Source organism: Microcaecilia unicolor, chromosome 1 (assembly GCF_901765095.1).
Source record: "Microcaecilia unicolor chromosome 1, aMicUni1.1, whole genome shotgun sequence".
In the NCBI taxonomy this organism is placed as follows: domain Eukaryota; kingdom Metazoa; phylum Chordata; class Amphibia; order Gymnophiona; family Siphonopidae; genus Microcaecilia; species Microcaecilia unicolor.
Window position 1 is genome coordinate 539264090 of NC_044031.1, and position 72089 is coordinate 539336178.

The window sequence follows — 72089 nt, forward strand, 5'->3', positions numbered from 1 at the left end:
CTTACAGGGATAATCGATTATCGAAAAACGCCCACACTATTTTTCCATTATACAGGTCTATTTTGGGGCGTTTTCGTAAGAACGTCCTAATTCGTACTTGGACGATCTTTCCATTATGCCCCTCTCTATGTCCTGTGCTGCTTAGAACAGAGAGAGAGAGAAGATTGTCAGTGAGGCTGGAGTGATTGGACATAATGCTTATGGAGCATGTCAAATGTGTGGCACCATACTGGTTACAGCAGTGTTTGTAGATCCTCAATTGGGTAGGAATATCCCCCTGTGATCAAGGACAACTTGTACAATGGATTTTGTGATATATTATATCCAGTGTCCATGTAAGAAGTTTAACTGAACACAAAAGTACAGTTAGCACAAAGAAAGTATCTTCACCATTGGCATTGCATTGTGACAAGGAACAACACTCGTTTGAATCTTTGTGCTGTGTTGTCTTGCAACGAGTAGAACCGAAATGCAGAGGAGGAGACAGAAGATATATTTTACTACAGCTAGAATAAAAATGGATTTTCCGTTTGCAAACTTTATAACCGGGAGGCTTCAATTCAAAGTTTGAATGGTGTCATTTTTATTAAGACTGTTGATATAGCTTTAAAGTGCGCATATCGTCGAAATGATCATCTGTGGTTGGCTGCCTGGTAATGTAGGTGTCTGACATCAGTTAATATCTGGCGGGGTGCCATTTTTTGACTCAGTGCAGTGCAGAGCCGAGCCAAAAAACCATAGACTGAAGTGAGGTACAAGAATACACTGATTTGAGTAAATCGCTTAGCAGAGTGATGTTCTGACCCAGCTTTCTTTTGTTCAACAGCTGGTGTGCCATGGACCCTGATGAAGCTATCGAAACTTTGGCCATTTTCAGCCGTGGACAGCAGGAAGAGTCTGTGCATCTGCATAAGCTAAGTGGAAAAATTTGTTTGGATTTTGTAGTCATAAAAATATATTTTTGGAGGTCTTTCAACCTATAATGACAGTAAACACTCATATAATTGATCACCTCTGTTGCCAAGAAAGAATTTGTTAAGGCTTTTCCTCCTTATTTTTGAAAAAATGATAGAAATATATAAAAATTGATAAGGACATTTATTAGAAGGGGATTATTTTTGAATTGTTTGCTGATTGCACATTTTTTGTTCATTGTTCAATTTTTAAAGAGAATAAATAATTGTTTATTGCTTCTGCCTGTCTGGACTGATAAAGAATCATGATGGTTTGTGTGTTGGGTCTGTGAGTGCTTTCTGGGAACTGTGAGAGTACTAGGAGTTTGGCCACAGTAACCTAGAAATCACTGGGAATAATTTGAGAGTGGGAGACTCGCCCAGAGGTGGTTGTGACCCAGTTGATGGGAGGAAGGTGCTAGTGTACAGCACAAGCAGCAGGTGCAGGCGGACCTGAGCTGTGCTGGGAATAGAACCCCTAAGTGGCTGTGGGGTATCCCCAGGCAGGTATCTAGGCATTCCATGACAGCTTCTATTCACTTTCTCCTGCACCCACAACAGGGCCAGCATCTCTCCCTCCTTCTCCTTACCCCGCCCCAAGATGCTCTCTCTCTCTCTCTCTCTCTTTCTGTCTCTCTCCATGGGTAGCTGAATTTCTTCCAGTCATCTCATTTCTCTCTTCCTTCCTTTCCATCTCTGGTTCAGCACCCCCAACCCCTGTGGTCTGCCATCAATGTACCTTTCCCTGTTGCCCACTTTATGGCATCTCTCTCCTTCTCTTCCCTTGTAAATGGTCTGTGATCTCTTTTACTCTCCTCCCCCCCCCCCCCACCCCGGTGCTCCAGTATGACTCTTGTCCTCCTCGCCTGTCCTTTGGCAGTCCTCCAACATTTTTGTGGGCTGGCAGCATCATCAATAAGGAAAGCAAGCTGCCTCCGGCTGGTCCCAGAAATGTTCCCTCTGCTGTGTCCAACTTATGTGGACACAGAATGTTTTGCTAGAGAAGGTGGGACACAGCAGAGGGAACATTTTGGGGGTTCTGGGGCCAGCCAGAGGCAGCTAGCTTTTCTTTATTGACACTGTGGCAGCCTGCAGAAATGCTGGAGGACAGCCCAGGGGCAGGCGGGAAGGATGAGAGCTATACCGGACTGCCTGGAGCATTTTTCTTGGTGCCCAAATTTGGACACCATTTATAGAATTGAGTCCTAATTGTGGTCCTGATATGGAATACATTATATTGGATAATAAGATGTGTGGTCCATAACTTTTTTATAGACACAAAAGAGAAAATTATTGATATGTCATCTCTACTTGAAATTGTTTTTTATTTCTAAGCTTTCCTTTCTCAGTTGATTTTCTTGGGAGATTTCTATTTACATTTTTGAAATTCTGCTTTTGTCAGGTGTAGACAGGGCTTTTTTTGAGGGGGTACTTGGGGGTACTGAGTACCGGCACCTTTTTCATTGTCTGCTAAAATTGACTCATGGTCCCCAGGTTTTAATGAAAGAACTCAGGCTCTACACACCAATTCTGCCTTGTCATAGATTCTATGACTGGTTGCAGGGGGCCTGGCTATTGTGAGGTGGGTCCCTCAGTGATCACCCCACCCCTAAAGGGTGGTCTGGCATTTGAGTACCGGCACCTTTTTTGCTAGAAAACACGCACTGGGTGTAGATGATTGGTTGCTGTGCTATTTGGGCTTTCCGCCCAACTGTGAGGAAACCTGCATATGGAAAGAGACAGAATTTAGGTTTAGATTTTGAACCAGTGGATATATTTCTGATGACACACATCTTGCAGTTCACTTAACCTGTTCCCTGGATGGTTCATATTTTATTAGTGTTTAATGTCCTCAGTTTATGGTCTAAGCAGTCTAGGTCTAATCCACCAGGTACATTATAGTATTTTTAAATGATTGAGTACAATGTGCTTGCAAATCACCTCAGAGATAGGTTTAATTTCTTGCAGGATGTTGATTTAGTTTCTTTAATCAACACCTAGAAGGAAAATGTGCCATTAGTTTCTGTGACTATGACTGAGAAACCTCCTGTATGAACTCAATAAGCTTTTTGTACTCTACGGAGCTCGTAATAAAGAAGAGGGAGTAGTATAGAGCCAAGTGTGCAGGTCAAGTTCAGTGATAAAGATTCCTTTATTAATTTGATAGTGCAGTATAAATTTTATGTTGAAGCTGCTAAAGTGGCACATTTTACTTGAAATCTGACATGTAGCACTGAATTTATTTAGTAAAATTTATTTACTTATTTAAGCACAGCAAGGTGGTGTGCATCTGCAAGTGAGAAAGAAAGGATGTGAAGAGAAAAAGACAGAAGGATACAGGAAGACCCTATGAGTTTGTTTTCTTCTGTTTAGTCTTTGGTTCATGGCACATGTGCTGAGTGTGAACCAGTTGCTTATAAACCAGATGCGATATAAATATTTTATGACAAAAAAAGCTGATGATATTTAGGTTGCTCTGTCTATCATGTCTTGGAGTGGGTTCAACAAGATTTCTATGGAACCAATTCTTTGGTCTACTTTTGGTCTATTGTTAAGATCTAGCATGGCTTGAGGGCTACCTCTGCAGTGCTGTACTCATGTTCTGATGGTATTTTGAAGACTATCACAGATCCTGCCACTGGGTTCTTGCACCATATCATACAAATACCTTTGTCTGAAATTAAGAATATAAGAAAAGCTATGTTGAGTTAAACAAAGGGCCATTGATCCCAGCATCCTGTCTCCAACAGCGGCCAGTCTGGGTCACAAGTACCAGGCAGATCCCAAAAAGTAGATCTCTTTCTCAGCTCTGATTTCCAGGAATAAACAATGGATCTCCCAAGTCTATTTGGCTTATATATATATATATATATATATATATTTTTTTTTTTTTTTTAAATAGAAGTTTCCTCTAGGAACTTGTCCAAACCTCTTTTGAATCCTACTATGTTAGTTGTCTTAACCACATTCTCCAGCAACAGACTCCACAGCTTAACTTTTAGCACACCAACACAAATAGGTACAACATTTCCAGCATAGTAAAACAACTCAGCTCCAAGACAAAGCAATTCAACAGAACACTGTGAAACCTCAAGAACTGCCAGTTGGAACTGGATGAGGAACATCAACATTTTTCCATTTTATAATTATTTATAGCACTCTCTTTTCACCCACCATGCCACAAACATCCCACCTACTACCATCATTTAACCACTAACTATTCTTCCCTTCTCCAGAGCAAGGTATTACCATAAATATTCACCTCCCCCCCCCCCCCCCGATACCCATTAAATAAAATTCCTATATTTTGGCAGCTTTCAAAATCAAAGGCAGTACGATCCTTCTCCACTGTAACTACTTTACTGATTTAATAACATGCTTCCCACACTGAGACCCATATTTGTTGAAACACTGTGCAATGTTGGGGAGACTTCCTCTTCATTCCTATCCTTTCAAATGTTAACATCTGGAACCACTCACTCATTCTTCCATTGAGTAAATAAGAGGGATTCCTGGTTAAGGCAATTAAAGAGAATATACTTCCCCCTGGATTCAATATATGGTGCTGAAATATTGGTGCCAAAATTTAGGTGTGGATCTATGATGTGTACTCAACTAATTTAGTTAACGAGCAATCAAGTATGAATTAATGGGTCTTAACCATCAATAATTGCACTTAATTGGCACTAATGTAAATTTGCACACTCATTTGCTTGCATGCTGTTCTATAACCCCAAGTGCCTAAATCCTATAGCGTTCAACTCAAAGGGGGGCATGGCCAAGAGGAAGGCATGGGTGGGTCAGGGGTATTCCAAAAAATTGTGTGCATCTTTATAGAATAGCACCATATACATGTCAAAATACCATTACAGCAGGTTTCAGCTGGCGTAAATAACAGCGGTAGCTGGCATTGAAAAACCTGAATATTCAATACCGGTCGCTGGAAATTGCCCAGAATTGAATATCTGGGTTGAACACTGGCAGCAGGTAGTCAAAGCTATTCTCAGTATCCTTCAGTCTTGCAGTTCCATTCCTATTTTTTCTCCTTTCCCCAATATATCTAAAAAAGGTTTTGTCACCTCTCTTTATATCTTTAGCCATTTTTTTCTTCTGCCCATGATTTCGCTAACCGTATTTCCATCTTTGCTTCTTTGAGTTTAATCCAGTTGTCTTTTCTGTGATCCTCTCATTGCGTTCTTCTGTATTTCTTGAACAAAGCCTATTTTGTCCTTATTTTTTTTCTGGCATCAATTTTTTGTGCACCATTAATACAATTCCACCCCCTCCCTTCCTGCCCAGGAGAAATGGCTTTCTAAAGGGTAACTGTTCCCCTTTATTTAGTCTAGAAGCCCTTTCCATATTGTTAAACAATTGCACTTCAGGGGCTATTGGTATACCATTATCTAGCAGGTTGCCTAAATAGTAACATATATAAATAACATATCAGCTGATATTCAGCATGAGTTAATGAGCTGGGAATGACTGCTGACCAGGAACTCACATCTTGGCAGATAATCGATAATTTTAAGTGGCATTTAACTGGTTATTGCTGCTGAAAATGCCCAGTTAGCACTGAAAAAGCCAGCGATGTTAGGGACATGACCGTTTTCGTTCTGATATTCAAACCTTAACGAGCCAGGCTTAGCTGCCAAATAAGGCTGCATAAAAAACAGGCCTCTTTTTGCCTATTAAGCTATGGCAGGTAAAGTCTGAATATTGACTTAACTGGTCATGCGGTAGCTGGCATTGAAAAACCTGACTATTCAATACCGGTCGCTGGAAATTGCCCAGAATTGAATATCTGGGTTGAACGCTGGCAGCAGGTAGTCAAAGCTATTCTCAGTATCTTTCAGTCTTGCAGTTCCATTCCTATTTTTTCTCCTTTCCCCAATATATCTAAAAAAGTTTTTGTCACCTCTCTTTATATCTTTAGCCATTTTTTTCTTCTGCCCATGATTTCACTAACCGTATTTCTATCTTTGCTTCTTTGAGTTTAATCCAGTTGTCTTTTCTGTGATCCTCTCATTGCGTTCTTCTGTATTTCTTGAACAAAGCCTATTTTGTCCTTATTTTTTTATCCACTTGTTTGGAGAACCATATAGGCTTCCTGTTTCTCTTGTTTTTGTTTACTTTCCTTGTGTAAAGATCAGTTGCCATATTTATTGCACTTTTCAACTTGGGTGATTGTGCTTCCACTTCTCCCCCTGCTGTCAGCTCCTTCTTCAAGTAGTTTCCCATTTTACCAAAATCCAGTACTTTGAGTTTTGTGCATCTGCATTCCGCTTTTGCTCTTAACTCAAACCATATCGTGTGATGATCACTATTACCCACACATTCATTGGAAATACTTTTCTCCATTTGTGAGCACTAGATCCAAGGTTGACTCTTCCCTCATGGGTTCCATCACCAGTTGTCTGAGCAAGGCACTTTGACAGGCATCCGCGATCTCTCTACTTCTTTCCGATTCTGTTGACAGGACGTTCCAATCCACATCAGGTAAGTTAAAATCTCCCAATAATAGCACCTCCCCTTTCATACCAAGCTTATGAATATCTTCTGTCAGGTCTTTGTCCAGCTTCTCCATTTGTACCGGTGGCCTGTAGATAACACCCGTTCACTGAAGAAAATCCTGGAGAAGGACCCTGGTTGGCTGCTGAGAATATATCTGTGAATGGAGTGGATATAGTGCCATTCACGGAAGAAAGCATTTATAAATGACTTGAAAATCTGAAAGTGGGTAAAGCTATGAGCCAGATGGGGTACAGAGGGAGCTCAAAGAAGTCCATGCGAGACCTCTTAAGGATTTATTTAGTAGAACTTTAAAGACAGGAGAGGTTCTGTGGAATTGGAGACAAACTTATATGGTCCCTCTTCACAAAAGGAGAGACAGGCAAGAAGTAGGAAACTACATGCCAGTAAACCTCATGTCGGTGGTAGGAAAAATAATTGAACCACCGCTGAAGGAAAGAATAGTTGACTTTCTAGAAGCCAATGGATTACAGGATCTGAGGCAACATGGCTTTACCAAAGGAAAATCCTGCCAAATGAATCTGATTGACTTCTTTGACTGGGTGACCAAAGAACTGGATGAAGGATGTGCAAAAGATGTGATCTACTTGGATTTCAGCAAAGCCTTTGATGCGGTCCCTCACAGAAGACTCGTGAATAAGTTGAGAGGGCTGAACTTAGGACCCAAAGTAGTGAACTAGATTAGAAACTGTTTGACAAACAGGTGGCAGAAGGTGGTGGTAAATGGAATCAGGTCACAGGAAAGGAAGGTGAGTAATGGAGTGCTTCAGGGGTCATTGCTGAAGTCAATTCTGTTTAACATATTTGTGGGAAACATTGCTGAAGGGTTAGAAGGAAAAGTTTGTCTTTTTGCAGATGACAGGAAGATAGCCAATAGAGTGGATACCCTGGAGGGAGTAGAAACCATAAGCAGGGATCTCCAAAAGAGAAGATTGATTGAGAGCCTGGCAGTTAACATTTAATCCTATTAATTAAACTCAAGATAATCATATCAAATATTTTTTTATTTATTACAAATCATTAAACATGGACACATAAAATCATTCATTCATCTCCAGCTACCCACACACAGGCTTTTCATTAATTGTGCATCAATGCTTTTTGCAACAACTTAGCCATCTGAACAGGCCAGGCCACAACTTGCTTAGTGTTCATTGAACTTACCTTAATCAGCAATGAATATCTCTTTTCTTCCCCTATGCGTGTCCTCAGGCCATCCGGCCACAGTTCCTTCTTTACATCTCTTTCTTTATTACTGCAGGGAAGATCCTGAAACAGTTCCAATTCACTTCAGCAAGCTCCCAGCCTTGTTGTGTATCCACAATCAAAACCTCATCACAAAAAAATGTAAATCCACTGTCAATAGATGTGTGAATGACTGAACTTTAGATAACAGCATGAGATAACCTTTATCTGCACTCCTCTATGCGGGACCACATTTCACTAGTTGCTCCATCAGGAAGAGTAAATGTATACCCTAAACAAATTAAACATACACAAACAAATATGTATCCCTATTAAGTACCACCTTAAACCATGAGATAATAAATAAAAACTAAGCAACACATTTCCTAATGAAAATCCAGCAGCTTACCAGAGGTAAAAAGTTCAGTAACAGGTCTCAAGAATCCTCACAATGCATAAGACACCGTTCAAAATTAGCACTTCCATGTTACTACAGCCGCTGGAAGTGGTGCCTTAAATTCCGTTCCGAACACTCTAGTTTTAATTTAAATAACCCCAAATTTTTGATTAGTTAAAATTTAATGCCAAGAAATGCAGAGTGATGCATTTGGGGTTCAGAAATACAAAAGAGATGTACCAGATAGGAGGAGAGAGATTGGTAAACTCGGCTCAGGAGAGGGACCTTGGAGTGATGGTGTCTGAAGATCTCAAGGTGATGAAACAGTGCAACAAGGTGGTGGCCACAGCCAGAAGGATGCTAGGCTTCAGAGAGGGGTATATTCAGCAGAAGAAAGGAGGCATTGATGCCCCTGTACAAGTCATTGGTGAGGCCCCACTTGGAGTATTGTGTTCAGCTTTGGATGTAAAAATACTTGAAGCAGTTCAGAGAAAAGCAACTAAAATGGTAGGGGGTTTATATTGAAAGACGTACATGGAGAGATTACTGACCTAAACATGTATACACTGGAGGAAAGGAGAAACAGGAGTGATATGATACAGACGTTCAAATATTTGAAAGGTATTAATCTGCAAACAAACCTTTTCCAGAGACGAGAAGGTGGTAGAACCAGAGGGTACGAATTTAGGTTGAAAGGGGGCCAACTCAGGAATAACGTCAGGAAGTATTTGTCACTGAGAGGGTGGTAGATATCTTGAATGCTCTTCTGCGGGAGGTGATAGAGATGAAAACGATAACGGAATTTAAAAATGTGTGGGACAAACACAAAAGAATCCTGATTAGATCCAAAGAAGCTTAGCAAAGATTAAGTAGGAAAGCCGGTACAGGGCAGACTTTTTCTGTGCCTTGATCGAGGCTGAATAGATTTGGATGGGCTCAATTGGAGCTATTCAGGGGCTTTGACAACAAATTCAGAAATGTTAGAACAAGGCCAGTGTCAGGCAGGCTTCTATAGTCTTTGCCCTAAAAAATGGCAAGGATAAATCAAGATCAGGTATACATACGATGTATCACTTCATACCATATGCATATCTTATTAGGCATCTGGATGGACCATACAGGTCTTTATCTGCTGCCATCTACTATGTTACTATGATACAGCTCCCCTGTTTCTCAGCCCACTGCACTAATCATTATGGCACTCCTCCACTCCAGGTATATGGCAGCTGAAATCATGCTGTTCTCAAGGTAGCCTGCCACAATTGCATAAACTCATTGCTCACAGCTATGACTAATATGAAATATTCTTTTCTCCCAGGTATATGGGTGAAAAGAATGATATGTTGTGAACAGATAAAGGCATTCATTTTGTGCATAGCTCTAGATATGGATATAGCTACAATAGGTGGATTTGCTAGTGAAAGAGGTAGTTTCCTGCCATTCCAGTCTGTTTGGTCATTCAAGACAGTGCATTAGTACCTACACCATACAAAAGAAGTGGGTAAAAATCTGTCACCAATTAAATGCAGTCTTTCACAATAATTGGGACATAGAGAACTGTAAAGTAAAGTGGCGGCAACTCTACAGATATGTTAAAAGTAAGACCAATAGAGATTCCCAGGAAGTAAAGAACACCAACCTAACCCCTCTGCAGGAGATGGTATTAGAGACTATCCCCGAGGAGGCCATATGTGGAGTTGGCCACCAGGACACCTCAGCACATCCTGAGAGAACACCTAAATACATCCTCTACATATTGCTCCACTGCATGATACATACCTTGCTAGGGTACACCTAATGTGCCTCTATACCTGCATGGCTGTATTCTGTGATGGCAGAATAGCTGCCTCCTGTAAATCATGCACATTATTGCATGGTGATTACTTTCCTTAAAGCTGAAAATTGAGCTCTCTCCTGGTGTACATTTTTGTGCAAAATATAGCTGGCCTGTGGAGGACACTGATCTATTGGGACAGGAAACTGAAGGTCTGGGTACCACACAGCCCATGCTGCCCATCCAGTTGACGTACATTTCCACACTTGGCCATCTGTTGTATCTACGCATATGGCCACTTATTTTTTATTATTAAATTTGTTTATTAATTTTAAACATTACAACAAGAAAATACTTGTTATTGAAATACAGCCATGATTCATAAGAGGAAATTATGGCCACTTATTTTTGATGGTATGGACAATCATATTAGAGATGGCCAAGCATGGTTTGGGGATGTCCACAATGTGAACGTTACTGTGACGATTGTGGAACTTGTTTGGAAGTTTATCTCTCTATTATTGTTATCAGACGATTTAGTGGTACACTCATAGATGGCTGTCATTTTTTGATTGGACGTCCTTTCAAAAATGCTATTCCACACCCCCAAGAATTTGTCCAAACTATTTTTAAAAACTACATTAACTGTTTTTATCACTTCCTATGACAATGATTTCCAAAGTTTAATTATGCATTAAGTAAAAGTAAAAATCTTCCTATTTGGTTAAACTGCATTAATATGTAACTTCATGGTATGCCCTCTAATCTTTGCACTTTTTGAAAGTGCATTTACTCATTCCACTCCACTCAGGATTTTATTATTCTCTATATCTTCTCCAAGATAAAGAGCCTTAAACTCTTTAGCCTTTCCTTATATCAGAGAGGTTCCATCCTCTTAATCATTTTGGACAGTTTTCTCTGTACCTTTTTTAATTCTGCTATATCTTTTATGTGATGCAGTGACCAGAATTGCACATAATACTGAAGGTGTGATTGCCAGTGTTGGGCAAGTTACTTTGTAAAAATAATATATTAAAGTTACTAGTTACTGCAAGGAAACAGTAATATACTACAGTTAATACTTACTTGTTTAATGAAAGTAATATGTTAAATTACTGTGAAAGTAATATGTTATTTTTAGCTACTTTTAAATCCTTGGCTATAAACAGTTGTTTCGACATTACATAAAATTAATTCTAGCAATTGAAGAAAACATCTAAACAGAAAATGCTCATGTCCTCAAATATAGGGATCCAATACAATTAGAGAGATATTTAGATCAAATAAGAAAAAAAACATGAAAATATCTAGCATATGAGCAGTGCAGAAATCAATCAAATATTATCTATAGTCAGCAGTGTGGCAGTGCCAGGCCTTCTTCTGGCATCAATGTCAGCAAAGAAGAAAAAACTTGTTCAATCAGAACGATTGATCTTAGGGTTCCAGTTTTTGAAGTGCCATTTAGAAATAGGTCCAATGACAATTTTCTCATATCAAGGCCCTGTTTTTGAAGTATAGCACCTGCTAATACTTTTACTAAACAGTTTCCTAATACAACTGTATATCACAGAGGCCATGAAAAGGTGCAAACCATACACATTTCTAGTATTTATTTTAATATGGCTGTTTTGCTTTTCTTGAGCTGGGAGCAGACCTGGAATTGCAAGACAGCTAGAAATGTAAGGCTGTACAAATTTGTGGTTTGACATTTGGCCACTGCTAACTTATGCTAACTTGTGATAAGTTGCTTGGCAGCAACTAAGAACCAGAGACTCCTATGACTAAGGACACCTGCAGTATCCAGATAAACAATTAGAATGAGAAGTAAGTGGATGCGGGTGACATTGTAACTTCAGCAAAAGGGGGAGGGGCTAGCATAGTGACTAGCATAACAAGGACATAGGTCAACCCATTATCTAATGAAGACTTATGCTTTATATGACAGGCTTTAAACTGTCAAAGCAATGAGGGAATAAATGATAGAAGTTGGAAGATGATAGAATGTTCTGGAACAGGATTCACCATAACAGGAAATAGAATATTCTGGAAAGATGCATATTCATTAGGTAGGAAGGATAATTATAATTAAGATAATGAAGAAAGGAAGAAAAAAGTATTTAGGAGGAAACAGAACTGAGGAAGGCGAGCCTCAGAGTGTCCACTAGCAGGTGGGCATATTGTCAGCTCCCAGGGAATACTCTGTTTTTATTTGCTACATATAGTGGAGGAGTGGCCTAGTGGTTAGAGTGATGGACTTTGGTCCTGGGGAACTGAGTTTGATTCCCACTGCAGGCACAGGCAGCTCCTTGTGACTCTGAGCAAGTCACTTAACCCTCCATTGCCCCAGGTACAAATAAGTACCTGTATATAATATGTAAGCCACATTGAGCCTGCCATGAGTGGGAAAGCACAGGGTACAAATGTAACAAAATATATTATACTCTATTGGGATTTTATTTGTTGATATTTCAATAATTACTGATTGACTTCTTTGACTATTTGAATAAAGATTTTGTCACGATGGTGACTGTTTCCTTGTCTGTGCTCACCTCGCCTTCTGGTGGCCTGAACCAGTAGCTACTATGAACTCCAGACTTCAGCTCAGTCCGGTCCGGATCTTCCAGGCTGCCAGACTTGCTTTTCTTGTTTGTGCCTGAACAGCACCCGTAGCTGCCTTGTGATTCCTGCAGCTGAACTTCAGCTGCTGATGGGCTTTATTAGCCACCTGGAAAGTTCTGTGTTTGCCTTTGCATCGTCTAAGGTCCCTGGTATGTGGGTGTGCTTGGTGCACTTCTGCCTAGTCCAGTTCTAGTCTGAGTTCCTTGTCTGATTCTAATTTGTTTGTGTGTAGTTAGCTTTGGTTTTATTGCTTAGTTCCTAGTCTTGTTTCTGATCTGCATTTCCTTGTCTTGTGTCTGTGTTCCTTTTTAGTGGCTGCTTGGCAGCTTTCAGTCCTGACTCTCACCTGTCTGTGTTTCTGCCTTAGTGGCTGCCTGCAGCTTTTAGTCCTGACTCTGTTGTGTTTCCTGTTGGTATCTAGTTCCTGCCCTGTCCTGTAAGTCCTGCCGGCCGCCTGCACCCAGGGGCTCAACTCCTGGGGAACGGCGGTCAAGCGCAGGTGAAGTCTAGCTGTTCCTGCTCTGCCTGTCCCAGCTTGTTTGCCTCTGCTGCAACTCCAGTCTGGGGTTCCAGTCCTGTTCTGCCTTGTCTCTGGTTTGGGGGTGGTTTTGCCTGCCACTGCCGCTCCACGGCAGTGGTCCAAGGGCTCACAAACTCTGTGCTTCCGTGAGAAGCCTGACACATTTATTATGTCTAATACTTATTTAGTAGCCAGAGTGTTCTGCCTGGGGGACAAGGGTCCACCCTCCAGGAGACCTCCAGAAGGCTACTCCTGTCTCTGAGGCAAAGACAGAAGTATGCACAACAAAGGAGCAATTGCATTTCAAAATGTTCATTTGCATCTTCTTGGAGTTATATTTGTCTGCCCATGCTGAAAAGCCTTTCAACAAGAGCCCTTGAAGACAAACCTATTTTACACTTTAAAAAACAGTGTCTTTTGTAGATAATAAACACAGTTATGCACCCTGGAGTAGGGGCAAAGGCCATAAATCGTGAGGCCCAGGAACTTATGATCTGATATGATATCCTTACGGGCAAACAGGCCTGGGAAAGAAGGAAGCACAAACAAACATGGGAATGTGGTTTAGCAGGTGAGGGAAACCAGATGGCTTTGAAAGAAGACCAGATGATCCTGGGTAAGATAACTTGTTGAAGCGTTGTAAATCATTGTTAAATACAAAGTGTATAAGAATAGCTGTTTCAGTTCTGTATGTTGGAGCGCTAGATACAGCCAGCATATTTATGCAGTAGTTCCATCCTCCCATGAGAAAATATTAATTGTATCAAGAAATAAATTACCTTTCTCATAGACAGCAGCCTTGGTCTTTTATCTCTACAAATCGTGGGTAACTGATATATGAAGATTTGGAGAGGTGGTAAACAGACCTAAACATTTAACACTTATATGGGTTTAATTCACTTGATATGAGGAAATTGTGATACACTGATTATAGAAGAGCACAAATAGGAGATAGATACCCTATATCAGAGGTGATCACCAAAACAACAAAGTAGGGGTGGAGCAAGGAAATCCAGTCTATAAATAAAGAACAAAGTTTTTAATAAACACAATTATAAACAGTCATCATCATAAGAAATCCAAAGGTTCAACATGAGTTGTCTGTATACAATCAACAGTGGCTGTATAAATGTACACCAGAGGATATTGCAATATTATCCAAGTACCCAACACAGATCTGTGTTTCAGCAAAAATGTCTGCCTGAGGGGTAACAAAATCTAAACACAAACACACACACACAACAGAAACAAAGTCAACAAATGGTATTGAACAATTGAATTCAAGAACAACAACTGATTAAATAGCAAAAGGAACGCTCACAAAACTGACACAAAGTATCTTAAATACATACAGACAATTAAACACCCCCCCACACACAAAATAGCACCCCCCCAAAAAAAAAACTATGGTGTGAAAATCCATATAAATTAAAACTAAAAATTCAATAAACATAATATTAAAATTCATATACATTAAAAATGAGTAATTTACAATGTGTGCATAAAGGTGTAAAAAAACAGATGCTCCAAAAATGCATGAATTCATAATCTACTTACATACACCTAAAACACCAAAATTATCTTAATACAAGACTTGAACTAATGATAAAAAACTGATTATAACATCCATGTAAATTGGCAAACCATCCAAATATTACCAAACAAGGACATACCTGATCCGTACAAGTAAACAAATGCAGGTTAAAACCTCAAAGGTGGCAACAATACAGAAGTGTTTGAAATCTAAACAAAGGAGATTTAAAACATGCTGAGAATCAAAAATACAAAGTGCAAAGGAAAAGGACTGGCTCACTATCCTGCTTATTTTCGAAGGAGATCGCCGGCCATCTTACGACACAAATCAAGAGGTGGCCGGCCATCTCCTGAAGCCGGTGAAATCGGTATAATCGAAAGCCGATTTTGGCCGGCTCCAACTGCTTTCCATTGCAGATCCGGCCAAAGTTAAAGGGGGCGTTTCTGCAGGGTATGGAAGGCGGGACGGGGGCGGGATGGGAGCTTTGTTAAGACATGGCCCTCTTCAGCCGATAATGGAAAAAAGAAGGCCGGCTCGGACGAGCATTTGGCCGGCTTCACTTGGTCCAATTATTTTTAGGACCAGGCTTCAAAAAAAGTGCCCCAATTGACCAGATGACCACCAGAGAGAATCGGAGATCACCTCCCCTTACTCCCCCAGTGGTCACCAACCCCCTCCCACTCAAACAAAAACACAAAAAAACCTTTTTTGCCAGCCTCTATGCCAGACTAAAATGTCATACCCAGCTCCCTGATAGCAGTATACAGGTCCCTGGAGCAGTTTTTTGTGGGTGCAGTGCACTTCAGGAAGGGGGACCCAGGCCCATCCCCCCCTACCTGTTACACTTGTGGTGGTAAATGGGAGCCCTCCAACCCCCCCCCCCAAAAACCCACTGTACCCACATGTAGGTGCCCCCCTTCACCCATAAGGGCTATGGTAATGGTGTAGAGTTGTGGGGAGTGGGATTTGGGGGGCTCTGCACACAAGGGAGGTATGCACCTGGGAGCAATTATTGAAGTCCATTGCAGTGCCCCCTAGGGTGCCCGGTTGGTGTCATGTCAGGGGACCAGTGCACTACAAATGCTGGCCCCTCCCACGACCAAATGCCTTGGATTTGTCCAGGTTTGAGATGGCCAGCATCGGTTTCCATTATCGGCGAAAACTGATGCCGGCCATCTCAAACCCGGCCATCTCTGACATTTGGTCAGCCCCAACTGTATTATCGAAACAAAAGATGGCTGGCCATCTTTTCTGATAATACGGTTCACGACTGCTTTTTGCGGCGCCGCCCATATAGATGGCCGGCGCTGTTCGATTATGCCCCTCTATGGGACCAGTATACACTTAAATGAGGGGAAAGCATGAAGGGCTGAATCACCAATTAACATAAATGTCATAAATATAACAACAAAAAAACTAAAAAAAATTCTAGAAGCAGTCAGGGATTGCAATGTAGAAAAAAATGTGAACTAAGAACAAACACAGCAGCAGCAATGAATGAACTGTGCTCAAAAAGCAGCGTATGTGTAAAGAAAATGGCAACAATTTACCACTTATATGAATATGCTGGCTTGAAGGTTCGTATCACAAGAACACTAACAAGAGGGTTCTTAAAAAGAACATAAACATAAAAATGTCATATAAAAGCACGGGTGAACCTAAACACCATGCATTCACTCTTTAGAAGGAAAGAACACTGAGGGCATCAGTGATAAACGTAATGTAAAGGCGTGGCAAAAAGCCGTGATTGACACTTCAATAATAAAACAAAAGGGGTGAGCATCAACTGATGCACATAATCATATCAATTGGATTGAATGTACTAATCCTGCAATAAAATAACACAATGCATAAAATCTCCCTCATGGAGGGAAGTACTGCTGAGCTACCACAGCAGCCCAATGGTAGTTCCCTCTCCCAGCATGCACCATTTCCAGTGCTGCAAAAATATTTCAATTTTTGTAGCTCTGGTGTGTACCCAGCAGTAATCAGGCAGTGCTGCATGATGCCCAGTTGCCGCTAGGTTGTGCGGGAGTCCTTACCGCCACCTCAATGGGTGGCGGCAAGTGCTCTGCCCCAAAATGGCCATGCGGCAAGTGCTTCGCTTGCTGCACGGCCATTTCTTGAAAAAACCAAAGACTGCCTTTTAACCACTGTGGTAAAAGGGGACCTCGGTATGCATGAAAAACACACACCAGCGACAGCACAGGCCCCCTTTTGCCGCAGCTTTGTAAATGGACCCCAGTGCAACTAATCATGAAGACACTCGCTATACTTCAACTTAATGCTGACAAATAAAAACAGTGTATAAACCATATGCAAAATGAAACTATAAATATGGAGCTTCATCCACTCCTATTTTGTTGTTTTGCAATACACTGATTATTTCACGAGAACTTTCATTTAGAAATAGGTCCAATTCAGCAGTAATATTACTTCTGTTGCTGCTGTGAACATTCTGAAAACAGAAAAAGTCACTCTCATCACCACAATCACTGCTGGATGAAGCTGGTGCAGCCTGTTCTGATGACAGCTTCACTGTCTTCATTGCTTCAAAAAGAAGTTTTGTATTTCATCTTCATTTCGTCATCTTCAACCCAACAACGATGAAACTGCGGCAACATAATTGCAGCCAGAATCAAATCTTTGTGGTCCAGATAATGACCAAAATGATCAGTGGGTCCATGTTGAAGTGCATGAACCAAAGGTGAAGCATATTTAAGGTCTATACCAACTTTAGTCAGCTTTGTTTTCAACATGACCAAACTTAGCAGCAAAAAACCCAAGAAACGTTTAGCTTTGCTTTGTAGGATGTCCAGAGCAGCTGCCAGTGGACTCATGACACAGCAGTACCCACAATTCATTCAGCAGGCTATCTGAGTTCATGTTTTTTTCAACAATGGAATCAATTTTCTCAACCCCATAGAAGAAACAATTCCACCACATTGCATTAGAAATGATCAGCCACATATTGCATTTTTCTTGTACAATATCAGCTGTGTGAGCACTTCGACTTGCCTTGTTCCATAATGCTGCACATTTTGCCACTGAGCTTTGAAAACAATCTTCTTGTATGCTGTATCATTACAAGCATCTTCCGAGTCATTAACAGCTACCGCGTTTTGAGTGTGTGCAGCACATCATTAGTGCAGTGGCAAAGCTTAATTCTCTTCTGCTGTAGCACGACCATCAAGACCTCACCTATATTGAGGATTGAGCAACAAGCCATGATTAGCCGAGTCGTCCGAATACAAACTGAAGGTTTTGACAAAGTTAGAGCTATTGTCGGTGATGGCCTTTGACACCTTAGCTGTCAGATTATATTGTGGACAGTCTGAAGAGTCGGTGCTATCAGATCATAAATGTGTCACCCCTTTTTACATTTAAATCAAATGGTCTCATGTCTCACCAGCAGGGGCTTTCACTCACAAAAATTATACATCCCAGTGCTATAATTTTTTCTTACACTCGATAGCATAAGTACATAAGTATTGCCATACCGGGACAGACCGAAGGTCCATCAAGCCCAGCATCCTGTTTCTAACAGTGGTCAATCCAGGTCACAAGTACCTGGCAAGATCCCAAACATTTTATTTTGCTCATTCTAGAAATAAGCAGTGGATTTTCCCCAAGTCCATTTTAATAATGGTCTATAGACTTTTCCTTTAGGAAGCTATCCAAACCTTTTTTTTTAAAGCCAAGCTAACCACTTTTACTACATTCTCTGGCAATGAATTCCAGAGTTTAATTACACATTGAGCAAAGAAATATTTTCTCTGATTCATTTTAAATTTACTACTTTTTAGCTTCATTGCGTGCCCCCTAGTCCTAGTATTTTTGGTAAGAGTAAATAAGTAATTCACATAAAGTTAACATAACATAGTAAATGACGGCAGATAAAGACCTGTACGGTCCATCCTGTCTGCCCAACAAGATAAACTCATTTTACATGCTATGTGATACTTTATATGTACACCCAAGTTTGATTTGTCCTTGCGTTGCTCAGGGCAAGACCGTAGAAGTCTGCCCAGTACTGTTCCTGTACCAAGTTCTGAAGCTAGCATCGAAGATTCTTTATTTATAATTCACGTACAGAAAATGGGTCCTGATATTTTCTATCAGTGAATTATAAACAAAGAATCTTTAACGTCACATGCCATCAAGTGTAAGAAGAATTTAGACCTCTTTATACATTGTCATATATGAACACCAGAGTTGCATTATAGAGAAGTTTTGTCTAACCAGTGAACAGTCACACTGAAGAAACTATGATTATGACTTGTCCAGAAAGCGGCACTTCTGCAAACATATGGTGGTTTTGCTCAAATGAGCTGTCCGTATTTCCTTCATTTTGCATCTTCATTTTGCCAAATTTATCCTCAAGTGGAGGAGTGGCCTAGTGGTTAGGGTGGTGGACTTTGGTCCTGAGGAACTGAGTTTAATTCCCACTTCAGGCACAGGCAGCTCCTTATGACTCTGGGCAAGTCAATTAACCCTCCATTGCCCCATGTAAGCCACATTGAGCCTGCCATGAGTGGGAAAGCACGGGGTACAAATGTAACAACAACAAAAAAAAGATGTCCAACCAGAGTTTTTCGACTCATAATCAATCTCGCTGATTGCAACCCATTAATGAGCTTAAAGAAAGCTGGCTCCTTGACAGTGCTGAATAGCTGCATATCTTATATGACAAAATTCATAATGTCATCCACTTAAGTCTGTGACACTTTGATGTCATGGTTAAAATCAATAATCAATTGAACAAAATTTTGTTTCTTTGCTGGCATTGACATCACTTCATCACTCTGAGGTTTGTGGCTTACCAGACATAACTTGCACCTAATATAAATATTATCTTTTTTGCTTACTAAATCAAAATATTGTGTAAATGAGCACCTGAAAAGTGCAATATATTCAAAGGGTTTTCTAGATATTGAGCCCATCGGGTGCTGATTTATGCAATATTGCACTGCTGAAGCATCTGTTGATTACCCACGTAATCCCTTTACAGTAACAGATAGAGAAGGAATTTTTTAAGATTATATGACTCCTGAAGCAGGTGTTCCACACTGAAACATGGCTCCATGTCGATTTATTTTATTTATTTAGTTTATTTATTTACAGCATTTATATCCCACAATTTCCCACCCATGGGTAGGCCCAATGTGGCTTACAACAATCTACATAAACACACAACAAGTCAGGGATCAAACAATTAATGTCCTAGAAGTATAATGGAGAAAGGGCAAAAGCGAGGTAGAGAAAAAGAGAAAGAGCAGTGGTGATGAATATGACACCGGAATAAAGACAGTTCAGAAGTTAGAGATGCCAGGTGGGAGTGGTGCGTAAACTTTGCCAAAGAAAGGTCTTGAGGCGCTGTTTGAAGGTAGGGTGATCAGGAGTAAGTTTCACCAGTTTAGGTAGATCGTTCCAGAGATGAGCGCTAGTGTAGGAGAAAGTTGATGCGTAGGTGCTTTTGTATTTAAGTCCATTATATACTGGATAATGGAGGTTTAAGTACGATCGTGCGGGTCTGTGAGAGTTTCTTGGTGGCAAGTTGATTAGGGTGTCCATGTATGCTGGAGCTTCACCGTAGATGATTTTATGCACCAGAGCGCACATTTTAAAAGTGATACGGTCCTTGACAGGAAGCCAGTGCAGCAGTGGCGTACTAAGGGGGGGGGGCGGTGGGGGCGGTCCGCCCCAGGTGCACGCCGCTGGGGGGGTGCCGCGCATCAGTCGGCAACGCTCGTTCTCTGCTCTCTCTGGCCCCAGAACGGGTTATTTCCTGTAACGGGGCAGAGGGAGCAGGGAAAAAGCGTTGCTGACAGACGCGCGCCACCCCCCCCCCCCAGCAGGTAAAGATGCACCGGGGGGGGGGTCGTTTCACCGGGGGGAGCTGCCCCTTTCACGTCCCCTGCCCCGCCCCTTCCACACCCTCACCCTGCCCCAGCGCATATTCCCCTCCTCCCCCAATCACCTTGCCTCCCCCCTGTCATCTCCACTCCCCCGTCACCTCCCCTCTCCTTACTCTACTATCCCTGGTGGTCTAGAGGTACCTCTTTGGGGCAGGAAAGAGCCCCCTCTTTCCTGCCCGGAGCGCTGCTGACAGCTGCCCTGCATCCTGTGGTGAGTCCAGCTCTCGGTTTTTCAAAATGGCCGCCGAGAGTTGAAGTCTCGCGAGGCTGCTTGAACTCTCGGTGGCCATTTTGAAATGCCGAGTGCTGGACTCACTGTATGCAGGACAGCTAGCAGCAGTGCTCTGGGCAGGAAAGAGGGGGCTCTTTCCTGCCCCGAAGATGAAGAGGTACCTCTAGACCACCAGGGATAGCAGAGTAAGGGGAGGGGAGTCCCGCGCCCGCCCCCACCAGCCAGCCCGTTTGTGTCCGTCGTTTCACCGGGGGTGGGGGTCGCACTGCACCCGGAGGGCGCTGCACCCGGGGGGGGCGCATCGGCGATCCGCCCCGGGTGTCAGCCCCCCTAGGAACGCCACTGCAATGCAGTTTCTCTTGCAGAGGTCTTGTACTTTCAAATCTAGATGCACCATAAATTAGCCTGTCAGCCGTATTCTGAGCTGTCTGTAGTTTTTTCAGGAGCACATCTCTGCACCCTGAGTAGATGCCATTGCAATAATCAAGACGGCTAATGACCAGTGATTGTACTAAAGTGCGAAAGACGTCTCTAGGAAAATATGGTTTTACACGTTTAAGTTTCCAAAGAGTGAAGAACATGCTTCTGACGGTAGAATTAGTGCATCAATTTATCATTTGGTTTCACCTTTAGAATCTCGCCTTGGACATTATTGGAAGGCTATTGACCATCATTACTTTGTTGTTTTATGTCTTTGACCTCATATGTAGGATTGTGTCTTCTTGTTTTGGTTGCACCATGGAGCAATACAATACCATATTGCTATATCTGCATAGCCATTAGGATGTGCATAGTATAAAAGGTACAGTACATGGTTCTTGTTAGAATAAGACTACAGTTTTCATGGGACTAACACTGCTTTTTTAAAGTGCATCTTTTTTTTAATAGGATCTTTACTTTTGTAGCTTTGTATATCTTAGTCTGTTTTCCTCCAGTACAAATTAAAGTGCTGTCATAAAGAGAAACTTCTTTAAATTGTAATCACATATGTTCTATATCTTAATAGACTGTGCAGACAATATGCTGTTTAGAAGTTGCTATTACACTGTACAACAGACTGTGATGAGGAGATGCTACATTTATTTTAAGAGAACAAGAAATCTGTATTTTATTTGTTATACTGCTAACTTCACTTTATGTAATTGTATTCAGCTTTATTATTGCCCAGAGCAATAACTGATTGCTAGTTATTGAAGGCTGAAATGATTTTCTCATTTCCCAGGGGAAGCTAGAGATTTACATAGTGCACAGCAGTAACTAATAGATATAATCTGGTCATAATGCAGCCATCTAATGTCTTATTTACTTGTTGAGAATATGGAGTTTGAATATTTTTATATTATCTCAATAGAGGAATAGATTTTCTTATATGTAAGAATTAAAGCAGACAGGAAAGAGGAATAGTCTGTGGTTAGAGTGTTCAGCCATGACAGCAAAAGAAACCCTTAGCCATGCATTCAAGGCTCCCTTCTATCATCAGCTCTCTTTCATCATGTCACTTTAGTTCCCAGCGTCTCTTTAGCTCAGTTGAAAATAAGACATTTGTCTTAATCTAACTTCTGAAATGGGAACAAAATAAAAATAATGTAGAAGTTCTAGACCATATACAAGTTTAGAATAACTTTAAAAAAATACATCACTAGTAAAGTCGTTAAAGTGTACAAAACTGGTTTCAGACCAGTTAATTGCATCACATGATGGTTAAAGACTAGTCATTTTGCACTATGAAGGTTAATTAAAGTCCATATTATATCTAATTTGATACCAATTTATTTATGTAATTTGTAATGCTTTATACAGATTTGTATACTCTCGGCTGCTGATGGAAAAGAAAAGGAAGAAAGCAGATGTCTAGCTAAAAAGAAGAAAAAGGAATACTATTGATACCACATATATTCCCCTGATTTTTAGTAAACAGACATATGCTTGGCTCTAATTTTCAGCAGTTGTACAGGCGTAGAATTTGTCTCAGAATATTCTAAATGCTACAGAATCTCCCTTGTTATTTTTGCTGTTAGATAACATTGATGAAAGGGAGAGAAAATGAGTCAGAATTTACTATTTTGAAACTGATAAGTTTTAAAGTTTATACTGTTTTGTATTATTAAAGATTGATAAGCCTAGAAGTTGTGTGTAAGAGATTCTGCTGGTGATGCAGGCAGGTCACAGGGTTTATTCCTGTGTGAAATGAGTTGCTGCTGAGGCTCCTACATAACCTATGGTGTTAAAGACAGTTGGAAGATTTACTAAGCATTGGGTTGTGGTCAGTGGCGTAGCTAGCGGGGGGCGCAGGGGGAGCGGTCGCTCCCCCAAACAGATGTTTAGAATATATGGCGCCTCATGCCAATACTTTTAACTGCCCCCTCCCGAGCGAGTCTTCAATCTTTTCCCGTCTCTTCTGCATGCTCTCTCCCATCCACGTGGTCGCTTTTACTGCTCTGAAGCGTCGTTCTCCTTCTGGCACTGGTGATTCACAGTCAGCCTTCTGCCAGCGTCAGGGCCTCTCCTCAGTCACGTCCCACCTACTCTAATGTAACTTTCTGCTTTCCACAGAGGTGGGATACACCTGAGGAGAGGCCCCGATGCTGGCAGAAGGCTGACCGTGAAACACTGGTGCCAGAGAGAAAGCGTCACTTCAGGGCAGTAAAAGTGACCACGCGGTCGGGAGAGAGCGGGCAGAAGAGAGGGAGAAGGATGTAAAACTCGGGGCGGGGGGGGGGGGGGATTGAGAAGTGAGAAAGAGCTGCCCAAGACCGGAGTGGAAGTGATCCTATCTTGTCCACTGTAAGCAAGGAAGCCAATTTGGTTAATCTGTTTGTGGTTTGGAGTCTGTTACATTACCCCTGCAATATATAAGCCTTTTTGGACTTTTTGAATAGTGTTCTATAAACCGTGCCTAACTTTAAGGGCCCTGTTTACTAAGGTGTGTTAATGTTTTTAGCAGGCCTACACTTAGCATGCGCACCAACCATGTAGGCACTTATAGGGATATTATAGGCACCTAAATGGTTAACGTGCATACATGGTTAACGCATGTTAAAAATCTTAACGCGCCTATAATGCTGCTTAGTAAACAGGGCCCTAAGTGTGGCTTATAGAATAGCATTTTTTTTGTGGCATATATAGAATTCACCCCATTATGTATAGGCAAATTACCAAAGTGTGGTTAGAATTGGCTTTTAATGAGGCATCTGGCACCCAGCACAATACCACGTTTTACAAAATATACATGTACACAAATAGATTATATTTGTTCTAATTGTTATATAACTGTTTATTTTGTAGCCCCTGATGCAGCCCATTTGGGCGAAACACAGCCTGTGTCGGGCTTGCTAATTATATTATGATCTATATTTCTTTTTAAAATTTTATATACATATCTGCTTTGCCTGTTTTCCATCTTGGAGTTTGCAGATCAATTGCTCTGTTGTTTTCTTGGACCTTCCACATATAGATTACATACACACATTTATATCTTCTTCATACCAGGTGTAAATTTGTATGAGAGAATTTATTTATTTACTTTACTTTAAAATGTATACCCCTCCTAAAAAAAACTAAGCGGGTTACAGAATAAAACAAACATAAAAATAATCAAAAATATAACATTAAAATAGACAATTACTAAACACTGAAAACAGTTTCTTCTAAACTAATACAATAAGGACCTCATTTTCAAAATAAAAAATGTGCAAAAAAATAGCACAAGGGACAAATGGACATGTTTCTCACAGGAAAACCTGTAAACCATATATTCAAACATTTAAAAAACATACAAGTCCAATATTCACCCAGAGAAAAGCAGTTTGAGAGTGGGCATTTTGGGGGCATGTTGTGGGAATGAAATGGGTGGAGTTCTGTGATGTTTGTTTTTTTTCAATAATAAATAGCAGAACAATTTCCTTATGCCGGAAAGAAAAATGGTGTGAATTAGATCTGCTTTAAAAGCAAATAGCTCAAGACCAAACTTGTCTTTAAACCCATTTGTGATTTTGCTAAGTTGGAGAGTGGAGAGGTAGAATTGTTGGTTTGTGAAAAAGAGTGGAGAGTTACTGTTACCACTGTTTGTTTGCTTCTGTCTGAATGTTTAGACCCTCCCATTTTGTGCCTTGCCTCCTCAGTGTCTTACCTCCTCATGTTTTTGCCCATACCTGCCAGCCCCCCAGCCATTCCCATGGCCAGTGCTAGGGTTTCTGGCACCCTCCTGCAGCCTATTAGTAAGTGCAGTGGTCACTATGGCTCCGTCCCTACAGTAGCCACACTCCTTTTACCAGCCATGGTGCATATAAACAGGCATCTTTGAAAATATTATACCAGTATTGGAGAAGAAAAATAACTAGTTGTTTTTTCATCATAAATGATTTCTGTAAGCTGTTACAGCTCCAGTATACCCAAAATGACACAAACCAAATTAGCATACAGACCAGGAATTAGGAGAACAGTCTTGCCAAACCTGAAAATCTCAGAACCTATGGTAACAAACAGATCCCTATTCAGAAACTTGGCCTTGCAGTCACACATGTAGAACAGAGATAGCCCCTCTTCAAATTTTAACCTGAAATCCTAAGAAGCTAGAATCTGCATGCAGCATATTACCAGAACAAAATAGAAAGAAACATATTGCTATACATTGCAAAATAAGACAGCAGATGTAAATTCTCAAATTGGACATATTCCAAACACTAAAATGAAAATAAAATGATTTTTTTCTACCTTTGTCTTGTGACTTTGTTTTTCTGAGCATGTTGGTCTCTATCTGTTCTCTTAACTCTGTTTGCAGGGCTTCCTTTCCATTTATTTCTTTACTTTCCTTCTTTCTTTCATTTTTTGCCCTAAATCCATAGGTAAAAGCTGGGTCCTCCGTGGACTTGACTGGAGGAGGTATAGAGTGGATCCAGCTTTTGCCTATTTTCTCCATCCATGTGTAGTTTTTTTCCTCTTTTCCCTTTCCCTCATCTCCGTTCAGTATGCATCTCCTTCCTCTTTCTTCTCTCTCCTCCATCCATGTCCAGCATTTCTCCTCTTTCTCTCCTCCCCTCCATCCATGTGCATCTCCTCCTATGTCTTCCCTCCCCTCCATCCATGTCCAGCATTTCTCCTCTCTTCCCTGCCCTCCACTCCATCCATGTCCTGCATTTCTCCTCTCCCCTCCCCTCCATCCATGTGCATCTCTTTCCTGTCTTCTCTCCCCTCCATCCATGTCCAGCATTTCTCCTCTCTCCCCTCCCCTCCATCCATGTGCATCTCCTTTCTCTGTTTTCCCTTCCCTCCATCCATGTCCAGCATTTCTCCTCTCTTCCCTGCCCTCCACTCCATCCATGTCCTGCATTTCTCCTGCCCTCCCCTCCATCCATCCATGTGCAGATGGAGAAAGTTTCAAAGCTAGAACAAGGGGAAAAGCAGGGGGGGCTCTCAAGCCCAAAGAACAAGAGCATAAAGACCAATGAGACAGAGCCATCAGGTAGCAAGGCAGTCAAGCTAGACTGAGAAGGAGAAGAGGTTCAGGCAACATTACATCAATGATAACAGTTTTTAAACAAACAGACAAGTGTGTCTGCACTAGCTGTGAACTATATTACGCATAATGCATTGCTCCTCTAACTTACAGACAGATCTGCAGTAACGCATTAAACACATTTCAGGAACCTACTATAACTAAGGCAAGGCTGTCAAAGGACAGAACAGAAATCAGTCCTCTGTAACAGCTTTAAGCATAAACATGCAACATCTGATGGCACAACAAGAGAAACATACTTCATATTTAAGACAGGAAAATATCCAATACATTTTACAGGCTTAAAACACTTCACACCTCCCCCATTAAGAGAGAGACCCTGGACTGTGGCGTCCACAGACTGCTGATCGAGTTTTGATAGTCCAGTGTCAGGGTGGTTCTGGTTCTTCCTTTCTGGAGAGGCCATCAGCGTTACCATGTTTACTGCCTTTCTGGTACTTATAAAAGAAGTTTTTACCACACTCAGTACACACTAACAGTTTTAATCCTGTATGCTTCTGTTTCTGAATAGTGAGGAATATTTTCTGACCTAAGCTTTTACCACACTCAGCACACGTGAATGGTTTTACTCTTGTATGTATTTTCTGGTGCTTTGTTAGTTGTGATTTTTAAATAAAGCTTTTTCTACATTCAGTGCATGTAAACAGTTTCTTCCCTGAATGGATTTTATGCTGCTTTGACAATAATTTCCTGCAACTGAAACTTTTCTTACACTCCATATTTGAAACTGATCTCTCTTCTGGGTGAAATTTTGCATTTCTTATGGAGCTTTCTTCTTGGATGAAGCTACTGTAATAACCTGGACTTGAATATATTCTATTATCAGTGTTTTTCAATGAAGAGCAACCAAAATGATAAAGGGGATGGAACTCCTCTTGTATGAGGAAAGGCTAAAGAGGACGGTCAAAGCCAGAAGGATGCTTGAGTGCATAAAGAGAGGCATGACCAGCAGGAAAAAGGAGGTGATAGTGCCATTGTATAAGTCTCTGGTGAGGCCTCATTTGGAGTACTGTGTGCAGTTCTGGAGACCGCACCTAAGGAAAGATATAAACAGGATGGAGTTGGTCCAGAGGGCGGCTATGAAATTAGTAAGCGGTCTTGAATGCAAAAATTATAGGGACAGGCTTATGAACCTCAACATGTATACACTGGAAGAGAGGAGAGAGAGAGAAGACATGATAGAAACATTTAAATATCTCAAGGACATTTATGTACAGGAAGAGAGCCTTTTTCAAATGAAGGAGAGCTCTGGAATGAGGGGGCATATGACAAAGTTGAGAGGGAATAGACTTAGGAGCAACCCGAGGAAGTATTATTTCACAGAAAGGGTGGTGGAGGCATGGAATGGCCTTCCGGTGGAGGTGGTGGAGTCGAGGACTGTTCCAGAGTTTAAAAAGGCATGGAATAAGCATGTAGGATTGCTTAGGAACAGGAAGAATTAGGGGTTATAGAGGATGAGCAGACTGGATGGGTCATATGGCCTTTGTCTGCCGTCATGTTTCTATATTTCTATGTTAAGGCTCTTCAGCTTGGAAAAGAGACAGATGAGGGGGAGATATGATTGAGGTCTACAAAATCCTGAGTGGTGTAGAACGAGTAGAATTAAACTGATTTTTTACTCGTTCCAAAAGTACAAAGACTAGGGGACACTCGAGGAAGTTAAATGGAAATACTTTTAAAACAAATAGGATGGAATATTTTTTCACTCAATGAATGGTTAAGCTTTGGAACTCTTTGCCAGAGGATGTGGTAACAGTGGTTAGTGTATCTGGGTTTAAAAAAGGCTTGGACAAATTCCTGGAGGAAAAGTACATAATTTGATATTGAGAGACATGGGAAGCAGCTGCTTGCCCTGACATTTGGAGTATGGAGTTTTGCCATGATTTGGGTTTCTGCCAGATACTTGTGACCTGGCTTGGCCACTGTTTGGGTATTATTAGGAAAGGAATGGAAAACAAAAATGAGTATGTTATAATGCCTTTGTATCACCCCATGGTGCGAAAGCACCTTCTGGTCACCGCAAAAAAGGTATAGAGAAGGGTGACGAAAATGATAAAGGGGATGAGTCGACTTCCCTATGAGGAAAGGCTAAAGTGGCTAAGGCTCTTCAGCTTGGAGAAGAGACGGCTGAGAGGAGATATGATAAAGGTCTAAAAAATAATGAGTGGAGTGGAATGGAATGGGTAGACGTGAATCAGGCCAAAAATACTAGGACTTTGGGGCAAGCAATGAAGCTACAAAGTTGTAAATTTAAAATAAATCAGAGAAAATATGTCTTCACTCAATGTATAATTAAACTCTGGAATTCATTGCCAGAGAATGTAGTAAAAGCAGTTAGGTTAGCGGGGTGTAAAAAAGGTTTGGCTAGCTTCCTAAAAGAAAAGTCCATATGCCATTATTAAAATGGACTTGGGGGAAATCCATTACTTATTTCTAGGGTAAGCAGCTTGAAATGTATTGTGCTGTTTTGGCATCTTGCCAGGTACTTGCGACTTGGATTGGCCACTGTTAGAAAACAGGATGCTGGGCTTAATGGACCTTTGGTCTGTCCCAGTACGGCAATACTTATGTACTTATATGTACTTATGGCATAATAAACATGGCCCTTAGCCATATAGAGGTAGATTAAAGATGAAGTTCCATGTGTGCTAATCACAAATTCTATAGTGCATTTCCATGCAGAACTTCCATTATAGAATGCCAGCATAAGTCCTCAGTTTCTCACCTATCTTTAGGGGTGAACACTTACACCATGTCAAAGGCTAGCATAAGTGCTCGTGCCTAACTGTTGGTAGGTAGGCACATAACTCCTAGTATTCTATAACCTGCACACTTAACTCCTAGGCGTGCCCTGACCCAACCGTTCCCCTCCCACATCCACGTCCCCCTAGAAGTTAGATACTATGGAATTTCCACGCACAATTTCTAGAATAGCGATTAAGGGTGGATGGGCACACAACTAGTAATTTGTACCAATTAGTGCCAAGTAACACCAATTTAAGCCAATATTTGACTGTTTGTTCAAATAGTTTCAAACAACACAGATTCAATTATGAAGATGGGTCTCAAAGTCTTACCCCATCTGCCATACAGCTCAGACTAAGCTCCATGTGATTTCCCTATTTTTCCAAAATATTGAAGGAATACCTTTGTGGGCATCTGTTCAGTTCAAGTGAAGAGGTGGAAAGGACTGTGAGCAACAAGGTGTGCAGTTCATTTGCAATGGTTTTCAAAAACCTGCTCATCATTGGAAGAAATGTGTGATGAATGATGGTGATAATGTAGAAGAGTAAATACATGTAGTAAAAGAGCACATTTTAAGAGCATTATTTTTATTTATTACAATATCTTCATTTAAACAAAAACACCTTTGTACCAGGGACCTAGCCATTTCAGGGGGGGGGGGTCCAAAGATGCAGTGAGGAGGTCAGGTATTCTCTCCCGCCCCACTCCCCGCCACCACCACAACCTCAACATTGAGGCTTACCTTTGATGGTGGGGATGCCAAGCCCCACCAGCCAAAGAGTTCTCCTCTGTGAGTCCCACCTGTGCTGCCAGAGCAGCACTCAAGTCAGCAGCACACTTCAGCCACTGACGTCGGCACTCCTGTGCGTGCTCAGTTCAGTCACTGAAGTGAGCATGCATTGCATTGAGCATGCATGAGACTGCCGGCATCAGAGGCCACAGGGCACCTATTGATTTAGGTGTTGTTTGGACAGCACAGCTGTGCAGGACTCACGGAGGAGACCTCTTTGACTGGTGGGGCTTTGCATCCCCAGCAGTCATTAAAGCAGAGGGGGCCCAAGCAGAAGGTGGGGGGCCCAGGTCCCTGTTATTCCCCCCCCCCCCCCCCCATGGCTTTGCCACTGCTTTGTACATGCACACAATGCGTTAGTCAGTTTTCAAAAGATCCATTTCTGTGCATAAAACCTTGTTTTATTCATGGAATATCTTTTGAAATTTGCTCTTATTGGAGTTATTTTCTAAAACAGTTTTCCACATATAAAACATATTTTTCATGCAGATATTGCTCTTATAAAATTGTACAGGTGCAGACCTACATAGGGAGTAATTTATAGCAGTCTAATATCTATCTATCTATCTATCTATCTATCTATCTATCTATCTATCTATCTATCTATCTACATATATATACACACATACTTATAGGGCTCTTGATTGGCACATATACTATACAGGAAACATGATCCCTAGTAGTAGTAGTAGCTTAAGACTACAACTAAGGGCATCATGTTAAGGAATGGCACTGGATGGGCAGGAGTGACTGGGGATTGGTTTTACCTGGGGACCACTATCAGGTGAATTTTTGAAAGCCGATTTTGGGCGCCCTCAACTGCTTTCCGTCGTGAGGATGACCAAAGTTCACGGGGGCGTGTCGGCAGTGTAGCGAAGGCGGGACTGGGGCATGCTTAGGAGATGGGCGTCCTCAGCCAATAATGGAAAAAAGGAGGGCGTCCCTGATGAACCCTTGGGAGACTTTACTTGGTCCATTGTTTTTCATGACCAAGCATCAAAAAGGTGCCCGAGCTGACCAGATGACCACTGGAGGGAATCGGGGATAACCTCCCATTATTCCCCCAGTGGTCACTAATCCCCTCCCACCCTCAAAAAAATCTTTAAAAATACTTTTTTGCCAGCCTCTATGCCAACCTCAAATGCCATACTCAGGTCCATCGCAGCAGTATGCAGGTACCTGGAGCAGTTGTAGTGGGTGCAGTGTACTTCAGGCAGGCAGACCCAGGCCCATCCCCCCCTACCTGTAACACTTGTGGTGGTAAATGTGAGCCCTCCAAAACCCACCAGAAACTCACTATACCCACAAGTAGGTGCCCCTTTTCATCCCTAAGGGCTATGGTAGTGGTGTACAGTTGTGGGTTTTGGGTTTGGGGGGGTTGGGGGGGCTCAGCACCCAAGGTAAGGGAACTATGCACCTGGGACCTTTTTCTGAAGTCTACTGCAGTGCCCCCTAGGGTGCCCGGTTGGTGTCCTGGCATGTGAGGGGGACCACTGCACTACGAATGTTGGCTCCTCCCATGACCAAATGGCTTGGATTTGGTCGTTTTTGAGATGGGCGTTCTCAGTTTCCATTATCGCCGAAAACCAGGGACGACCATCTCAAAAACAGCCTAAGGACGACCATCTCTAAGGTCGACCTAAATTTCATGATATGGGCATCCCCGACCGTATTATTGAAACGGAAGATGGACGCCCATCTTGTTTCGATAATATGGGTTGCCCCTCCCCTTTACGGGGCCGTTCTGAGAGGACGCCCTCATGAAAACTTGGGTGCCCCATTTGATTATGCCCCTCCACATCACCAGGGAATTAAGATACAATCACAGGCGGTGGGATGGGGTCCATTGCACATGAGGGGTTTGTGCAAAGGGGGTTTCTTGCTCAGGGAAGGCTGTTGTTTTGGGGGGAGGTCTTCTTTGGGGGTCTGGGTCAGGGGGATCTGGACTGAGGGGGGCTTTAGTTCAGGGGGCCATGATTAGAAGGTGGGGGCCCTAGAAATCATGACCAGGAGCTAGAATAATAATGCTTGTAGGGTGGCTTGCAAGCAGTGTTTTTCAATTACCACAGTAGTCAGCAACCTGCATAACTCTTATAGCAGAGGTTGGTGACTCCCATAGTAAATCAATGTGTGGTAAAAGCTTGCCTTGATAACTTCTCCCTTATGTCAGATTCGAGCATTTACACCATATCTGGGACAGTTGTAAATATCTGCATCAATATTTGTCATGTTGTGAATGTTGGTGAACATGTATATAGGTAAATAAGAACATTCTATATTATGCTGAGATGTATGCTTGAGATGCTTTAATAAAAATAAAGAGAAATAAATATGATATTTTAAAATTTACATATGTAGTTGTGTGCTCCAAACCCCATTGCTGTGCATGCCCGCTAGCAAAGAATGCACCATCATATCATGGCACATACTTTTCAACTGGTTGGTATTCTGTAAAAGGTCATTGCATGCATATGTTGTCATATCCATGCATAAATAATTAGAATACCCCAAAGTGGACATAAACTTTACTGCTTAGAGCAGAGGTGGGCAACCACGGTCCTCAAGGGCCACAACCCATTCAGGTTTTCAAGATTTCCATAATGAATATGCATGGGATTTATTTGCATACAATGGAAGTAGTACATGCAAATCAAGCTCATGCATAGTCATTGATGAAATCTTGAGAACCATGGTTGCCTACCTTTGGCTTAGTGTATGCACCTCAATAACAGATTTACCCTCTTTATCTCTCAAATCTGATCATAAACTTGCTCTCTGATATTTGAGGAAAAACTATTCCTGTCTCCTCTCCTCCCTTCCCCCCCCCCCCCAAAAAAAACTGCCAGTTTTAAAACTCACTTTGTTATCCTTTCAGCTTCAAAAGTCCAACAAAAACATATTAATCTAACGCTAATTTTTCTTTCTTTAAAATTGCCTGTTGTTTTTGTTATTGTAATAATTGGTCCACTGAACTCTTCATATGCCTATGACGTCTCAGGGAGAATGCCATGATTAATGAGCTAGCCATTAACGTCAGTAGATTCAACAACTGAAATCTGATTATATTAAAGTGCTTCCCAAACATTAGGGTCACATTAACAGTTTATTGAAACAGGCTGATAAAATGTAAAATGGTCATCTAATTCCCAGGAGTTGCTAATTGTTACATGATAAATCACTCTGCAGAGAAATCTATTACAATGCACTAATGAGAAAATGTAATTTACCATTACTGGGGTGTTTCAACATTTATTTCAAAGGGGGGTTTGCAGTACTCTCAAGACTAAAACAAATTTCTGGAAATGAAAAATTTGTTGTCCTTTGTAGATGTGTATTAAACAGCATTAAAATGTTACTTTTACAATGTTTGACTTATTATGAGATTATCACATTTAAACTACTCTTTTTCTGCTAGTTTAATTTGAGAAATACATAATCTGTTTTCATTTGATTGACTGTTTATACAGTATTGCAATTCACCTTGTTCTGATATCTATCTGTGAAATGTGGAATATAAGTATGAAATGAAATTTAATTTAATTAAATCTTGGCTCTTATAGTTTATACAAAGCTGTTGTGAAAACAATTTCTAGGACTTATGACTAGATTTATTAATTTGTGTTAATACATTGAAGTAAATTATTGACGGGGGGGGGGGGGGGGAGAGACATCAGATGGACAAGATGGTAGCTTGAGTGGCAAGCTCTGACAGGAAGATGCTTTAAAAACAATATTTATTGTTGATTCTTTGGCATCCACAGCTCCATGAAGTGGCATCTGATTGATGGAAAGGGTTGGAGGAGTGATGTCTGGAAAGAGCTGAGCCATCACTTAAAGCAATATTTCAGGCTGAGTGGTGTGGAGAGGCAAGCTGAAGCTCATAGCAGGAGAATGCAGGCCTTAGAGTGGGGTCAACATGGCCTTCAACACCATGAGAAAGAGTGATTCTGACAATCACAGGACTCCCCTCACTTATTCTACAATGTGGGTGATGCTAGCAGTACTTAAATGAGAGCTCAAAGTAGAGATCGGCACTCCCACTAGTGAAATGCAGGAATTGTTTACTGAATTGAGATGGGACATTGCCAACCTTGGAAGTCATGTGGAACAGGTAGAGCAGAGAATGGAGTCCCAGGAGGGGAAGACAGGAGCTGTGAGTGTAAGGGTTGACACAACTGAATTGCTGTGCGGAGATGTGCAAAGCAAGCTGAAGTATATAGAAAACTGAGTCAGATGCTGTAACCTCTGAATACTAAATCTCCAAACTAGAGAAGTATAGTAATGGTGTAGAGAATGTATTGAAACAGCACATAGAGCATTGGGCTCCCAAAAGCCAAGTTTGCCTTGAGATCTGGTGATTTGCCTGTTGTGAATCCCCATGAAAGAAAAAATGTTGGCTACTGCAAGATTACTGATGGAAGCAATCTGGGATGGGAATTAGAGATTTATGGGGATCAATTGCCTGTTATCCTTTAAAAATATCAATGTTGTGTTTAAAAAGGGTTCAGTGTACTGTCAGTGGTTATATCCATTTGGAGTTTTATTTGAGTCAAGCCAAGTGACTCAGAAAAGTAGAACCCTGGAGGAGGATTAGCAGGCCCTGCAGGAGACCATCTTGGCTAAATCGAGGGCAAAAAGCAGAGCCAATGGCAAGTCTTTCAGAACTGAAGCTGCAGCAAGTCACTGTTGATGGCAAGAGGCTTAAGTGACAGACCTTGAGAACTCAAGCAGGAAGAACTATGAAAGTTCAAAACAGATTTAAGTGAGGTATGCTAAGGCTATCTTGTTTAGACGCTGCTGAGAGGAGAATACGTTTTATATATTTATTTATAATTAGGATTTGGTTCACATTTTTTTCAGTTGTAGCTCAAGGTAAGTTGCATCCAGGTACTGTAAGTATTTCTCTGTTCCTGGTGGACTCACAATGGCAATAGAGAGTTAAGTGACTTGTCCAAGATCACAAGGAGCTGCAGTGGATTTAAATCAGGCTTCCCTGGTTTTCAGCACTGATCTAATCATTAGGCTACTCCTCTACTTGCCAGTTTGGATAAACGTAATTAGTTTTGCACCACCCGCCATCAAGATATGTAGGTAAGATGGTGATATATCTACTGAGTCATATGGGAAGAAGGTTAATATGATCCCCATGCAGTTTGGGAAAAGTTCATTGGATGTTGAACAATGGGGCAATTCTACAACTAGGTGTCTCCATGTAGGCACCTCAAGGGTGCACTAGGAACCTGGGTGCCCAGGTTCCCTGATAGAACACTAGTGTTACCCAATATTGGCAGGTCTCAATTTTATGTGCCTACAATTACACCAACCATAGATCTGGCATAAGTGTGGACACCTAGTGCAGCAGGTACACATATAATTGGAGCCTCACCCATGTCTTTCCCATGCTCCACTCCATGTACACCACCCTTGCAAACGTGCTGTGTAATTAAGGGAGCATTTGTAGATTAGCACTTAATTGTCCTGCTAGCACTAACATATATACATGCGCATAAGTGCTAGTATTCTAGACATTTGCATATGCATGTGACACATAAATGTGGGCATCTAAATGATTGAATTGCCCTTTATGTGGCTGGTGGGGAAGAAAGGGGAGGGTGATAACCTGATAATAGTAATAATATAAATTATTGTTAATGTATTTTGTTTATATAATGTTAATTAGACTGTCTCCAGGGGCAACACTTTCCTCTGGGGCTTCTGGGGACCTAAAGATCTGCAAGTGGTGAAGAGGTTGGGGAAGAGCAGTGAAGGGAGAAAGGGAGTGAGGAGGGGGAAGGAGGGTAGCTTGCATGGAGAAAGCATGGGCATGGGCTTTGAGAGAGGTGAGAGTGAGTGTAAAAAGGGGAATGATAGCTTCAAGAGGGGGGAATGGGTAATGGATGACCGTGGCATGTGTAGGTGAGCGTCTGGAGATGGGTATCTTGGTATGGCACAAAAAGTATTGGTTTCTTGGAATGTGGCTGGAATGGAATATTAAAAGAAAGAAATATTTATTTATCACATTTGTACCCCACATTTTCCCACCTATTTGCAGGCTCAATGTGGCTTACATCAAACCGTAGAGGCAATCGCCAATCCGGTAAATATACAAATACAATATAGTGTAGTGATCAGGAAGCATCAAAAGAACAGGGTATACAGGGAAAAAAGGAGGGAAGGGTAAGAGTGTCCAAAATGGTCCATTAATTTGCTGTGTTGCAGGATGTAGGGACATATGTTGGATCCTTGGGGTAGGCCTTTCCGAATAAGTTGGTCTTGAGTGATTTCCTGAAATTAAGATGATTGTGAATAATTTGCTTTATACTATATACTTTATACTGCATACATTTCATAAGCAAATGGCTATAGATGCACGGTTGCAGAAGACCCACCTGAATGAGAAACTTTGGAGGGACTGGGTAGACCTCTGTAACTCTACTTCTGCCCCATGCCCTAGGAAGGGATGGGTGGCTATTTTAATTCATAATGATATTTCTCAAGGGCAATATGTAGGGGTATTGGGGGAGATGTGAAAAAAAGGTGTTGACTTTTTCTGTTTATTTCCCTACAAAGAGAAATAAACCTAATTTTGCATAAATGTGGGGAGTCCTGGCAGAGCTGAAGGAAGCTCCAATGATAACAGCTGGTGATTTTCATAAAATGGCAGACCCACCCTGGATAGGACCCCAGAAGGGATAGCAAGGGAAGGAGACCCTGGAGGAATCCTATGACTATGCCATGGGGATGGGGAGGGGGGTGGGTAGGAGGCAGCTGCTATATCCAGGGTAAAAGGAATATACATATAATTAAGAAATGCACCCTCCTTTGAGCAAACTGAATCCTTTTTATTTTTTAAATATCTGGGGTACTGTTCCCCAGTGTGAGAGGAGCTGAAATATGACCATTTTATTTTTAGAAATGAGTTTTAAGAGATCAAGAGGGAGAGCTTTGTGGAGAAATGACAATGGGACAGGAGGGGAATGAGGAGTTTGTGGAATACCTAGGGTAGCAGTAGCAAAGAGTATGTGCACTTCAATGGAATTCACAAGAATGATTCAAGATTATTTTGGGAGACAGCCAACGCTGTTTTAAGGGAAGCAATAATCACCTATGCCAAGCCATTCCAGGAGGACTAAGAATTCAAAACCCTCCCAAGATATTTGTAGATAGCCAGGTGTTTGTGAACAAGTGGAATTCCATAAATCACTATCCTTTATTTGTGATGCTTTAATTGGTGGAAACCTCACAAAGTAAGAATAACTCATTAAAAAAAGATTATAGACGTGAAAACAATCACTGCTTCAGAACTATTTGAGGACAGTTATAAAGACAGAAAAAAATTGAAAAATTGAAAAATGAGTTATGACAACCTAAAATAAAAAAATGCAATAGAGATAAAATGAATTATGAAGGCAATAATGTCTACACATGGATGAAAGTTCTAAAAATGTAAAATAAATAAATTGTCTTTTGATTTTATCTCAAAAAGGTGCCCCAATTGACCAGATGACCACCGGAGGGAATCGGGCATCACCTCCCCTTACTCCCCCAGTGGTCACCAACCCCCTCCCACCCAAAAAAACAAAACTTTTTTGCCAGCCTCTATGCCAGCCTGAAATGTCATACCCAGCTCCCTGACAGCAGTATGCAGGTCCCTGGAGCAGTTTTTAGTGGGTGCAGTGCACTTCAGGCAGGTGGACCCAGGCCCATCCTCCCCTACCTGTTACACTTGTGGTGGTAAATGGGAGCCCTCCACCACCCCCCCCAAAACCTACTGTACCCACATGTAGGTGCCCCCCTTCATCCCAGTGGCATTCCTAGCCTGGATGACACCCGGGGTGGATCGCCGATGTGCCCCCCCCTGGGTGCAGTGCGCCCCCCTGCGAAATGACACCTCCCCCCCTGGCGCAAGGACACCCCCCGGGTGCATGCCACTGGGAGGTGTGCCACGGCGCGCGCCTGTCGGCTCCGAGTTCGCTAACTTCGCTCATTCGCTGCAGCTCCCTCTGCCCCGGAACAGGAAGTAACCTGTTCTGGGGCAGAGGGAGCTGCAGCGAACGAGCGAACTTGGAGCCGACAGGCGTGCGCCGCTGCACCCCCCAGCGGCGTGCACCCGGGGCGGACGGCACCCACTGCCCCCCCGGTACGCCACTGTTTCATCCATAAGGGCTATGATAATGGTGTAGAGTTGTGGGGAGTGGGTTTTGGGAGAGATTTGGGGGGCTCAGCACCCAAGGTAAGGGAGCTATGCACCTGGGAGCTATTTTTTTTTTTTAATTTTTAGAAGTGCCCCCTAGGGTGCCCGGTTGGTGTCCTGGCATGTGAGGGGGACCAGTGCACTACAAATGCTTGCTCCTCCCATGAACAAATACCTTGGATTTAGCCAGGTTTGAGATCACCGGCATTAGTTTCCATTATCGGCGAAAACCGATGCTGGCCATTTCAAACCCGGCCATCTCTGACATTTGGCCGGCCCGAACCGTATTATCGAAACGAAAGATGGCCATCCATCTTTTTCGATAATACGGTTCGGGACTGCTCTTTGTGGTGCCGGCCAAATAGATGACCGGCCATCTATTTGGCTGGCGCCGTTCAATTATGCCCCTCCACACCATCTTGGTGGATTTATATTTGGGGCTACTGGGTGGGAGTGAGAGGGACTGGGGATGGGGATGGGGATGGGGTGAGAAATTTTGTGGGGAGGGGGAGGTGGTAATGTGAATGAGGGTGGACCCTGGAGCCAGGATACACTGGAGTCACACAGCGGTTAAGGTGGGGGTAAAAATAAACACAAAATGTTCCTTCGACATAACAAGGCTCACCAGTGGCCTGCTCCTGCAGGGTCACAGCATATTGTCTCCCAGTATGGCAGAACAGTCGAATTTACAAGATAGCCCCTGAGGCAGCCCTTTGTGGGCGAAACACAGCTAGTGTCGAGCGATGTAAGGAGTTTGTTATTTCCATGAATAAAAGTCCATATATACCTACTACCGATCTGCTTTTATCTTTTCCATCTGTATATAAAGAAATTAAATATACTGTATTTATCTTAATACATGTCAAATTCTGTATATCGCAGGGTTACCAATGTCAGGCAAAATCAGTTCCAGTGACCAATCAGTTCACATAAAATCCTATAAATAAAGTGATATATCTAAACAGTAGTCTTTCACATGAAACATTTCTGATATTTCCTCAACCTAGTCCTGAGTTTCAAATGAGCTTATTCAGGAGGAAACATTGAATCTAAATAACAAATAAATGCCATGAATCACTCCTGCCCAAATTTCTACATTAACAACTAATTCTACAAACAGAACACAAATGATCACAAATGTCAAAACTCATTTTGATACTTTTTAAGGCTACTTACCAGAAAGATCTCCAAGTGTTCCAAGCAAAATGGATTACCCACAATGCTAACTGACAAAAAACACCAACTATAAATACAATTCAGCAAAGCAGATGATGTCATCATATTCAACCAATCAGAAAACAAGACTATCTGATTTTTTTAAAAAACAATGTTTAAATCCACTCCACTTCCTTATTTAGACCTCTTGGATAAATCTTACCCCATTCAAAAATCATGCACTGCTCCTTACAAAGTAAAATTTCTGAGACATTACTGCCTTGTTGCAATACAACCTGCATCAAAATAATAAAACGTAAATCCGAATAGAGTGTTGCTTCTCCATCCAATGGGCTGCTAAGGGTGCCTCTTGTCTGTTAGTCCTAATACTGCTGTGGTGCTCCCCAATCCATCGTTTAATGCTAAGTTGAGTTTGACGTATATAATATAAACCACACAGACATATTATACAATACACCACACAAGTGTGTTGTAGTCCATTATCCCTCTCAACAAGAACAATTTATATGAGGAATTTTAATTTAGTCTGATTCTATAGCATATTGGCAATAACAATTTCCACATTTAAAGTGGCCACATGGACCACTCACACACACGGTCGGGTTGGCCAACATTTCACTGATGTTTCTACTTCTTTTATAATCAAATCTTTGTCCTTTCCATAGTTGAGAGTGGAATCTAAATGCATGTCAGTATTTTAAAATTATTGAGCAGACCGCATGAGCCCAAGGTGAGTATAGAGGAATACTTACCAACAGACTATTATGATCTCGCTGGGCATTCAGTGCTCTTTTGTATGCTTTCTTCATAATAGAAACCGGGCATCTCTATTGGATAAACCAATGAAACATCTTATCAGCATGAAATTTAAGTTGAATAGTAGTGGAGCACAAACGTTTCAATTGAAGCCCTAGGATGATAGCTAGAATAATGTAACAACATGTTTCTGTCAGTCTTTTTCCTATATACAGTAGTAGTAAATGCACCCTGAGGTGACATAGAGGGGCATAATCGAGAGGGACGCCCAAGTTTTCCTGAGGACCGCCTCACAGGACGTCATGGTGAAGGGGCAGGGAAACCCGTATTATTGAAACAAGATGGGTGTCCATCTTTCGTTTCGATAATACGGTCGGGGACGCCCAAATTGCGAAATTTAGGTCGACGTTAGAGATGGTCGTCCTTAGAGATGGTTGGCCCCGATTTTCGCTGATAATGGAAACCGAGGACGCCCATCTCAAAAACGACCAAATGCAAGCCATTCGGTCGTGGGAGGAGCCAGCATTCATAGTGCACTGGTCCCCCTGACATGCCAGGACACCAACCAGGTACCCTAGGGGGCACTGCAGTGGACTTCATAAATTGCTCCCAGGTGCATAGCTCCCTTACCTTTTGTGCTGAGCCCCCCAACCCCCCCCCCCAAATTCACTTCCCACAACTGTACACCACTACCATAGCCCTAAGGGGTGAAGGGGGCACCTATATGTGGGTACAGTGGGTTTATGGTGGGTTTTGGAGGGCTCACATTTACCACCACAAGTGTAACAGGTAGGGGGGGTGGACCTGGGTCCACCTGCCTGAAGTGCACTGCACCCACTAAAACTTCTCCAGGGATCTGCATACTGCTGTCATGGAGCTGGGTATGAAATTTGAGGTTGGCATAGAGGCTGACAAAAAATATTTAAAAAGTTGTTTTTTTAGGGTGGGAGGGGTTGGTGACCACTGGGGGAGTAATGGGAGGTCATCCCCGATTCCCTCTGGTGGTCATCTGGTCAGTTCGGGCACCTTTTTGAGGCTTGGTCATAACAAAAAATGGACTAAGTAAAGTCGGCCAAGTGCTCGTCAGGGACGCCCTTCTTTTTTCCATTATTGGTCGAGGACGCCCATGTGTTAGGCATGCCCCAGTTCCGCCTTCACTATGCTTCCGAAACGCCCCCGTGAACTTTGGTCATCCCCGCAATGGAAAGCAGTTAAGGACGCCCAAAATCGGCTTTCAATTATGCCGATTTGGGTGACCCTGGGAGAAGGACGCCCATCTCCCAATTTGTGTTGAAAGACGGGCGCCCTTGTCTTTTGAAAATAAGCCTGATAGAGACCATAATATCTAAAAAATTCACCTGAGCAGCATCCCAAAAAGTTGAAAATTTGATATGGGAATCAAAATTGTTAATATAGCACAAAAATTGAAACAACTCCTGTTGCAGACCATTCCAAACCATGACAACATCATCTATAAACTGTTTCCACAAACGTATGTAAGACACATATTGACATTGATAGACATAATTCTCCTTGAATAATATCATATACAAGAGGGGGGCAACCATAGCTCCCTTGGCCACTCCCTTAACCTGCAAGAAAAACTGTTGCTCGAACACAAAGTAATTATTCTTAACCACCAATTCTATCATCTTGTTCAACAGAGTCAACTTATCACCAGAAATATAACTGTGATAGAAAATAATCTACTACTCATGCAGCCCTGTCCTGAGGGATATTAGTATACAGAGTATTAACATTAAGGGTTACTAAGATGATGCTAGAAGGGCATGTAATGTTAACCATCTTCAGGATCTGAATAAAGTGAGATGAATCTCTCACATATGAAGAGGCTCAAGACACAAAAGTTTTCAGATAAATATTCAATATATTGTGAAAGGGATTCCAAAATCAAGCCTCGCCCTGACTCAATTGGATGTCCTGGTAGACAAGTGACAAACTAATGAATTTTGGGTATAAAATATATATACAGGACCCTTGGGTAAAGAGTGTTCAAAAATTTATATTCTTTGTATAAAATAACTCCTTTGTAATTGGCCCAAGATAAGAAATCGATTACTCTTACCTGAAGACACTCCGTGGGGGTCCTCTTTTAAACACTGATAAAAATTTGTACCCTTGAGTTGGCTGTATGCTTCTTCCAGAATAGGCTTTGGCTTGTCTTTTTCATTGATGGAAAATCTAAGTTCAATCTCTGTACAATTCTCAAATTCAACCTATTAATAGGAAATGATAAAAGCTGCACTATATTTTTGGAATTAAGTCCATAAAAACTTTATAAAGCTTACAGGCTATTTTAAAATGAAGACTTTACTCCATTTTAAGCCAGTGTAGTTTGTTCAAAAACAGAATTGCTTCATGAGACTTTCCTAGCATAAAATTCAACCTTGCAGATGTGTTTTGCAACAGTTGCAATTTCCTAAGAAATTTTAATGTAATAGAACAGTACAAGGAATTACAATAGTTCAAATGAGGGATTAAAATAGCCCGAGCAATAGTTCTGGAACTTGCAGGGCTTCGAGATGATCTTATAGCTATTTTTCTCAGTGGAGGAGGGTGAATAGTTTAGTGCCGCAGGGATCTATACTGAGACTAGTGCTATTTATCATATTTATAAATGATCTGAAAATCAGAATGACAAGTGAGGTGATTAAATTTGCAGATAACACAACACTATTCAAAGTTGTTAAAACACATGCGGACTGTGAAAAATTCCAGGAAACCCTTAGGAGATTGGAAGACTTGGCATTCAAATGGCAGATTGCTGATCTGCTGTTAGTAATATGCAACCTGTCGTTAAAATTGTCCATAGTACCTGAAGATTGGAGGGTGACCAATGTGACACCGATTTTTAAAAAGGGTTTGTAGGGGTGATCTGGGAAATTACCAGTGCTTTTTTTGTGCCGGTACGCAACGGTACGGCGTACCGGCACCTTTTTTTTTTTTGCTCCCCCCGCCCCGTGAGTCCATGTCCCACACGCAGTGCCAGCCCCTATTTCCGGCCGCTGCTGCTTCTCTTGTTGAGCAGCAGCGGCCGCTACACAAAGAAAAAGATATTTTTTAAAATTCAAACCTGGCTGAAATGCGGCACCCCGACACTGTAGACAGCCATTAGGCATTGGCTGTTGCCCCGCAGCCGCTCCTCCTCTTGCCTCTACATCACTGCGCTCCTCCGGGGTCTTCCTCCAGGGGCAGTGACGTAGAGGCAAGAGGAGGAGTGGCTGCGGGGCAACAGCCAATGCCTAATGGCTGTCTACAGTGCCGGGGTGCCGCGTTTCAGCCAGGTTTCAATTTTTTTTAACTTTTTCTTTGTGTAGCGGCCGCTGCTGCTCAACAGGAGAAGCAGCAGCGGCCGGAAATAGGGGCTGGTGCCGCGTGCGTCGCGACTTCACGCCGTTCACGGGAAACTTGGCAGGGAGAGGGAAACCAACAGAGGGAAGGATTGGGGAGAGAGAAAAAGAGGGAAACCAACAGAGGGAAGGATTGGGGAGAGAGAGAAAGAGGGGAAAACAACAGAGGGAAGGATTGGGGAGAAAGAGGGAAACCAACAGAGGGAAGGATTGGGGAGAGAGAGAAAGAGGGAAACCAACAGAGGGAAGGATTGGGGAGAGAGAGAAAGAGGGAAACCAACAGAGGGAAGGATTGGGGAGAGAGAGAAAGAGGGACACCAACAGAGGGAAGGATTGGGGAGAGAGAAAAAGAGGGAAGGATTGGGGAGAGAGAGAAAGAGGGAAAACAACAGAGGGAAGGATTGGGGAGAGAGAAAAAGAGGGAAAACAACAGAGGGAAGGATTGGGGAGAGAGAGAAAGAGGGAAACCAACAGAGGGAAGGATTGGGGAGAGAGAGAAAGAGGGAAAACAACAGAGGGAAGGATTGGGGAGAAAGAGGGAAACCAACAGAGGGAAGGATTGGGGAGAGAGAGAAAGAGGGAAACCAACAGAGGGAAGGATTGGGGAGAGAGAGAAAGAGGGAAACCAACAGAGGGAAGGATTGGGGAGAGAGAAAAAGAGGGAAGGATTGGGGAGAGAGAGAAAGAGGGAAAACAACAGAGGGAAGGATTGGGGAGAGAGAAAAAGAGGGAAAACAACAGAGGGAAGGATTGGGGAGAGAGAGAAAGAGGGAAACCAACAGAGGGAAGGATTGGGGAGAGAGAGAAAGAGGGAAAACAACAGAGGGAAGGATTGGGAGGAGAGGGAAAACAACAGAGGGAAGGATTGGGGAGAGAGAGAGGAAAACAGATGGAAGGATGGGGAGAGAGAGGGAAAACAGATGGAAGGATTGGGGAGAGAGGGGAAAACAGATGGAAGGATGGGGAGAGAGAGGGAAAAACACAGATGGAAGGATGGGGAAAGAGAGAGGGAAAAACAGATGGAAGGATGGGGAAAGAGAGAGGGAAAACAGATGGAAGGATGGGGAGAGAGAGATGGGGAAAAACAGATGGAAGGATGGGGAGAGAGAGAGGGAAAACAAAAAGATGGGGAGAGAAAGAGGGAAGACGCTGGATGGAAGAATGCAGAAAGAAATAGGGGAGACACTGGAAGGATGGGGAGAGAAAGCAGAGCTGCTGGATGGAAAAGGGGAATAGAGAAAGACTGGAGAATAAGAGGAAGGGCATGGGGAGAACAAGGGTGAGGAAAAGATGAAAAGCCACAGGTAGATGAAGGAAATTAAAGAATGGATAGTAAGAATGAATTAAATCTGGACAGAGAGAGCCTGAAAAAATATTGAAGAAAGCAAAGAAAAAGGAGACAAAAATGACAAATGGCACAGAAGAGTTAAGCGACTGGGACCAATATGGAAAGAAAAACAGTCACCAGACAACAAAGGTAGAAAAAAAAATCATTTTATTTTCATTTTAGTGTTTGTAATATGTCCAATTTGAGAATTTACATTGGCTGTCTTATTTTGCACTGGGTATACTGGAGCTGTAAGAGCTTACAGAGATTATTTATAATGAAAAAAATCACGTTATTTTTTCTCCTATAGTACTGTAATATTTTCAATGATGTCTGTTTATATGTGCCATGGCTAGTGTAGGGGGTGTGGTTAATGTGGGTGTGGCTATCATAGGGGTGGAGCCATATGTGGTGACCCCGCCCATAATGAGTACCGGCACCTTTTTTTCTACAAAAAAAGCACTGGAAATTACAGACCAGCAAGCCTAACATCAGTGCTGGGAAAAAGAGTGGAAACTATTATAAAGAATAGCATTACGGAACACATAGACAAACATGGTTTAATGGGACAAAATCAGTATGGGTTCAGCCAAGAGAAGTCTTACCTCACCAATTTGCTTCATTTCTTTGAAGGCATGAATAAACATGCAGATAAAGGTGAGCCAGTTGATGTAGTATATCTAGATTTTCAGAAAGCTTTTGGTAAAGTTCCTCATGAAAACCCCCTGAGAAACATGGGATAGCAGGTAATTTTCTAATGTGGATTAAGAATTGGTTATTGGACATAAAACAGAGGGTAATGTTAAGTAGTCATTTCTCTCAATGGAGGAGGGTGAACAGTGGAGTGCCGCAGGGATCAATACTGGGACCGGTGCTATTTAACATATTTATAAATGATATGGAAATCGGAACGAGTGAGCTGATTAAATTTGCAGGTGATACAAAACTATTCAAGGTTGTTAAAGCATGTGTGGACTGTAAAATATTGCAGAAAGACCTTAGGGAATTGGAAGACTGGGCATCCAATTGGAAGATGAAATTTAATGTGGACAAATGTAAGGTGATGCACATTGGACAGAATAATCCGAATCATAGTTACCTGATGCTAGGGTTCACTTGGGGAGTCAGCAACCAAGAACAAGATATAGATGTCATTGTAGATAATAAGCTAAAATCTTCTGCTCAATGTGTGGCGGTGGCAAACAGGATGGTAGGAGTTATTAGGAAAGGGATGGTGAATAAGACAGAAAATACTATAATACCTCTGTATCGCTCAATGGTGCGACCTCACCTTAAGTATAGTGCTCAGTTCTGTCACCGTATCTCAAAAAGCGGAATTAGAAAAGGTTCAAAAAAGAGTGACCAAAATGATAAAGGGGATGAAACTCCTTTCATATGAGGAAAGGCTAAAGTGGTTAGGGCTTTTCAGCTTGGAAAAGAGATGGAGGAGGGGAAATAAGATTGAAGTCTACAAAATCATGAGTGGAATAGAAGTAATTCAATTTTTTACTTGTTCCAAAAGTACAAAGACTAGGGGACACTAATCCACATGAATGGAAAACTCCTAGCTAATTTCCATTTTAACAGGGTAACAAAGGCCTTAGCTGCAGTAATTCTGAACTACTGTTATTTTATAAATTTTTTTGTCTGCCTATGAAACAAAAAGCCAATCAAGGCAGTTTGCAATCTAAACCTTGATCTATAGAAATGAATAACAGGATGTATCAAATGTAAGGAGGACCAAATAAAATTAGACTCAAAAATCCAATACTACAATATAGTCAGTTTTGAACAGTTTTTCATAATTGGAGTGTCTAAATCAGACTTAATTATGGGCATGTCCTAAAATGAGATCATGACCATAGGCAGATGATGGTCTCCTGTTTCAAATCTTATATGTACCCTAGTTGTACCAAACAATAATATACTTTTGTTCACCCTGTTTCTCTTTTCAGGAAACACATCTGATACAGACAGTCTGGATAACTACATATTCCTTTGTGTTCTGGGCTGCCAAAGAGTAACCTCAAGAACAATAGAACAATATCTTAGCCTAGGCAAGTGATAGATTGGATAATGGGGAATGTTATGGAACCAGCTGCTGCTATCATTATCATAATCACCCTACCTGACATCCATTAAGGCAGCAACAACCTAGTACCAACCAGCACTATCAGGTTTTGAAAGAAGGCTCAAGCAGACTTCAAATAAATAATGTACTTCTTCCCACAGGCTATAATTGGTTGATCATGCAGCATCCTGTGGCAGGTATAGACCAGTGTCAGCACTGAAACACTGTCAAAGTTCAGTTATGATGATGTATGGTTGTGGCGATAAGCTGAAGTAGCTGTGCGGCAAGGGTGGACTCTTCATGCACTCCTGAGGTGAACAAAGCACTGCAATGTGGATTTTTGATGGCCAAGGGTCTGGCCACCACACATCTATGGTCTGTGTCCCACAAATGGCAGAAGACTAATGAAGATTCAGCAACTCCAGTACTGTATTTCACTTTATTGTCATACGCTGCAAGTGAGGGTGCTGTGCAACTCAAGGATGAGGGGAAGAGTGGAAGACATCTTAAACAGCAAGTTAAATAATGTTAGCAATACTTTAATTATAACATATATTGTCCCAAGACTCCATCATATTTAACTGCCCATATGTGGTTGGCGTGATGGCAAATTTCCAACCAATGTTTAAACATAAATGACTGTAATCTACACAGAGTGGCGGATACAGTTCAAGCCACCTTACTGAGCAGACTGAATGGGCTCTGCAGGTCTTTATCTGCTGTCATTTACTGTGTTACCATCATGATGGCGATACAGCCTTTGTGCATAATAAAAAAAGCTCATATGGTTGCAGGTTGAACAATCATAGCTTGCATGGCTGGATGGGTCTTCTCCTTGCCCTTTAGTGAGTTGGAATTTTTTTTATTTACTTTTTACATTTGTACCCCACATTTCCCACCTATTTGCAGGCTCAATGTGGCTTACATAGTACCGTAAAGGTGTTCGCCAGTCGGTTGATAACAAATACAAGGTTGTATTGTGGTCGAATGAGGTAGGTGTGTGTCAGGCAACCGTGAAGGTCGAAGGGAATGAAGATTATATATTGTCCTGTACGATCATTATTTGTGCTGTGTTGCTGGAATAGCACCTCTCAGCAATAAGGCAGTGACTATAGCTGTTATGGGGTAAAAAAAAAAGATGTAAATATTGGCTGAACGTCCAGAATAATAAAGCAGTTACATTTTTGTATGCAAATAAAGCAGCTGCCATGTTCACACCAAAACAGCGGTTGACTCCATATCATAGTGTTTTGTAGATGTGGAAAAAGAGGAGAGGATGAAGAGGACGAAGTGAGTGAAGGCGAGAAAAGAGTCCCAGACCTGTGGATCCAGCTAAACAGACACCAACCCTTTAATCTTTCAGTACCATTGTTTCCAGCTTTGAAAGAGAAATACCATTGCAGAGCATTAGAAAAATCTTACTGGTAATTTTAGAGATGTGAAACTTCTGCAAAGAATTCTTCAAAATGTGTAGATAGCAATGCTTTATTTTCCCAATTTTTTTCTATTACATGTTCATGATGTTTTTTAATACTTGTTATGCTTATAATAAATCACACTTTGTACTTTGTGTGATCTTTTTAGAATGTAATAAAACAGATTGTTTTTAATGGCTGTTCTAGCAATGAAAAATATCTGTGTTAGGTAGAAACAACAAATTGATGCTTTTTCAATTCCACTTAATGGCATGAGAATCTTTGCAACCTGCTGTGAAAAATATTCTCTTAATGATAGGCCTGTGGCACAACTTAAGGAGTCATCAAGAAATAAATACTTGGCTGTCTGGCTGGCAGCTTGGTGTCCCTTAATTGAAGTATTATAAGATTCTGTGCAGAGTAAAGCCTCTAGGGTTTTGCAGCTAAATGGCACGGACACCTCTGATGAGACATGCAGATGAAAATGTGTCAATACAATCTTCACCAATTTGCTGTAATAGTAGAGACTGATTAATTTTATAACCACGGGCACTTCTATTAGCTAACCTAAAGAATGATTTAGCCTTTATTAGGCAACTTATGTCTATCTTTTCGAGACTTCCATAACAGTTTATATCCAGGTGCTGGACAATAGCACATATTCTAATGTGGATTTTGAATTTGGTATGAAACAAAGGCACACAAGATTGATGCAGTTTAATTTCCAAAGAAATGGCGCCATCTTGCAACTACATGGGAACAGTGATTCATGAGGGAGCCATTGAGAAGTCAGTAGGTTCCTGAGGAAGGAAACAGGGCTCTGTAGAACCTGCGGTCTCCTTGTGGAAGGATCTAGAAGACACAGAAAAGATAAAAATACTCATGATTTAAGTGATTTACATATGAATTAATTTAGGACTTTTTTCCACAATAAGAAGTCCTATGATGTGTGGACTAGAGTGTACCTGAGATAATAGGGTCCACTCTGAATATAAAGTACATTGTGGCCAATCAATTGGCTTCAATTATTGCTCAAATTATTCACATGGAGGCCTCCTTTCATATTAATTTATTATTATTGATTTTATTATTTGTAGCATTGGGTTTTCTACATATGAGGTCCACAATACAACTTTCGTATGTCCTTTTCAGAATTTGTTCAGATTTTATATTTTGCACTGTACAGGAAGAAATGTGAGGGGGATGCTTTATATGAATAATCACACGATTAAAATTTTTTATTGTGATTAATCACATGATTCAAATTTTTAATCGACGTGCAGCCATAGTATTTACAAGTTTAAGTGGATGTGTCACCACAGGCCTCTCATTAACAACTTCAACATCTAGCATATAGTACTCTCATACACTTTAATTCAAACTGCTATTACAAACAATAATATTCCCTAGACACAGCTGTTCTGACCCTCCATGGTCTAAATTATAGCTTATGAGCTTTGAAAAGCAATCTCACAGGTCCTTGCACAACTCAATGTAAAGGACATTTACAAATAATCAATAAAGCTTCCTAATCACAGATTGTTAAATGCTGCCCATGGCTTTTCACAGACCTTGACTTCAATATTAATCTAATCAGGCTATTATTTCCCATGGGACCTTGGTCAGTAACATTCCCAGTCTACATACAACCCCCCTGGCACAACCTTAAACCAACCTGTGTTTCTACTGGCACTAGTAGATTGGCATTTGGCACCAGGTAATCAATTACTTTCTGAACACCTGCTGCTTTCTCACATCTTCTAGGTTGCTCGTCTTTAATATGAGCTCAATTCCTATCAGTTAAGAACTCCCAGGGACTACAGCTCCCAGCATTCCCATGAGCACATCTTCTTTCAGAGCTCTTCTACATTATCTGGATCTCCCTCTAGTTCCAAACCACTGCATAAAATATGACACTCTAACCAGTGTATGACAATACTGCATTTTTAGCCACAACAGTGCAGTCTTATAATTGTATTTATATATACTGTAGAATCTGATCCTATATCTATGAATAATCAAACAAATGACTATAATCAACCCAATTCCCAGGAAAGAAATAAAAAAGAAATTACCTATGACAAGATATAAGATATCATTTGCACCTTATAGGTCATGACATAACTATTTAAATTCAAGCAGACAATTTGATAAGGATTCTGAAATAATTCTTTCTTATAAATGCTTAATTAAACTCTTCCAATCTTCTCAATGTTAACTTGATTCTTGTCTCTAATCTGTATTCCACCTCTCTTTCCTATCACCAACAAAGATCATCCCACTAAATGTAACTGCTCTATTTGGTTTGTAAGCCACGTTGAAACAATGTCAATTGGAAAATGTGGGATATAAATGCCGAAATAAATAAATAAATGGGTCCCAGAATTTTTAAAGTTTAGCTAATCAGTCATATCAGATTGTCAATAACTTTTCCATCAAGCATATTTTTTCCAGTTTTATTTATTTATTTGGATTTTGCTCACACCTTTTCAGTAGTAGCTCAAGGTGAGTTATATTCAGATACAATGGGTACTTGATTTATCCAGCCTAAAAATCTAAGTTGCAAATTTGATTTTGCTTTCAATACTATCTCATATTTAGTTGCTTTCAGATAGTTGCTTATTAGCTTCTTCTTAGTGGCTTGATATATCCTCTGTGAATAAACCAAGTAATCAAGCTTTTGGATCTAGTTTAATATCAAATTACAGGATATTCATGGTTTGTTTTGTACATCATTTGTCAGCATTTTTGTATTTTGGGGCACCCTCACCAGATATGACTAATATTACCCATACATCCACATTTTTCTAGCATGTATCAGCAGTATTGTCACCAAAATTGGAAATGCTCCATGTGGACAAATCTCTCATCTTTAAAATACTATAGTTTGTGGACACCTACCAATTTACGTCATCCTAAGAAGGTTTGATGAATAGGAGATGGTATGAGCCTAACTGGCCCATTATCTGGGCTGAAGCCAGTAGGCGGAACTTGGCAACCAGACCTATCAATTACATTGTTTTGGGTGTACCAACATGACAGCAGCAGTATTGGGGAGAAATAAATCCTCCTCGGGTAGAGTGGATGGAGACAAGCTTCAGCTTTCTGATGTCACGATGTCTTCTGTTTAATCAAACCTTGTGCCATCTAGTGCCCTTGTAATATCATGTATGTGGGTGTACTTGTAGAAAAATAAAGACACACCTAACTGAACATAAAAGCTGTTTGAAGGTGTATACTTTGGTGCCTCCTGTATCAACACACATTTGAGAATTTATGGTGGATCATTATTGACCAGATTTCCCCCTCCCCTCTCCCCATAAATGAGGATGACATGGACTTATTATTGGCCTGATGGGCACAGTTCTGGATTTCTGAAGCTCAGTCTGCAACTTCCATGTGTTATACAGCTGGTACTAAGTTTAAGTTCTAAGAGTTTACAGTGGCGCTGTCACTTGTTGGTTTTGTACTATTGGCCTGCTGATATTGTTGGTGTCTTATTTAAATCATAGTGCCATTTTGCTGCTCAATAAGTGAAACTGAAGGCAGCCTCATGGATAGGTAAGTCTGTTTTTTTATTTATTTATTTATTTTTTTTTTTTTAAAGATTGTACAACATTTGATTCTTATAATGTTGCAGAATTTGAGCATCAGCCACATGGATAAAATTTGAGCATCAGCCACATGGATAAAATTTGAGCAGCTGTAAAGCACAAGCATTGAATCAAATAATAATTTTAAAAAACTGAGGAAACCATAAGGTGAAACAGCAGCCTCCGTCAGATTCAATGATAAGTATCTTGCATGCTCATTGCAGTTCAATGATAAAAGTAGTCTTTGAATTGAGTTTTGAGTTTGCATATATTTTCACGGAAGGAAGTTCACAACTTAAGAAAAATGTTGAGGAGGTTCATCTGCCAGGAAAAGGGCATCTGAAGTCTTTGCCTCCTATTTTTGGAATGCTGTTAGTATTTAGTACTTAGTGTTAGCAGTTTTATGCCTGGCCTTTTTGCTATATGCAGCCCCAGCTACGTCTTACCCATCCTCTGCCCCTGTGTTCACCTCTATGAAAAAATGTGCTACATAAGTTAAGTTGGAATTTGCAAAATAGTGCTTAGGCAGAAGTTTTGCATTTATGTATATATGTGTCATGCTAAATATTTACATGCATAATGCACACACTTAGGGGTCATTTCACAAAGGCACGGTAGGGCTACCACGTGGATAGAGTGTGACAAAACAGCACTACCGTGTGGTGCACCACAACATCCTGCAGTAGGTCTGTGTTTGCCATGTGCCGTTTCCATGCAGTGGGCGGGGAGTAGGCGTGCCCAGTAGTAATCAGTATAAGGAGGCCCTAGATAAGAGCCTTGTTTCCCCCAGGAAAAGTTCTAAAAGGGAGGGATCATGCTTCCCTGGGCACAGAGCTGTCTGTCATAGGAAGGGGGGGGGGGGCCTTGGAGATAGGAACAGTCCCTAGGCTAACTAGAGCGGAGGAAGTAGAGGGGTGGGATAAATATCAGGGGGAGGAAGAGACAGAGTCGATGGAGTTGGAGCTTACAAACTTTCAGGCTGAGGAGGGCCCAGTAGAGATGAAAGGAACCAGCCTGAGTGAATTAGGAAGAGTTGGTTCCCACACAGCAGAGGAAAATATGGAGTTAAGTTTTTGATCCTTTTCCTTTTCTCTACTTTGACGTAAAGATTTTTGTAGAAGTCTAAGTTAGTTTTTGGCAGCAGTGGATGGGTCAGTATGAGAAAGTAAACACTGACAAGGAGGTGGCTGCCCGGCCCTGGTGGAGGCAGGAAAGAGCTAGGACTGTATTTCCCTTTTTGAACTGTGACATTGTTTAAGCTATTATGGCTCCTACAGCCAGATTTTGGAGTTAATCAAGACTAGTCAAAAGGAACCTGGAAGCAAGGATTAGGAAGCTTTTTGACTGGGCAAGGAAGGGGGGGGGGGGGGGGGGGATTTGCACAGACTAAAGGGGAATTGTGAAAGGAAAAGAACCCTGACCTCCCCATGACTCTGAAAGGGGAGAGAAGAAAGAAGGAACGGCTCCCACCACACCCCTGTGGGAGGGCGAGTACTGCAGTGGGAACAAACCTTCCTAGGACCAAGCTGTGTTTTCTGCTGACCTTCCTCTGAGAACATTATTCAGAGACTCCTGTGAAGGGAGGTGGATTATAAAATTATCCCAAAGAGGCCCTTTTTTCCTCCTTAATGGCTACTTGTGTTAGTGGAAAGGCACTGTTTGTTTGTAGAGCCCCAATCAGGACGAGTGAAGTGGGAAAAGAAAACCTGCTAGAAGGGTTCACTCCCAGTCAGCAGCTCACATAACCATAACATCAGCCATAGGTATGCACTGTCCGATTACTGCATAAGTCCTTACCGCCTGCTAAATAGGAGGCGGTAAGAGCTCAGGCAGTAAATCGCCGTGCACCAATATTTTTATTAGCCAATTATGATTTTCATTTAAAATAATGGAAATTCTTGCTGCGGTAAAAGTGGCCTTGGCAAGCGGCAATTTTCACATGCCCACACTACCGCAAGCCACTATTTACCGCAGCTTTGTAAAAATGCCCTTAAATGTGGGCACCTACGTTACAGAATTACCCTTTATATCTCCCTTAACTCCAATCAGGCCAAAGTTTGTGGTGGTTACTTTGACTGATATTCTAATATAGGATTGAAGAAATGCAATCAATTTGCCAATTTTAGGGCTTCTTTTACAAAGCTGCGCCATCGATTCCTGCGCGGCAAATGAGAGGAACCACATAGGAATTGAATGGGCTTCCTCTCATTTGCCTCACCAAGAATTGGTAGCGTTGCATTGTGAAAGAGGCCCTTAGTGTTCAGAACTAATCAGTATCATGGAAGAAATGGTTTCCGGAAATGATCTTGCTACCTTATTTCTTAGTTTGAAAATCAGAGCGATGACTAATTATTTTAGAATCTTTTGGCTGCATCCCTAATGATATGAAATCAATTCTATTTCTAAATCTTTTTGTTATACACATGACCATTGCCTTTAATAGCTTGTAAAAGAGATCAAATTAAGTCTACTAAAATTTATGACACTGATGATTAATACCCCTCTTGGGGAAGACAGTATTTCTTCTAAACTGAAAGAGACAATAATTTGTCCATGAATCAAGAAATCTAATTTGGACAGCTCTCTTGTACATAATTAAAGGTCAGCTGCAAATATGCCTTTTCAGGGTAAACAGGTGGAAAGAACAGTGACACAGCAGTTTGCTCAGTTTTTGAGTCTGGCCAATCTGGTTTTTTGCACTGGTCATGGCATAGAATCTGCATGCAGACATTGTAAAGTGGCTTCATGAATGTTTACATAGCCTTGCTTTCATTGTTAGATGGTTTTTTGAACATTGATGTCATAGACATTGTTCCTTTCAAAATGTTCTAGCGCTGGGCACATTATTCTGTGAAATTTTGCAAGGTGGCCTTTAAATGTTTGATCCTCAGTATATCCTTCGAATTCCATAGTCATCCTTCTAGATGTATAGAACTATGTATGACTATTAATTTTATAAAGAAATTTTTGGATAACAAAATATCAATAAAAATAGATCAATGTATATCCAAGTGTCCTTGTTTGATGAAAAAGCTTTACTCAATGACAAGTTTAAGATTCTAGAGTAACTCAAATAAATAATTCATTTCTTTAATATTTCAAAAGACCTCAGCGATGTCCGTTGCCATCATATTTAATGTGGTGGCAGCGTTAAACAACATCCATATTCTTCATTGGTCTTATTGTAATAATTCTTAGAAAACTTAATGACTTAGCTTTTAGATAAATTTTTCGAGTCCATCAGTCATTGGACTCAGGGGGTCACCAGCCCGACATATGTTTCGCTCGAAACCGAGCTGTTTCAAGGGTCTACCCCCTATTCAAATGTTAGCGCCAGCTCCGTCCTACAAACTATGAACAAAGACCCTTGAAACAGCTCGGTTTCGAGCGAAACATATGTCGGGCTGGTGACCCCCTGAGTCCAATGACTGATGGACTCGAAAAATTTATCTAAAAGCTAAGTCATTAAGTTTTCTAAGAATTATTACAATAAGACCAATGAAGAATATGGATGTTGTTTAACGCTGCCACCACATTAAATATGATGGCAACGGACATCGCTGAGGTCTTTTGAAATATTAAAGAAATGAATTATTTATTTGAGTTACTCTAGAATCTTAAACTTGTCATTGAGTAAATCTTTTTCATCAAACAAGGACACTTGGATATACATTGATCTATTTTTCTTTAAATGTTTGAGCCATACTTTCCATGTTTCTTTTTACAGCTCTGTGTGCCTATATAGAGGCTCACATGAGGGAAGTATTGGTCTCTGCTAGATGCACTCCTTCAATGGAGTAGCCTAATGGTTAATGCAGCGTGCTTTCATCCTGGAAACTCGGGCTTAATTCCCATTGTAGCTCCTTGTGACCTTGAGCAAATCACTTAGGGCCCTTTAACTGAGGCGCGCTGAAAAGTGGCCTGCACTGGTGTAGGCGCATGTTTTAGACGCTTGCAGGTCAATTTTTCAGTGCGCCTGGAAAAAAGGCTTTTTTTTGTGACCAAAAATGGATATGTGGCAAAATTAAAACCAGTGATTGTCCATTTTTGGCCTGAGAGCTTACCACCACCCATTGACAACGGTAAGTGGCCAGCATGCATAAACCGATGGGTAAGTGCCACGGGGTAGAAAATAGAAAATATTTTCTACCATGTGTTTTGGGCGCTCATCAAAAATGGAATTACCGCCCAGGGCACGTGGTATCAGAGCAGTAGTTCCAATTTTGCGCACATTGGATGCACGTAGGTGCCTATGCACCTTAATAAAAGGGTCCCTTAATTCTCCGTTGCTCCAGGTACAAAAAAACAAAAACAAAACTTAAGACAGTGAGCCCTCTAGGGACAGACAAAGGACCTGCATGTAGGACTAGATTCTGTTCAAAAAGGCATACCCTACCGATCTTACCTAAGTGCCTAAACCCTGCAATACAACGAAACCAAAGCTTGTAGTGAACATTGCATAACTCTTCCTATCTACGTTTCCCCCAATGTGTCTATAACACACAAACCTTATTCGACCACAACATCACTTTGTATTTGTTTCTTTACCAGAAATGGTGAACGCCAGCCACATTGAGCCTGCAAATAGGTGAGAAAATGTGGGATACAAATGTAACAAATAAAATAAAATATATGGCACCTGAAAATGTTATTCTCTAAAGTATACCTAAATTTTATAGAATAGGCTTAAATTTCCACACAGTATATAGAATAAGCCGAGCACCGGTCCACACAACTAAATATAGTCACGGCCAACTAAAACCTTATTTAAATCCCGACGGTTACATTATACAGGAGTGGGTGTATTCTATAACAATGCGCATAGATTTTAGAAACACCCATGACCCGCCCATTCCACACTCGTAACGATGCCCACTTTTCAACTATGCAATTTAGAATTTAGACACACCGTTACAGAATATGCTTAGACAGTAGTGCACGTAAATTCTAATTAATGCCAATTAGTGCTGATAATTGCTTGTTAAGATCCAATTATCAGCACTGATTAGCTTATCAGCTAATTAAGTTATGTACATTGTTATGGAACACACTTTGATTTCTGTGCGGAAATCTTGGCGTGATATATAGAATCACGGGGATAAGGTGTACAGCACTGCATACGTATGGTAGCACTGTAGAAATGATTAGTTGTAGTAAGTAATGGGAACACAGTTCTTCAGTGTTTTATAGCGCTACACAAGCTAGAGTGTTGTACTTTCTACTTACATCAGCTCAATGCATTTACAATAAGAGCTATGTTTTATAGGATAATTAATGACTCCTGGTGCAGACTTTCCAGCTGAAACATGGCTGTGTCGAGTACTTTTCCTGAGTTCATGCTTTTTTCACTGTGGGCTCCAGTTCAGGGGGTTCTTTCTTGTGTTTTTTTGTCCTACTTTTTTTTTTAATTGCATTTTTGATGTGTGACATCTCTACATGTAAATATCTGTCAGCTCTCAAGAATTAAGCACTTTGTATGAAATTATTCCTTTCCCATGTGTGCTGTGTCTGTGATCCTTAACCATGTAAGTGCTGCAGTGTTTGGTCCTGTGGTATAGCATTCTATACAATAAGCCTGTTGCTGGCATACATCTGTTGGGAATATAGGGCATTGGATGGATTATTGTTCATGCAGTGCTTTTGTCTGAAACTGGATGTATATATGATGGGAGAGTAGCCAAATGAAATGTTACCCTGTTGAGTACATTGTTCCGGGGCAGAGGGAGCTGCAGTGAGGTTAGCGAGGTCGGCGGACTCGGCTGGCGGGCGCACGCCATGGCGCCCCCCCCCCCCCAGCGGTGTGCACCCGGGGCGGACCGCCCCCACCGCCCCCCCCTTGGTACGCCACTGTTCTGCCCTTAAGCAGGAGAAATTGTCTCTTCAAGCCAGTATGCAACAGTAGCTTTAGAGGCCATGGAACTTCTGAAAAATGTCACCAAAGAGAACAACCAACATGTCTGAATTCCTGAATGTTGGGTATTATTAGGAAAGGTATGGAAAACAGGTGTGAGGATGTTATAATGCCGTTGTATCGCTCCATGGTGCGACCGCACCTTGAGTATTGTGTTCAATTCTGGTCGCGGCATCTCAAGAAAGATATAGTAGAATTGGAAAAGGTGCAGCGAAGGGCGACTAAAATGATAGCGGGGATGGGACGACTTCCCTATGAAGAAAGACTAAGGAGGCCAGGGCTATTCAGCTTGGAGAAGAGACGGCTGAGGGGAGACATGATAGAGGTATATAAAATAATGAGTGGAGTGGAACAGGTGGATGTGAAGCGTCTGTTCACGCTTTCCAAAAATACTAGGACTAGGAGGCATGTGATTAAACTACAGTGTAGTAAATTTAAAACAAATCGGAGAAAATTTTTCTTCACCCAACGTGTAATTAAACTCTGGAATTCATTGCCGGAAAATGTGGTGAAGGCGGTTAGCTTAGCAGAGTTTAAAAAGGGGTTGGACGGTTTCCTAAAGGACAAGGCCAAAAACCGCTACTAAACGGACTTGGAAAAATCCAAAATCCCAGGAATAACATGTATAGAATGTTTGTACATTTGGGAAGCTTGCCAGGTGCCCTTGGCCTGGATTGGCCGCTGTCGTGGACAAGATGCTGGGCTCGATGGACCCTTGGTCTTTTCCCAGTATGGCATTACTTATGTACTTATGTATTGCATACGCAGCATAGGAAACACCTAGTGATAATTGATTGGGGTCTGTTACTGGGTCCCTATGCCTGGAGAACTGACTGCCCTGTGTGGGCTGCTGAAGTTGCTCATCTTTGAGTAGCAGATCTCCAGGAAGTACCAGGGATCTAGGTTGGGTGCATTGTACATTTCATAAGGTAGAAAATCAGAAGTTTGTTACCTTCACTATTAACATTTTATTCTAACCATCTTTTATCCAAAAGTTTTCCCAAATTTTTCCCTTACTCTTCTACCCACACATTTCTTGAGAGGCCACAGCCTTATATATTCAGTCACACTATGGCTGTGAGTCTGGATAAGCAGAGCTATGTGCTCCTGGGTGCTTCTCAGTATCTTTGAGGGCACATAACTCTGCCTTCATGGCCTGCATTTAGGTGTCCATGTGACCCAAGTGATGCAGGGTCCCCCTGAAGCCCTGCTGCATCTCCATTTGAATGGCTTGCAGATGCAGAAGGACTTTAGCCAGGCTGCTGGTATGTTGGACTTCATAGAGATCCATTTGCTGCTCTGTCTTCTCAGGCACAGCCTCTATGCCCAGCAGCTGAAGAGGGTGGCCAGTCAGTCCCTCAGCCTGAGGCCCCTGCAGCAACAAGGATGGAGGGTGCTCTCCTTATTCCCACTCTCTGCTTTCCAGGGACTCAAATGGTGGCATGTTCAGGAATTTGGCATCCTCCTTCACCACAGTGATAAGCTCCAGAACGGGTTCTTGGGCTGCTCCTCCGCCACATGCAGCTGTAGGCCCTGCACTACCTCCAGGCCTAGGGGTTCATGTTGGCCTTGCTGTACCTCCACAGACACTAGGGGCTGGTGACCCTCCTCTTCTTCTTCTTTTTCTTCTTCCTCTTCTTTTAAGCTGTTGCATCTAGAGGCATCAAGGCCATCTGGGTAGAGAAATAGCATGTCTGTCAGTCATAGTCACATAATAGGGGGAATCAGCAGTTCTGAGTCCCTTCATTTCCTGACCCACCCACCCATGCCCTCCTTTCCTTGTCCTTTCTTCCTTTATTTCTTTTGGACTGAAGAGACCAGAGTCAGCGTTTTCTTCCGAAAATGAGAATTTATTGTCAGGCCGCAGCAATACAACAATTACATTTCTCTAAAACATGCAACTTAACAGCATTATATCACAATGGCATTTCCTAACTAATGCAACAATTTCCTATCTTAAAGTAAATCTCCTAAGTACTCCTTGTCACCTATGAACCCACGAGCCACTTCATTTATGTATGTTACTGAGGGACCATTCTCCTGCGCACTCTGCAGCTCAATGCTTTCGCCACTGGCCACTCCGATATCCCAGCCCTGCCATGCAAGATGAAGCTTATCCGCATTCCGTTTCATTTATAGGGCCACCGTAGCAAGCATACCCAAACCCAAAGTTGTTTATTGCATGTCCCCCCCCCCCCCCCCAAGCTGTTCAAAGCTGGGAGGGTTTCTGTGGCTTGTTTCTGATACTTTAGGATTCACTACCTCCGTGTAAGAGTAGCGGCCACCATTTCCTTCTGTGTATGTGCCCCTCCCTCTAGAGGGCATGTTGCAACAAAGATTAAACAGCCCTGAATGGCTCCCATTTTACAACTGGCTCCCTGGGTATCTCTTGCTAAGTTGCGGGACCCCCTCTAATCTAGGCCTTAGCTGCTGCGGCCTTCTTTGAGCAATAAATTTTCAATTACATAAAGATATCTAAGCCTTGTCTGATAAGTGTGTGCCATCTGACCAATATAAGCCTGGACAGTCTTCCCCTGTAAGCTCATGTGTGAAGTCTGTGCAATGTAAAGCTAGCATTAACTTGTGCATCCATTTATTCATTTTCTGTCTTGTTCTGTCTACTGCACGGTGGGACTTCTCCTCTTTCCAAACACAGCACAGTATGATGTGGGACCAGATCAAATGAGTTGATGGACATCTCCAGATTTCCATGAAGTCCCGTTGTATCTTTTATATCAGCTCTACACTGTGTGTTGAAGTGATATCATTGCCCCTGAGGTGAATGATCAACACCCAGGGCTGCTGATGCTCCCACTTGCGTTCCAAGACTGCTGGCAAGAGCTGATCCCACCTCATACCATGCTGACCCGACCAGGCCAATGACACATCTGCCTCTAACAGATGGGCAAGTAAGGGCTCTCCTGTGGGTCCAGTGCATGAAGGAATGGCCGAATGTCCAGACTGTGCATAAACCTGTGTGAAAATAAAACCTGTGATTACCTAGGAATCTGATGCTGACAGTATATGTTGCAACAACAGCCTATGCTAAGAGCAGCTCATGCTAATTGTAACAAGATAAATACTGACAAGGCCCTATTGGGAAGAGTCATTTTATGCAAGGAAACATTGCTTATGCAGGCGCGGGCCTAATCTACAACATATACCTGTCTGAAGTCCATTTACCCAGTGCCATGACTTGGTCTTGTGTTAGCCCTATCTTGCTTGCTGTTGTGGCAGCTACTATACGAAAGAAGTGGGTACCAAAGAAACTTGTGTCTAAGACTATGGCTGTTAAACCTAATTTGAGTACCTTAGAGAATTGATAATGGGTGACAGGACGATTATTCTCATGTACTAACAGCAAGGGGGCATGTTTGGGGCGGACTGACATATAGTTCTGAAAATTCCAAAAAGGGCATGTGTTGCATTACACTAACCTGCCTAAGGTGATAACTGCTCCCTTGGCCACCTGATCTTTCTTAGACTTGTGTATTCTATCTGCGTGAAGCTGGCAATCGGCTGCTAATAGTCTTGTAGGCTTTATTTACATAGTGCTATTGGGTACTAGTTCACTGACCCTGAATGCTCCAAAGAACGCTAGTGCGAACACACAGTAAAACAACCCAGTTTCATAATGATTGGAGCAAATTGTCGCCAGGGACTTTAGTAATGCTGCCAATGTGTCATGTGTAATAGAACATCTGTGGTCCAACTTCTTTACTGATGTTTTAGCCCACCCTTTCATTGTCTGTCAGATAGCAAAGTGACTCATTGGGTTGTGTAGCCCCAGTGTTTTCATTAAGAAGGCAATACCAGCCAGGTGTGTACGTGATGCATGCAAGCTGGAGCCTTGTTTCCTTTCCTGCAACCAGCTCATCTGTTGCATCCAATTGCTCATGCAGAAGTTGTAGAACTTCTTCATGACTGTCTGGTATTTCTTTGCAGTTGCTCCTGCCAATCAAGCCCATATCAAGTTCCACATTTCTAGGGTCCAAAGTGCCATACCATTCTGGGCACTGGAGTCACAGCAGGAGCGTCCCTATGGTCAGGTGCTGGAACGCTGTAAAATTAAAACAAGACAGGGCATCTACGATGGTGTTATCCTCTCCCGGCATGTGTAGTGCTTTGCATGTAATGTTAAATCGTATGCATAGTAGTACAATTTCTCTAAGCAATGTGATCACCTCCTGGGAAGACAGCCAGTTGATGAGCTCTACCCCTGCCATATTGTCTATCCTATGTACAATGCGTTTATTGGCTAGAGACGTAGCCCAGATAGTCAATGCAGCCATGATAGGGAACAGCTCTAAAAGGGTTATGTCCTTAGTGATCTGTTTGTCATTCCACCAAGCAGGCCATCACTCAGATCACCAGGTCCCACCATAATAATTTTTTTGTGTATTTTGCTCACACCTTTTTTCAGTAGTAGCTCAAGGTGAATTACATTCAGGTGCACTGGGTATTTCTGTGTCCCTGGAGGGGCTCACAATCTAATTTTGTACCTCAGGCAATGGAGGGTTAACTGACTTGCCCAAGATCACAAGGAGTAGCAGTGGGATTTGAAGCGGCCACCTCAGGATATCAAAACCGGTGCTCTAACCACTAGGCCACTCCTCCAAAACCTTTCCCCTCAGATGCGTCAGTGAACAGTTGAAGGTCCACATTGCCCTCTGGGGTGCTCTTCCAAAAGGCCTGCCCGTTGAAGGATTCTAGGAAGAGTTCCCATATTTCAAGATCCTCTTTGAAACCCCGGATAAGCTATATGAAGTGGTGCCTCATTGACCCATGCTGTGGCTAGGGCCATGCATCTAGAGAATATTTTGCCCATGGGGATAATACTGGATGCAAACTTCAAGAGACCTAACAGAGATTGAAATTGTTCGAGGGACTCTTTTCGGCACTCCAAGTGGATTATTTTATGCCTAAACTTCTGCAGTTTGTCCTAGGGAAGCCGCGTCAGTTGCAGTTCCATGTCAATTTCGATACCCAAAAAGGTTAGTGTGTGTACAGGTCCCATTTCCTTTTCCAGAGCTAGAGGAACCCCAAAATGGAGCCAAATTCTCTGAAATTTATCTAGAGCTGCTGCACACTCGGTTTTGGACTTGCCAATGATTAGAAAATCGTCAAGGTACTGAATTAAGCAGAGAAAGCCAATTACCTGCTCCACCACCCAGTGGAGAAAGGAGCTGAATTGCTCGAAGTATTGGCAAGATATCAAGCAGCCCATAGGCAAGTGTCTGTCATAAAAATATCCGTGCCCTATAGTGAAGCCCAGAAGGTGAAACAAGTCAGGGTGTACAGGTAGGAGTCTGCAGACTGACATAATGTCAGCTTTAGCTAGTTGGGCATTTGTGCCTCTGAGCTTAATTGCTTGAATAAATTGGTCCAAGGATAAGAGCATAAATATTGCTATATTGGGAAAGACCAAAGGTCCCAGCATCCTGTCTCTAACAGTGGCCGATCCAGGTTACAAGTACCTGACAAGATCCCAAAACAATACAATACATTTTATGCTGCTTAACCTATAAATAAGCAGTGGATTTTCCCCAAGTTCATTTTAATAATGGCTTATGGACTCTTCTTTTAGGATGACATCCAAACCTTTTTTTAAACCTCGCTAAGCTAACTACTTTTACTACATTCTCTGGCAATGAATTCCAGAGTTTAATTACACATTGAGTGAAAAAATATTTTCTCCAATTCATTTTAAATGTACTACTTTGTAGCTTCATTGCATGCCCACCACATCTCAAAAAAGATATAGTGGAATTAGAAAAGTGCAGAGAAGGGCAATGAAAATGATAAAGGGGATGGTACGACTTCCCTATGAGGAAAGGCTAAAGCGGCTAGGGCTCTTCAGCTTGGAGAAAATATGACTGAGGGGAGACATGATAGAGGTCTATAAAATAATGAGTGGAGTGGAACAGATAGACGTGAATCACTTGTTTACTCTTTCCAAAAATACTAGGACTATGAGGCATGCAATGAAGCTACAGGGAGGAGCTGTCACAGGTGCTGCAGTTGCACTGCATTCAGGCATCGAAACTACTTGCACCAACTGCAGATTCCATACACTAATCAAAAAGCATGGTTTCTCCATTTGCACTTTTTATCACTAAAGCACATTCACTACATGTTCTCATTGCCGCAGACCAATTGTATTGCTTCTTTTACATTAGATACATGGATGGCGCAGCAGCACTTGTTTACATCAATCTTTTGATGCTGACGCCCCCTGATGGTGACATTTGGAATTTTTTCAACTTTTTTCCTTCTTCGATGAACACTGTGAGACGCATTCCAGCACTCCCTCCATCCACATCTCATACTTTTCTGTATTGTTATATACTGGCGTCCAATATTTTTTCTTTTATATTTTTCTTTTTCAATGAACACTGTTAGATGCAATGTGCCACTCACTATACATACTTTTTCAATACTTTCAGCATCGATACATATTGGTGTCTGATGTTACTTTCTCATATTCTTCACATACAGTTTTTGTGCATTCCGTTTTCTGTGTATTCTCTCTTCCATGAAGTTTACCAACTCTTTGACAGATGTGTGCATGTGTCCACTTTTGGCGCCTTACTATTCTCTATACAAGCAACCATCAGACAGTGGCATAGTTTATAGCATCACAGCACCAGCTTACGTTCGACCATACTTCTGTTTCATTTCATTTCAAAACAGTCTTTTAAAGGTAAGCTAATGATTGGCGGCATTCTACAAACCTGTACTACATTACAGCAGAAGTGGTACAAATCTCTTCTTTTATCTCAGTACCAATCTTTCATTTCATATTTTCCTTTCATGCAGATGTTTCATGTTACACTCTCCATACTTTGCTATCAAATTCAGCACCCTTTCCATTTCAGTACCAGTGCTTTGTTTTGCCCCCTTTTTAGATAGCCACATGTACTAGATGCATTGCAACCCCAACTGCTGCTCTACGTTGTGCTGTTTAGGACAACCATCGGACTAGAATTACCTTAAGGGCACTTTTGTGTAACTGTGCCTTCTTCTATGGATTCTCTTTTTGAGGAGCTTTTATGCCTCTATTATGCTTCCACATACTTTTATAACTCACATTGTTATAAACAAACTGCTCCGTCTTTAATTATATATTTTTTTCACACAATGTTGCCATATACACACATTTTTCACACTGTGCTGCCGTCAGTTATCTCTGTATCGCTCCCACCAACAGCAGATCACCACTCTGGCGATTTTGTCAACAGTTTACCATAAGTTGCTGACACATTCCCTAACAATATTATATTTTGCTTTGCCGATTCATTCTATTCATTCATAACAAAGTCACCACATACCAATTAAAAATACATACATATATTCACATCTATTTATACATATATACATATCATTTTGCTTCTCCTGCATAAATACTTCATTACATAAGCATGTTTTTTCACTAGATATTAGATAGGTTCCATTTTTCATCATTTCACGTTTCATCCTTCTTTTCTCAGCCCAGCTTAAATCTACCTCAGAAGAGGTATCACCAAAGACACATGTGAACATCAGCTTATGTATCAAGGTTTGGTCACTAGTCATTTCATTCATCATATTTGTAATTTGTTTATGACTATCTTAGTTTTTACCATTTTTCATTTTTTATTTTGTCACCAGTAAGCCTTTTTATTATTATACTAGTAAAAAAGCCCCGTTTCTGATGCAAATGAAACGGGGGCTAGCAAGGTTTTCTTCAGAGTATGCATGTGGGAGTGTGTGTGTCCCTGCCCTCTGCCCTCTCTCCCTTCCCCTGTGCTGTCTGTCCCCTCCCCCCTCCGAGTCGAGTCCTTCAGTGTTAAGTTTCCTGCTGTCCTGTGTTTGTGTTACAGAGAGAGTGAGGGCGTCTCACTCCCCTCCCCCTCTGAGTTCTTCACTGTTACAGAGAGAGCGATTTCATGCTGTGCTGTTTTCCTTCACTGTTTGTGTTACAGAGATAGTGAGGGCTTCTGCCCTCTCTCTCCCCTCCCCCCTCTGAGTCCTTCACTGTTACAGAGAGAGCGATTTGATTTCCTGCTTTGCTGTGTTTTCCTTCACTGTTTTTGTTACAGAGAGAGCGAGGGTGGGGCAGACACTCATGGGGAAACCGGATATCTCTCCCCCTTCACACTTCCGGCTGGAGGCTTCATTTAGAACGTTGGTGTTGCCTTTTATATATAGAGATATGTCTCTATTATCATTATCATTTTTGACTACCAGTAATCACATGGCAATCAGTCAGCTTATTTTCACTATTATGCATGATTTTATGATTATCCATGTAATTATGTGCAATTTTCATACTACATTTGTAGTGTGATTGTATTTTTTATATGTTTTATTATGTATTATTTCATATTTATTTTACTGTGTAGTTATCCTTTCTATCACCACACTTGTTTTTATCATTTCATATTGTTTCATGATCATTTATCTATGCATAATTTTTACATATATTTGTTTTATTTGTATAGACTCCTGAAGCAGGCACATAGGTGCCAAAACATGGCACCGTGTCGAGACGTATTTAATAAACAACTATAATTTTGCTTCGGCGTCCTGAGTCTTTATTTGAAGAGCCTGATCCAGTCCCCACTCCTTGTGTTTTGACTCTACTCACTTCAAGGGATCTTTGTGTTCTTGCCACCGCCCGTGGCTCTTTTGCACCTATTATATCTACCTCATCATTTAGTGCTCTATACTCTAACTCTCCCTTCTTATTTTTTAGGCTTCTAACATTTGTATACAGACTCTTCAAATTGGGCTTTTTCCTTGCATCTACATGTTGCTTAGAAGTTGACAGGGTTAATATGCATCCTATACCCTGTTCTCTCCTGACACACTCCTGAATTTGTTTCACCATTGTTGAAACGTCTCTAATCCCTACAAGTCCTATTTCAATAGGTTCCTTCAAGGATACTCCACACTGAACCATGCACTTCTGGGTGACTGTCACCCCTACCCCCCATCTATCACCTTTTTAAAAGTTGGCACCAACAGTCTTGTTCCATCCCGGTTAAGATGGAGCCCATCCTTTTGGAATAGGCTTACTGACACTTTGCAAAAGACACCCTGAATTAAATCTCTATAAACCTGGAAGATGTAATGGCGCAATTTGACAGTAGCAAATTGCCTGGACTGGATGGTGTTCATCCCAGAGTAGTTACAGAATTGAAAAATGAATTTGCAGAACTATTGTTAGTAATATGCAATTTATCCTTAAAATCAAGCATAGTACCAAAGATTGGAGGGTGGCCACTGTAATGCCAATTTTTAAAAAGAGGTTCTAGAGGTGATCCAGGAAATTATAGACCAGTGAGCCTGACATCATTGCAGGACAAAATGGTAAAGACTATTATGAAGAACAAAATTACAGTGCATATTCAAAAGGATGAATTAATGAGACAAAGTCAACATGGATTTAGTGAAGCGAAATCTTGCCTCACCAATCTACTACATTTCTTTGAAGGGGTGAACAAACATGTGGATAAAGGTGAGCCCCTTGATATTCTGTAGCTGGATTTTCAAAAGGCACTTGACAAAGTACCTCATGAAAGACTCCAGAGGAAATTGGAGAGTCATGGGCTAGGAGGTAGTGTTCTACTGTGGATTAAAAACTGGTTAAAAGATAGAAAGCAGAGAGTAGGGTTAAATGGACAGTATTCTCAATGGAGAAGGGTAGATAGTGAGGTTCCCCAGGGGTTGTGCTGGGAATACTGCTTTTTAACATATTTATAAATGATCTAGAGATGGGCAAAACTAGTAAGGTAATTAAATTTGCTGATGACACAAAGTTATTCAAAGTTATTAAATTGCAAGAGGATTGTGAAAAATTACAAAAGGACCTTACGAGACTGGGAGACTGGGCATCCAAATGGCAGATAACATTTAATGTGAGCAAGTGCAAAGTGATGCATATGAGAAAAAGGAACCTGAACTATAGTTATGTGATGCAAGGTTCCACATTAGGAATCACTGACTAGGAAAGGGATCTAGGTGTTATCGTTGATGATATGTTGAAACCCTCTGCTCAGTGTGTGGTGGCAGCTAAGAAAGCAACTAGAATGTTAGGTATTATTAGGAAAGGAATGGAAAACAAAAATGAGGATGTTATATTGCCTTTGTGTCGCTCCATTGTGCAACCGCACCTCAAATACATATTTTCCTCTCTTGATTCTTAGAGACAATATTAACACATTAATATTGGAATGAAGAATCACAAATAATTCTAAGTGAAAAAGTTTCAATCTTAACACTAACATAATACAAAAGCAGAATTCAAATAAAACAAGAAACAAAGATATCGGACTAGGACAGAAATTTTTACATGGGTGTATTGGGAGAAGTGTGTCTTTGAATAGTGGGTATTGAACTTTGGAACATATCACCTAGCAGGAATTGTGACTATGGTAAGCAAATATTCATTATTTTTGTTTGCATCTGCTCAGGTCTTACATTTAGGTTGCTAGGTTTTCACCACTAATCAAGCTTTCTGTGGTTATCCAGCATCTATTAGACATCTATTCATAGTCAGACAGCTTTGGTCAGTCTGGCTTTACTCCAGTTTAGCAGGCTTGCAATTCCACTCACATGCTTTAATCACACAAGTATCTTGTGCACCACCCCCAGAGATCAGCTCCTTTTTGCAACCACTCAGGGACATAGGCTACTCCCAAATTGATGCCACATGATATCTTCATGGTATGGCACTATAGGTCTGGTTTCAAGAGGTCATCTCCTGGATCTGCTGAAACTTTCTCTTGACCCAACAAGCTAGCTAAATCATGAGCATAGCAGTAAGGAGCTGCCCAATAAATACCACCATAATGGGATGGAATAGTCTGTTTAGTACATTATTCCCAGTATTTACTACTACTATAAATCACTTTTATAGCGCTACCAGTCGTACGCAGCGCTTTACAATTGAACATGAAGAAGAAAGACAGTTCCTGCTCAAAAGAGCTTACAATCTAAATCAGGACAAACAGACAGGACCAAAAAGGATAAGGGAAGGACAGACAGAAGGACACATAAGGATAAGATAAAAGTTACAAGTCAGGAGTCAAAAGCAGCATCAAACAGGTAGGCAAGGAAAATGTCCCAGCATGAATGTTTCACTATGTTCTCTATTTCAGAGGTTAACTGGTGTATTAATTTTGAATTCTTTGTGATTTTTCTCAGTTGCTTTTTTGTTTTCCCTTTTAAGTCACTCTAAGGATCTCTATATAATAGGGTGATTGCATACTGACTGTAAATGTGTTACATTAAAACCTAAGGGAATAGATAACAGTTCAGGAGTGGGTATGGATAGGTCATTGGAAACATACTGCATCATTGGTGTAATCCTAGTGACATCACAGACATAGATTTAAACCTTCAATTACCATAAACAGCTTACTATTAGCGATAATGAAAGGACAGAGTTCTAATACATAGACAAGAATGGGAATATGGCACTACTATACTATTGTTATCATTAGAAAGATAGAGAAGTATGGTAGCCATGTTAGTCCACTTTTAAAGGTAATCAATATAAATAAAACAAAATAAAACATGGAAAAGAAATTAAGATGATACCTTTTTTATTTGGACATAACTTAATACATTTCTTGATTAGTTTTCGAAGGTTGCCCTTCTTTGTCAGATCGGAAATAAGCAAATGTTGGTAGATGACAGTATATATAAGTGAAACATCAAAGCATTTCAGTGACAGTCTAACAGGATGGGGGTGGATAGGTGAGAGACCGGGAGATATGCATGGGAACATCAAAGCATTTCAGTGACAGTCTAACAGGATGGGTGTGGATAGGTAAGATATGAATGGAGACAGGAGGGTGACAAAGAGAGCAGTACACCTTTATGGTTTATAATGAGCTAGAAAACCCAGATCTTTGTTAAGTCCTGTCTGATGGGTGTCAAAATATTTAATCATTCTGACTGTCACTGAAATGCTTTGATGTTTCACTTATATATACTGTCATCTACCAACACTTGCTTATTTCCAATCTGATGAAAAAGGGCAACCTTCAAAAGCTAATCAAGAAATGTATTAAGTTATGTCCAATAAAAAGGGTATCATCTTATTTTCTTTTCCATGTTTTATTTTGTTTTATTTCTATTGATTACCATTAGAAAGATGAAAGGCACAGGTACTATTAAGCATATAATTATCATAATAACTTCCTAGGTTACTATCACATACAGAATAATGTATGGGGTCATGGCATGATACCATGAGATGTCCTCCAGGTAAAATGAACTTAGGAATAGTATACTTTGGAGAGAGAGAGACCATATATCTGTACTGTGTAGCAAAAGATTACATCATATGTGGTATCCAACTGGATTACCAAAGCAGTTCCATTGAGGGGGAAAGGGAAGTGAAGGGAAACGGGACTTGATATACTGTCTTTCTGAGGTTTTTGCAACTACATTCAAAGCGGTTTCCATATATTCAGGTACTTCATCACAATAGAGTAGTTCTCTGCACGCATCCTAACCTCCTAAGAGTTCCATCTTCATCAGTCAATCGCTCTGCCAAAATTTTTCACAAAACCACATGGCTGTCCTGGTGAGAATGTACTGCATATGTTAGATTGCAAGTGAGCCTTAGCCTTCTATCTACAGTTGACTAAAGCCAACAGTCTAGTCAGATTTTTGTTTCTTTTGATCCAAACCGGATAGGGATAGCCATCAGCAAGTGTCTGATTTCTAATTGGCTAGCAGATTGTGTCTCCTTCATTTATGCTCAGGATGGGCTGACTCTAGACAGTCATGTCAAGGCTCATAATATCAGAGTCATGGCAACATCGGTAGCCTACTTGAGGTCAGCCTCCATTGAGGAGATGTTCAAAGCTGTGATCTTGTCTTCTGTCCACACATTTACATCTCATTTCTACCTTTAGCAGGATACCTGACGTGACTGCCAGTCTGATCAGGCAGTCCTGAAGAATTTGTTTAGTGTCTAGAATTGAGCTCCACCCTTCTAAGCCCAGTTTTCTTTGGTTCCAGGTTACACCTTCACAACTAGTATGTAGATAGTTTCAGGTTAATTATTATTATTATTATTTATTGCATTTGTACCCCACATTATCCCACCTTTTTGCAGGCTCAATGTGGCTTACAGAGTAAGGTTATGATAAAGTCAGTGCATGATTTAAATACAATTGATCATAAGCTGAGGTGAAGAGGATTTACATGTGCAGATATTGGGTAGGTTGAGTGAGAGGTGTTTTAGGTGTGCTTGGGTGGTTTGGGGGATGATTTGTATCATCGAGGGTGACTTTTGTAAGCTTTGTTAGAGAGGTGTGTTTTCAGAGCTTTGCGGAAGCTGGTTAGATTTTTCATGGTTTTCAGGGCCTTGGGTAATGCATTCCAAAACTGTGTGCTTTTGTATGCAAAGGTCGTAGCATAAGCCTGTTTGTATTTCACTCCTTTGCAACTGGGGAAATTCAGATTGAGGAATTTGTGGGCCGATCTTTTGGCGTTTCTGACTTTGAGGCCTCAATATTGTAAATGATGATGTTTTAAAAGGTAAATATAATTTTGTGGAATTACATTAACTTATACTGTATAATATTATGGACATGTGCAGAACATATTATCAGGTGTAAATAAAGTTTATTTAAAATACAGGAAATGCAATGATTTTAGAAGGCAATTAAGGGATTTTTACACAAGGGAAATGTGCCACAAGATATTGTTAGCAAGGCAGAATTATTAACTATGCTGGATTAATAGTAACTCACTTGGATTGAGGCTCAAATGTTTTCTTTCTGTTGCTGGCTGGAGTGGTGAAGGAGGTCTTTTCTCTTAGTTAGATGGTGGATTCTTTGTTGGGGAAAGAAGTCTTCTTGATTGAGGCTCAGATGCATTCTCATTGCTGGAAAAGAAGTCTTTTTACAGATTTGTTAGTAGTGAAACCTGGAGAAAGTCTTATCTGGGGTGTGTGTGTGGCATCCAGCAAAGCCCCGAGATTCAGTGAAGGTCCAGAGAAACGTACAGGTCCAGAGAGAAGAGCAAGGTGGGGGGGGGGGGGGGGGACGATGACTGTGTTCCAGTTTAAAATAATTCCTGTTGGGCCATAGGCTGATGTCAGGTGGGGTGTATTGATCCAATGAAAACTTGGGAATAGGTGAAACTGGTTCTATCTGGTTTTTGAAAAGGAGCATGGTAGCTGGTCACTTGTTTGAACTATATCTTAAGGGTTCCTGGTGCTAATTGGCAATAATTTGAATTTACATGCACATCTTGCTAAGCAGTATTCTATAAAGATGTGTGTGGATCTGAAAAAAGGACATGGCTATAGGAGGGGCATGGGCGGGTCATGGGCATTCCAAGAATTTGCGTGCACTGTTACAGAATATGCCTGATCCACGTCTAGTTTAGGGGTGTAGATTTACACCAGGTTTCAGTTTGTATAAATCCTTGCACCTAAAAGTTATGCATGGATCCTGGCTCTAGGCACTATTCCATAAACAGTGCCAAACTTGGAGTATGTTTATAGAATAGTGCATAGTGCTCATTTTTTGGCACTGATTTTACAGTGCCATATA